This window comes from Pelodiscus sinensis, chromosome 11 (assembly GCF_052426305.1).
Source record: "Pelodiscus sinensis isolate ZL-2025 chromosome 11, ASM5242630v1, whole genome shotgun sequence".
Taxonomy (NCBI): domain Eukaryota; kingdom Metazoa; phylum Chordata; order Testudines; family Trionychidae; genus Pelodiscus; species Pelodiscus sinensis.
In genome coordinates this window covers 35,741,474-35,813,244 of record NC_143062.1, presented here as the reverse complement: position 1 = coordinate 35,813,244, position 71,771 = coordinate 35,741,474, and the positions used below count along the sequence as shown (strand labels likewise).

General features: G+C 45.6%; 1 protein-coding gene and 1 pseudogene across 1 annotated transcript; both read left to right on the top strand.

Moving 5' to 3' along the window:
* The first annotated feature begins 13,373 nt into the window (after window positions 1-13,373).
* On the top strand, window positions 13,374-51,644 carry ARL8B (ARF like GTPase 8B). The gene is made up of 7 exons (XM_075938703.2): window positions 13,374-13,624; window positions 38,835-38,915; window positions 43,584-43,657; window positions 44,106-44,199; window positions 46,483-46,550; window positions 47,136-47,206; window positions 49,715-51,644. The coding sequence occupies exons 1-7, from the start codon at window positions 13,502-13,504 to the stop codon at window positions 49,762-49,764; spliced, it is 561 nt and encodes a 186-aa protein (XP_075794818.1). The 5' UTR covers window positions 13,374-13,501; the 3' UTR covers window positions 49,765-51,644.
* An 8,516-nt stretch (window positions 51,645-60,160) lies between these two features.
* LOC149523815 (uncharacterized) lies at window positions 60,161-69,782 on the top strand (annotated as a pseudogene).
* The last annotated feature ends 1,989 nt before the right edge of the window (window positions 69,783-71,771 follow it).

The following is a 71,771-nucleotide window of genomic DNA, read 5'->3' as shown; positions in this document are numbered from 1 at the left end:
TCCTGGGAAAGGTCCTCCCCAGGAGGGGGAGGGAGGATGACCAGCATTCGGATCGCGTTCGAGGCCACCCGGCTCCCAGCGGTTGCGGCCTACTGGGGAAGTCGGGTAGGCTGAGACTGCGGGGAAAAAGAGGGTGTGGGGGACCTGGGCCCACCCTCTCCACTGGGTCCCAGCCCGGGGCCCTAAGTGGGGGACAACTAGCGCGTTCCCTCCACGACAGGCGGGGATGATCCCCGAAACTCGCCTGCCCATGGGCGCCAGAAGTGCTTTGCCCCAGGCTTCTTCCACTCCCCACTCTCCACTGCCCCGCCTGGGTATCTGCCCGGGACACTTACTGCGCCCAAGCCGTTGGCCCTGTCCGTCCGGTGTCTTGGGGGCTCCGGTGCCACTCTTCTTTCCCTCCAGTGGGGTGGGATGCTCATCCTTCTGGGGGGTGTTCGGCAGCTCCTCCTTGAGCTGCCGCTAGCCGTCTCACCCGGCCACTTTTCAAGCGGCCCGGGTAGAGATGCCGCATGAGCCAGTCCCGCCCCCCTGGCATCCACACACACCGTTGCGCAATGGCCGGGGTCTGGAGCTCCGCCTCCCACTCTGCGTGGCCCTGGGCAGCTGGAACGCTCCTCAGGCGCCCGGCCCGCCGGGTGCGGCTGCGTCTTGCCCCGCCCCCCTCGCTGCAGGGCCGTGCGCGTTCCCCTGCACCGGGTCTCAGCCCGGCTGGGGCTACTCCGGCCATTTGCGCCTGCCCTCCCCAAGCCCGGGGGGGGGAGGGTGGTCCCCCTACCCGGATCAGTGCGGACCCCACTGGGTCCGTCACAATGTCATCTAGGCATTGTCACTACTGAGACTGTACAAATTCATAGGAAGACCTGGTCCCTGCCCTGAGCTGTGCCAGGATAAGCAGGGTGTTGCTGGTGATGCTAATTTCAAGTGTTATCCTACCACTGCTTCCTTCCTGTGCACCACTCCATGAATCTAAAACTCGTAGATATCATCTTTGGTGATGGGGGGTGGTGTGGAAAGAAAAACAAACTCTTGGCTCTTCCCAACTATAGTCCAGAGAACAATATCTGCTCCATGTATTAGGGAAGTAAGTGACTAGTCGACTATCTGATAAGCATAAGCTTACAGGACAGCAAAATAGTCCTTAACGAGTTGCTTCCCCCTCCATCGCTGCCTCTACCAGTTAATTGAATAGTTGATTAACCTCATGAAATCTTATCGGTTACTCGACTATTCTATAGCTCTCGGGGATGGGGCCGGCTGCACTCTGGCCCCACTCCCAAAGAGCCCCCTGCCACTCTGCACTGCTGCTTGTGCTAGAAAGGCAACCATACAGGGTGCCAAGCGAAAGCTTGTCCGTGAGCTTGTGGACCGATGGCCTGTCGCCTCGTGCGAGGTGGCAGCAGCCCCTGTCTGGTGGGGGAAGCTGGACTCGGCATGAACTGGAACTGAGCCGGGCTGCCTGCTGACCTGACTCCTAATACACTTTAAATGCAGAGCCACAGTGGGGTTAGGTCCTAGACCGGGCCCAAGACAGGACTGAGCCAGGCTGCTGACCAGCTGCTAAAAAATTTACTGGTGGAAGCAGTGGGGGGAATGTGTGCGTAATCTATAGCATTAACCTATACGCTTTTGCTTTTTGGTTAATCGACTACACTATTACATTCAAGGAACACTGAAGTTTCCAAAAAAGTACATGCGTTCTTTCGGCATCCCTGTATTCCTCATTGTATGAGGAATAAGAGATATTCTGAAAGAGGAGGTTTTTCCAAAATGTGGCCCCATATAGATGGGCCAGATTTCAGAAAAGCCTCTTCTGGGAAAGGCTCTCACGCCCAGTCCCAGACGCTGCACCTCTGCTTTTTAAATGTATTAAAAGCCTGTCAGATCTTAATATATTTAAAAATGCAGAAGTGTAGCAGGAGAGACCTGCGTGAACCAGAAATCAGCTGTCTCTGCACGCAACGGTCCCCCCCATGTGCTTCTGCTTTTTAAATGTATTAAGAACCTGCTGCCTCCTAACACATTTAAAAGGCAGAGCCACAGCAGGGTTACCTCCCAAAGCTGGGAGCTAACTCTGCTGTGGCTCTGCAGTTTTCCCCGCTTATCAACTAGTGGATGGAAATTCCATTGCTTGACAGGAGTTGTAAGTTTGCCTGATCAGGACTCACCCATCTGATAGGCGCAGATTGGTGTTGCATCCTGGTATGTGCTGTGACCTAGGAGGTAGGAAATTTGACCTTCCATCACCATGTCATTGTCCTTGTGGAAGTTATTACACTTTATTAGAAGTTGTAATAAAGGAGCTGTCTAGTGTAAGCCATTTGCTCACTTTGTATCAAGCTTTGGCTTGAAATTGCAAACTTGGACACAGACACCATCTGCTGGCCCCGAGAAGTAACCTCGTGCATCAAGGGACAAATCACATTCAGACACACTATTCATTTAGCATCACAAGTGCAAGTTGTCCGTGTCTCTCTTTATGGAAAAAGATGTGAGCCATAAATAGTGCTCAGCTGGTACCTCCCCAATCCCAAATACCCCAGGCTATGTCTATACTGCAAAGTTATACTGGAAAAAGATACACAAATTGTAAACCACAATTTGCGTATCTTTTTCCGCTTTTTTTCCCCAGAATAGGCTTTTCTGAAATCTGGCCCATCTACACGGGGCCACATTTTGGAAAAACCTCCTCTTTCAGAATATCTCTTATTCCTCATACAATGAGGAATACAGGGATGCCGAAAGAACACATGTACTTTTTTGGAAACTTCAGTGTTCCTTGAATGCAGAAAAGCTCTGCAGTATCCCAGAAAAGCTCTGCAGTGTAGACATAACCTCGGTCTTTATATAGCACCATAATTTACCTGATACTTTACAAATGTAGGAGTCCATATAAACTACCCTTCAAAGCAGGATTGAAGTCACAGATGAGACATATTTCTGCACCCCAGAAGGGTGCAGTTTAAGTAAGAAGCAGTTTTTGGAATAATGTTGATGTCTTTGGTGTTAAAAGAAATGACTGTATCATTGTCACATGGCAGAGTTTAATGAATAATTAAATCAATTAGTTTTCTGTCTCTGCATCCGCTTGTGGCAGGCTTTAGCCAATGACAAATCAAAGAACAGTCCAGTGAGCAGTTATACTGTTTTGAGAAGCGCTCTTATTTTATGCCAACAACCAAGCAGGCAGAAACCTGTGCATAGTTAAGTGTGATATTAAGACTAATTGGTGCCAGTCATTTCAGCCTCTTCGATATAGCTAAACCTGGGTATGATATTTTCTGAGTTAATGAACCATAAAATGGATTAACACTTTCTAGAGTTCAAGCCCTGAGTTCATATTGTGGCTGCACTGAAGGGAGGAGGCTAGCTTTATTTACTGATATACAGAGAAGCCACACTCTAAGATTTAAAATATGTATATAGCCCCAGTTTCCACTGCTAGAGAATCATGGCAATGCTAATTCTGCTACCACCTGGGACTGTCATTTCATAACAGGTGTTGTCAGGGCTGATCCCCTCTCTGGCACTCCAAGTGCAGAAGATGGGGGCCTGCAAGAAACCTTAAATATCTTGCCTGTATAGGCTCTGCTTACAAAAACTCCCCACAGTCACAGATGCACTGGCTGTGAGAAAAAAAAAAAAACCAAAAGATGCCACCATCAAGTGATTAACCCAAAAAAACTGGAGAGGGAATACTTGAATTTCTTCCCCAGAGGTACTCCAAGCTCTTTTGCTCCAAAAGAGCTTGAAAAAAGAAAAGAGAGAAACAAACTAGGGAGGCTAATGAGGGTGACCGATATTGCAAATGAAGCACGGGATATTTAAATCTCGCGCTTCATTAGCATGTTCCCGGGCGGTCACCATTTTGGAAATGGACTAGCCCGGAATAACTGCCTGTCTCTACACATGGCAGAGAAGCGCGATTCCAAGATAAAACCCTTAGTTTGAATTAACAGTTAAACCTCATTCCATGAAATGGTAGATGCAGGCAGTTATTCCGGGCTTGTTCGTTTCCAAAATGGTGACCACCCAGGAACATGCTAATGCAGCTTGGGATATTTAAATCCCACGCTTCATTTGCAATTTTGGTTGTCCTCATTAGCCTCCCTAGTTCGAACTAGGGGGCTAGTGTAGACGTACCCTTAGATAGTAAGTGGGGAGGGGAAGGGAACGGAAGGCATGGATTCACACAGAGAAGTTTAACTAAACAACCAAAACAAAGAAAAATCACAACTAAATACACATTTTCCCTGTACTCATGATCCCTTCTTGGTTCAGTCCACTTTCATGTCCCAAATTCCTTCAAGACATGGTAGTCCTGGCTGGGTTTCAATCATTTTGTGTCACTTAGCTTCCCTCACACAAAGGAAGCAGGCAAGGTATCGTATACAATTCAAATTTCAGCACTGTATCCCCATTGGTTTTCTGCCAACAACACCCTTAGCTACCTGAGTTTAACCCTTTAGGAAGCCAACAATCCTCCTATCCATCAAGGTGTCTTCAATAATTCATAACATATCATTCTATAACCCAGCTCACCATGAATACTTCAGCAGAAATTTGTGGAAACAGGCATTTTTCCTACATGTAATGCTTGCAGTCCCTTGTGTGAGGATGGGAAATCCCAGCAAAATCAGTAAGGCTGCTGTTCTGGCTGGGACAACTGATCCAGAACTTTCATGCCTGGTGGTGCTTTTCTTAAAAAATAAAAGTCATGTTTAACACTAAAGAAAATGTTGGAATAGGGTACTCCTGGTCAGCGTGGATTGATTAGAGTCCTGGTGAAAAACCACTGCACATCTTGCTCTAAAAGATTAGTGCAACCATCAGCTTACCTGTTGGCCTAAATGCCTCCCACTCTCACACTTTTATACGTACGGGTCACTTACTGATGATTATAGTAATCTAGGGCCCTATCATGCTAATTTTAACCTTCTGTTTTACCTCTAGTGATGTCAATGGATGTTCCTCAGAATAAGCACAGAATAAAGGCCTTGGGTACTTTCTACTGTCTCCAAATGCTAAATGGACATTTATGTTCAAGCTGAGAATATTACAGTAAAACCCGTGCCATATGATTACTGGGAGTTAGCAATAGAGTCATAGAATCATAGGGTTGGAAGAGACCTCAGGAGGTCATCAAGCCCAACCTCCTACTAAAAGCAAGACCAATCCCAACTAAATCAACAAACTTAAACCAAATCTAAGTACTCTGGACCTACTTAGTATTATTGTGTTAGATCAGTGGTTCTCAACTTGCAGTTTGTGACCTTCCAAGGAATTTGCAGCAAATGTCTGGGGATGAACCTTATTCCTGTTCATTATCTCTCTCTATATATACAAAAAACTGTTCCTGTGGGATGACAGAGTGACATCATGCATCACTCTGCACCCTGCAGCCCCTCCCTCTCCCTGCAGTCCCTCCCCCCACCCTCAGCCATATGGCATCCCCCTTTCCCCTTGCTCTGGGGAGCCACGGGAGCTGTGAGCCATGCAGCCTCCTAACTCCCCGGTGCACCTGGGGAGCCGCGAGCCATGTGGCCTCCCCCTTCATCCCCTCCCATGTTCGGGGGCTGGAGCAGGAGCTGTGCAGCCTCTGGCCAGACCCAGCCCAACCCCCCTGGCATCTGGAGAAGGGGAGGAGAGCCAAGCCCGATGTGGCGTGGGCCTCGCCCCTCCTGGTGCCCGGGGGAAAGTCAGGCCTGATGTGGCTTGGGCCCAGCCTCTCCTGGCAGGGGAGGGGGAGCGTGAGCATTTTTAAAAAATCAAAAAGGGGTGCGCGATGCCAAAAAGTTTGGGAACCACTGATCTATAGCAACCGAGGGAAATCACCATTGAGATCTGCTCCCCCATGTCATAAAATTTGAGTTGCTGCATGCATTTTGGCTTTTGTGAAATCTTGTTCAGTGTGGCTGCACAAATCACAAAGCAGAAGGGTATTGCTGTATATGTTCTTATAAGACTCAGGACAGAATGCTGAGCAGTAAACAATAAAGTTGCTGCTATTTGCTTCAAGAGCCTTGTATCAAGAGTGAAATATTAGAATATTAAGCACCACTTGTCTGATCCTGAGAGGTGCTGAGCATTTTCAATTCACTTTGGCTATGTCTACACTACAAGGTTTTTGCCCCAAACCAGCTGTTTTTGTGCAAAAACTGGCAGAGTGTCCACACCTCTAGTGTGTTTTTGCACACAAAAAAAATACAGTAAATTGACAGGACAGAGGGCTTTTGCTGGTAGAGTTATTCCTTTCCCCACAAGGAATAACTCCTTTTTGTGCTACAGCTCTTGTGCAAAAAGTCACGTGTGGATGCTCTGCAGGGGTTTCTTGCGCAAAAAGAGTCTATCAGAAAAAGCACAGGTGCTCTGATTGCCATTCTGTTAATGGCAATCAGAGCTTTCTTGTGCAAGAGTGTTCATGCAGTGTGGACACTCTCTTGCACAAAAGCACATCACTTTTGCGATGCACTTTTGAGGTGTGGACACACTTTTCACAAGACATTTTTGCGGAAGATCTCTTCCGCAAAAAGCTTCTTGCCCAAAAACCCTGCAGTGTAGACAAAGCCTCTGAGTAAAATGGGAACTGCAGGTGATCAGTACTTCTTAAGATCAGATCTATTAATTATGACGACGATGATAATTTTATGAGGAATATGCTAACCATGACATAATGAAATAAATAAAATCATATATCTCTATTAAATATGTGAAGTGCCTTGTGATACACAGATCTGAAAATACTCTGTCAAGTATTGCTGTGGTATTTAGTTAGCAATGAAGGGCCAATAGATCAGCAATGCAAGCCCAAACAAAAGGGTGCGAAACTTGCAAACCTTGCAGAAAGGCTTTCAGGAATTAGAGCTCAGAGAATGAATGTGCCTACAAAAGAAGTGTGTGGGACTGAAATATGTAATGTTCTTATTGTATGTTCATGGTCAACTTGTGTCATGTAGTCACTGGTGGGGGCAGTGGGGAATGTGTGGAGCTGCACTGTTACACTGGAAGCTCAGACTAGTGGCTCCAGGCCCACTGACCAGCGTGGGGTGGGGGAGAAGGGAGGCAGTGTTCCCTCTAAACTACACAGCAGCACAGTTTCACAGGTAATTAATCTGCCCCGCCCAGTCAGTCAGCTCCCTGCACTGAGCCCTGAGCCTCAGACTGGGCGGGTCTGATTAATCACCTGTGAAGCTGTGCTGCCACACAACTTAGGGAACACTGGTGGATGGGGAGGGGGCAATTGCCCCAGAGCCTGGCTATTCAAAGAAGTGGGGACTCTGAGGGTATGTCTAGACTACATGGCTCTGTCAACGGAGCCATGTAGGTGAGTTTACTAGACATAGGAAAATGAAGCAGCGATTTAAATAATCGCCGCGTCATTTACATCAAAATGTCCGCCACGCTGAGCCGACGATCAGCTGATGGGCACAGCGCGGTAGTCTAGACACTCTGCAGTCAACAAGGGAAGTCTCTGTCGACCGCTCCGGTATGCCTCGTGAAACGGCTCTGTCGACGGAGCCATGTAGTCTAGACATACCCTGAGTGTCAGTGACTGTGCCTGGAGACCTGGACCCTTTTAATTACTGCTGGAAATAGGGGATGTGGTGCAGCACAGCATGCTCCAGGCAGCATTGGGAGGGAGGGCAGCACAGTCCTGATGGCACTGAGGGCTGCCTGCTCTCAGCGCCACCCCTTCCACCTGAGGCCCTGCCCCTTCTAGGAGCACGGAGCCATCCCCCCCACCTTGCCCATGGGCCCGATGTGGCTGCCAGCTCAGCTGCTCACAATACAGCAATCACAGAACCTCTCTTTACCTTTGTGACTTTGCCTGTGCAATGGGCTAAAGCCTACCTGACAGCAGTGTTAATGAATTAAGGGCCTGCACATGGCTGGCTTAGGACACAACAGACAAAGAGGGTATAGAACCCTTCCTCTCTTTAGGGAAGCTCCTGTAGAAGGATCTGCCCTAATCAGGTTAGGAGCACAGGTAACACCACAACATGTTGATCCTGCTCCTGTCGAAGTCCTCACTGATTTTGATGGGAGCAGGGCATGGCGAACAAGGTGGTATATATCACATGAAGTTCTGAACACTTCTTGGGTTGTGCCCATGAAAGCTCATGACACTATCTACATTTTTTGTTAGTCTCTAAGGTGCTGCAGGACCATTCATTGTTTTTTAAGCTTTTTTAGTTACAGACTAACATGACTACCCCTCTGAGACTTTGGAATTTGATTGTATCTCATAAAATGGAAAGGGAGTTATCTGGTAGGAAGGCGTTTGTACTGTAGAATGACCACAGGGGGGCAGCAAGGGGCCAGCGATGGGGACTGGAACAGCTATAACCTCACTGAGTTGACAAGCAAGAGGCAGGGGTGGAGAAAGGGAGCGCTCTCTACTATATATTTCAGGGAGTTTGTCTGTTTTTGTGTCTTTGTGTGTCTGTCTGTCCCCCAGCTGGAGGATATGCACCCCTCCCTCAGATGAGCCTGCTGTAGCTGCAGCAAACATAGACAGGTGCTTTTCACCTGGTTCCAAGCTGCTGTGGTGACAGAGGGCTAGGGATGTCCTCTTTCCCCGAGGCAGCCAGCTTATTGAACCCCTCATCCCCAGCCCCTCCCCAGAACAATTATTTAAATGATGAAAAACAAAATGTATTTGAGTTAAGGACCCAAGCAATGCTAGGTAAATCTTCTAGTTAATAGTATATTACAGGTGTGTTTATGTAGTATTTTATTGTAGTGTAGCATATAGTATATCACATGAAGTTCTGAACATATTATGATTATTATTACTTAAATGCCACTCCTACAATTACATATGGAGGCAGACCCCAGGATGCACCCATGCGGAAACAGCTGCAGGATTGTGACTTAACTTATGTAAAATCATATATATATATATATATATATATATATATATATATAAAACACCATTTCAGCTAGCCCGTGAAATACAATGAATCCAAATGTCAGAAGGGATTAGCTTCATTTGAGATTTTGTCACAACCTTAAATCAAAAAGTATGGGCTTATCAAATCTTTTGACAGTCCTTGGGTCAGTTCATGGTTGTATATTGAAATCATGTAAAATATCATTTACTAAAACAGGTGACAGCCCTTTCAGATGCATTTTTCTTTGAGATTTGGAGAGAGTTCAAACATGAAACACAAAGGAGTAAAAAGCTTGAGTGAGGTGGGACTTCATGTTCTTGATTCATATGTCTATTCAAGAAGGCACAAAGGAGTACTTACCTAACACTCTAGATAACTGACATAATTTTTAAAAAATCAAATCAGATGGAACTAACAGCTAACAGATCCTAACAGAACTTGACCTATCAGGGAACTATAAAATTCTGCACACAAACCTAAGAACATAAGAATGGCCATACTGGGTCAGACCAAATGTCTATCCAGCCCAGTATCCTGCCTGCTGACAGTGGCCAATGCCAGGTGTCCCAGAGGGAGTGAATTGAACAGATAATGATCAAATGATCTCTCTCCTGCCATCCATCTCCACCCTCTGACAAACAGAGGCTAGGGACACCATTCCTTACCCATACTGGCTAATAGCCATTTATGGACTTAACCTCCATGAATTTATCTAGTTCTCTTTTAAACCCTGCTATAGTCCTAGCCTTTACAACCTCTTCCGGCAAGGAGTTCCACAGATTGACTATGCGCTGTGTGAAGAAGAACCTCTGCCCATTTCAAGCCCCTGCTGCTCCAAGACCAAAGTAAATAAATAGATATGTCTTTGTACTGCAAAGTTGCACAGATGGACTATTTTGGATCAATGGGAGGTGGTGGAAGCAGGCTTCAAAGCTGGAGGACCCTCCTTCATACACTTTGCCTCCAGTCCCTGTTCTTTTTCTTATTTTTAAAAAATTCTGTGAGTCGAAATGTGGATCCTTGCCCAGACCTATACACTGAAATCAACCTAACATTAAACTGTTAATCTACTTTTCCCCAATGACATTATTTGCTTCCATTATATAGTTCACTCATTTTAGCCCAGGCAATCAGGCTGATCAATTTTACTTTTTCATTCTCAAACTAGCACAGAGTCCCAGCGGTAAGTTTCAATGTAATAAACCAGGGGTTCCCAAACTTTTTGATATGGGGACCAGTAAATCGATTCATGAGCTTTTGGAGGACCGGTAACATTCATTTGCATATTTGCATATTCATTAAGCAATGTTGAATATTCAAATAAGTTGTTTCTGGTCCTCTCAAAGCCCCCAGTGCCAGTTTTAGCAAAGCTTTTGATATGGTCACCCACAATATTCTTGCCAGCAACTAAGGGAATATGGATTGGATAAATGGACTGTAAAATGGACAGAAAGCTGGCTAGAGCAGGGTTTCCCAAACTTTTTTACTTTAGTTGGAACCCGTTTTTTTTAGTACTGTTTTTTGCAACCCAAAAATATAAACACATATAAAAAATGAATTAAAAATGAATAAATTTTCAGTGTTTCACCTGGCTGCATCCTCTGCCCAGCCTGGGCCAGGGCTTGGGGGACATGGCACCACATGGGCACTCCAGGAGGCAGGAGCAGGAGCAGATTGAGGGTAGGGTATCTGGTTAGGAGGGAGGGTACAAGGAGGGGTAGGGTTGCCAGGTGTCTGGTTTTGTACCAGACAGTCCAGTATTTGAGAATTCTGTCCGGGAAACAAATTGAGAAAATACTGGACATTTTTGTCCAGTATTTTCTAATTAGGTGTATCAGTCCGTAGCTGTGAACTGCCTGGCTGGTGATATGCTCACACTGTGTGAGTGTGTTTACCAGCCAGGCAGTTCGCAACTACTCGAGGGAGGGTATAGGGGGTGGGGCAGAATGGAATCCCCGAGGGTTGGACTCACTTGTGTGACCAGGTCAGTCCCTCTTCCTGCCCGCCGATTTGCTCCCCCCTGCCTGCTTCTCCTCCCGATCTCCCCCGTCCAACACCTCCCCCCCCGGCCAGCCCCGCTTCCGAAGGCTGGTTCTCCCATCCTCCTCCTCTCGATCTCCCCCATTCAGCCCCCTGCTTCCCGTCCAGCCTTGCTTCTGCCAGCCGGCCGGCTGGCCGGCCGCTCCCCCCCCCCCCCCCCCCCCAGTCTCCACCAGACAACCCCGCTGCCCTCAACCCTGCTTCCCGGTGGCTGGTTTCCCACCCCGCCACACACCTCCTCCCAGCCTGCCCTGCCCCGCTCCCTTCCCGGCAGCCACGCTGAGGTCTGGGATTTTTTTCCCGCGGCCCAGTTCCAGGCCGCAGCCCATAATTTGGGAAGCGCTGTAATAAACAATCACTTTCCAAGGGTGGAATTAGCAGGGGTAATGGCAGTAGTATTGCAGCAGGTGTGGGGTTGTTAGATGGAGGAAGTGTGTGGGGAGAAGTGGATAGATATAGGAGGTAGCATAGGAGGCTTCACTGTGTGTGGGTGTGGTTGTTAACAGGGCAGTGAGAGCAATGTAGGAGAGCAGAGAGTAGTGGGGTGGGGAGCAGTGGAGAATGGGGAGGTTGTGAGGTAGTGGGGGTATTGGGGTGGCACAGGGCTAATTGTGCAGCAGGTTTAAGAGGGGACATCACAGGACCAGGGGGTTAGCAGTGAAGGTGTCAGGGTAGCAGTGGACAGATAGCAGACAGAAGCAGTGCAGGATATTGGAAGGTGATGGGGAATCAGAAGCAGTGGAATTATTGGGGATTTCGAGGATGGTGGGGTGAGGAAGCAATATGGGAGACTGGGTGGGCAGCAGTGAGGCATAGCAGTGTTGCCAACTCTGATGATTTATCATAAATCTTGTGATACTTTATGTTTAAAATTCCTGGCTCCTGTGTGGAAATATTAGCTTTCCTTTTTTTGGGGAAAAAATTCCAACCCTAATGATATTGGAGAAAAGCTGTAAAAAGTGACCCAAGTGCCTCCTGAAGGTGCAGAAAGCAGAAGGAAAATAAAAATAACCTACTAGGTATATTTTCTTTTTCAAAATCTCATGATTTTTAAGGCAATTATGGGGAAGAGGGAGCTGACTCAAAGGTTTTGAACATCTGGAATGGTCTGGCCAGAATTCAGTGTTAATATTTTTTTAGAATTTTGACAGATAATATCAATGATTATTTTTAAGCTTTTTAAATTTTTTTTATTGGTTTACATTTTTACAGTTGTGGGAAATGATAGGGGCAAGTGTCACCTAATACCCCTAAACCAAATTCTCAAGCAGCATTTTTCCTACCTTGCCAATCTGTAAATTTCCACCATTACCCACATACTTGTTGTATATAGAGGCTACGTCTAGACTGGCATGATTTTCCGAAATGCTTTTAACTGAAAAGTTTTCTGTTAAAAGCATTTTCGGAACAGAGCGTCTAGATTGGCACGGACGCTTGTCCGCCAAAGCACTTTTTGCGGAAAAGCGTCTGTGGCCAATCTAGACGCGCTTTTCCGAAAAAAAGCCCTGATCGCGAAAATGGCAATCGGAGCTTTTTTGCAGAAAACAAGTCTCAGCTGTCTACACTGGCCCTTTTGCGCAAAAGTTTTGCACAAAAGGGACTTTTGCCTGAACGGGAGCAGCATAGTATTTCTGCAAAAAGCACTGATTTCTTACAGTAGGAAGTCAGTGCTTTTGCAGAAATTCAAGCGGCCAGTGTAGACAGCTGGCAAGTTTTTCCGGAAAAGCGGCTGATTTTCTAGAAAAACTGTCCAGTCTAGACACAGCCACAGTGAAACTGACACAGTAGGATCCATAAAAATCGAACCCTTCTACTCCGTAGTATGGGTTTGATGGGAACTGTGCAGGTATTGGAGGTGGAGCCCTGTGGGTGCTTGGGGGGGATATATAGCAGGCTGACGGTAGAGGGTGGCAGTGGGGCGCAAAAAGGGCACAGCCAAGCGTTCATCATTCACTGACTTGTCCTAGTTCCTATTCGTGCCCCAGTCCGGCCCTACCCCTTATCCTTGCTCCAGCCTCTATTCCGCCCACCTTGCCTCTTGGCTCGGGACAATCCCCTGTCCCTGCCCAGGCTCTGTGCTTTTCCCTCCCTCAGTCCCCAAGCAGATTTTTTTTTTGGCTCACAGCAGCCCCGCCCCCAAATCCCACCATTTGCAGCCTGAGCGCGCCCCACGCCCGTTTAAAGTGCCCCCCGCCTATGGGGGCCCTGCCTATCCCCTGCCCTGCCCCAGCCGCTGTCACCGCTCTCGCCCCCGCTCCAGCACTCCCCGCTCCCTCTGCCCTGCCCAAGCCCAGCGGGCCGGTGCGCCAGAGCGAGTCCTCCCCGGGCGCAGAGCGGACATCCAGCCGGCAGGGGGCGCCGTAGGCCGCGCTGGCGGCGGCTGCCAGCCGGGGGCCGCTCTTGCTCCGCAGGCCGGCGTGTGGGTCGGCAGCCGAGCCGTCATATGACCGCGGCGCGGCGAGCAGGGCAGCGTTGGCCTTGGCTGGAGCCGCAGCCCGCCAGCTCGCGCCGCCAGAGCCCGCCACCAGCGCTCGTGCCGGAGGGTCCCGGCCCGGCTCGCCGCCGCCATGCTGGCGCTGCTGTCCCGGCTGCTGGACTGGTTCCGCTCGCTCTTCTGGAAGGAGGAGATGGAGCTCACCCTGGTGGGGCTGCAGTACTCGGGCAAGACCACCTTCGTCAACGTCATCGCGGTGAGCGGCGGGGCTGCCCGGGGAGGGGGAGTCAGGCGGGTCCCTAGGCCCGTCTCCCATGGGGGGGGGTCTCGGTGTTGGGGGCGCGTGCTGGGGAGAGGGGGGAGCATGACCCTGCCCTGCGGCTGGCCCCGGGGGTCTTTCGGGGTCTCGGGGCGGGGTGATCCAGGGCCTGTCTGTCTGGCTCCCGCTGGGCCCTGGGGGCCTCTCTGTCCCGTGTGGGTAATGCGGGGGGGGGGGGGAGAATGCAAAAGGAAGTCCGGGTCCCTAGGTTTGTCCCCCAATGGGTTGTTTGGGTGCTAAACAGGCCTGGCATTGGAGGGTGTGTGGGGACGCTGAGACAGCTGCTCTTCTCTGCCAGCCTTAAGGCAGGGTGGAGTGCCGTGCAGGTTTCCACCCGTGGTTGGCGGATGATGCTTTGGTTTGCATGTGGGAAGGGTGGATTTTGGGAGTGGGGCCATCTTTGAGTGACATTAGGGTATGTCTGAAGACCCAACCCTCGAAACAGGCGGTTGCAGTAGATGACCAGCCTTGATGCTGCAGTGAGGCCAATGGAAATCTTTAGTCTATCTGGTAGGGAGAGCAGTGCTTCCTACCAGCTGCTCCTACAGGCCTTGCTACAATGTCATTATTTAGTAATGAGATGGTGGTGGTGATCTCTGAATGAGATTTGGTATCCACCTGTGTGAGCTTAAATTGGGTTTGCAATTAGCCATAGTCTACAGTTCTCGCAAATCTGTTACATACAGGTCTTGGTGCATTTTATAGTTCCTGGCACAGTGTCCTAGATAGCATCCAGGCAAATGGGATACAGAAGTACAGTAGTGTAAAATGGACATTCTGTGTTTTGAGCTTTGTGGGATAAAATACTGACTGTAATAATCGCTGATGATCCTTTCATACGTTTTCTGTAAAACAAAGGCTATTGGGGTTGAGATGTCCTCATTAGAACTATAGCTACAGAACAGTGCTTCCTGTACTAACAAATGTAGCATAGTTTGCTTGATGTGTACACAGGCCAATCACTGACTCAGGCTAGCTTGATGACATGGTTTTAGAACACCTTTCTGTGTCATGGTGGGTGGGCAAACTATATTAATAACCACATGATGTGAAGAATGTCTTCAACCACTTTCTTCCATTTTATTTCTGATGGGCTGCCAATAATCTGCTTAAAACTGCTTTCTCTTGTCATAAAAGTCCTGCTCCTGACTCTGCACTCTTCTCTTGTTTCTGCACTCTGTTGCTTATTCTCAGCTGCTGAAAATACTCTGAATTAATCCATCTATACCTTTTCCTGTTAGAATGTTCTAGAGGGCATTCGCTTTCTGAATAGTTGAAGGAAATAACTGCGGTTCACTATTGTGTCTGATGGATTTACTAAACCAGTTATAAATATGCCTCTTGTGTGAGGTTGATTGTGATTGTTGCTGAGCAGGAGACAAATTGAATGACTTGCTTGGACCACTAAATTGCGTAAATTTCCTCTGGCTCTGCTATTGGCATTCGATACTACAGTTGGGAAAGGATGCATGTGACTTAGTTGGTTTTCCTTCACATGCAGTAACGGACATAACTGATAGTCAAAGTCATATACAGAGAAACTGAGGTAGGAAGCTAGTCTGGTGTGGACTTGGTAATCACTTGATGCACTGAGTTCTTGAGTGCAAGTTAGATAAGCTTCTTATCTTGGGTGACACAAACCAACTTTTTGGCTGCAGAAGAATGGAAACTGTCTGACTTCTTGTACAGCCACACAGATTTTATGCTATGTATGTTCAGTTAAGCCTGGATAGTCCTTATGACTTCAACTACTTTCATCACTCTTCTGCCAAAAGCATTTTCATTAATTCAGTATTGTGGCTGTTTTTCAAATGTATTAGAACTTTCAGATAGCATATTCATCGGGTCCAGTAGACCAGACTGTCCCTGAAAGCATGCAAGGCTTAATACAACAATTCAAGGTCCCCTGACAGTGTCGGTACATTTCAGAGGTGGTGTTTGTTTATGGAGGATAAGCTTTGCTCAGATCAATGTGTAAGTTTTACTCTGTGCATGCCACCCTGATCAGAGTTTTGTTTGGCTAACATGTTGGAAAAGAAACTTTTCAACTTGCAAATGTCATTGAAGAATTTAGGTCTTACTCAGTAAATGTCATTGAAGAATTTAGGTCTTACTCAGTAAATGTAACAGTTCTGACAGTTACATTGCCTAATCAACAATGTCACTCTAACTTGGTGTCATGCTAATACAGCAAACGTCTGATAATCTGCCCCCTTTAGGATCCAGGGGGTGCTGGATTATCAAATATGCTGGAGTACTGGAAGGGGGACTATGAGGGGCCTGGGGGGGGAGGGGGAGTTGGCAGGGAACTGCACAGCATGGGGGAGGGTGGTGCTGTGGGACCAACCTGGCAGCAGCACCCCAACTGCTCTGCCCCGGCTTCCCCAAGTCCACTGCTGTTGAAACTGACCAGTGGCAAACTTGGGGAAGCAAGGGCAGAGCAGCTCCATTGTCGGGCTGGCTGGAGCACTTCCAGGTTCCAGTTGGTGCTGGACTATCAGGAGTGCCGGACCACTGGATGATGGACAGTTGGAGTTTTACTGTACTGTATAACTAGGACACTCCACTCATTGGGTAACATTTCTTCTTTAAATTCAGACATTGTCTAGTCCTTCAGATATGCTTAGTCAACAAAACTGTTAAGCTATGTTTACACTGGCGCAGTCTTGTGCCAGATATATGCAAATGAGGCTAAGTGTGGAATATCACAGCCTCATTTGCATATCTAATGAGCTGCCACTTTTGCGGAAGAGGCTCTTGCGCCAGAAGGAGCTGTCTACACTGCCTCTTCTTGTGCAAGAAAAACCCTCTTGCGCAATGCCATTATTCCCGAAAATAATCAGCGTAGTGGCAAGAAGGTGACTCATTAGATAGGCAAATGAGGCTCAGCGATATTCCATGCTAGCCTCATTTGCATTTCTCTGGCGCAAGATCGTGCCAGTGTAGACATAGCCTTAGTTTGTGGGGAGTATTTTTGGTAGGAAAGATGGCAGTACTCAAAGTGAAACTCCCAGGTTTCACCTTTTGAAAGCAAAGAGATAAAATAATTGAACAGATTAAGGCAGGCCCTGCAATGCTTGTCTTTACCATGCCTTGGGACCCTATCTGAGGATGGCTAGAACAACTAAACAAAAAATAAGGTTTACAGAATCTTTCAAAAAAGCACCCCATTTTCGAAAGAACTGAGTCTAGACTGCAGCTTCAATTTTGAAAAAGCGCTCTTTCGAAAGAGCACCATTATGTGATTATGCAAATGAAGTGCAGGATATTGAAAGTGCAAATGAAGCCAGGATTTAAGTGCTTCATTTACATCCCTCTTCCAATAGAGGGGTTAGTCTGGATGTAGCCCCAGTGCAAGGAAACTGGAATTCAAATTTCCTGTCCATATAAACTGGAAAGGAGATGGAATAAATTCTTGCTACTTAGTGGTAGCTTTATTGGAGCCTGTTCTGATTACCAAGCCAATTGGTGACACTTTTTTTTAAATGGTCTTCCCCTTCCACAAAGTTTGAAAGAAAAATCCAATGAATACCTAGTACTGTAAAATGTACTGTAGTGGGAGTTCATGATAGATGAAAGAACAGATAACATTTCTCCTCCCAGTAAGTGGTACTTCTACAACTTCAGCCAGTTATGCTAAGTAAACACTTTCCACCTCAAGGCAAAAGGGTGTACCCTGTGTTGACTACTTGAAGATCAAAAGAATGTAAATCTTACTAACAATTGCTTAGTCTTTGGCCTTAAAGCACCTAAACTTATATGGGTAAACATATTGAGTAATAGTGTTCACTTGCACATCTGAATACTGTGAGTCAGTATCCATTGGCCCATGCTACAACATAACATAAGAATGGCCATACTGGGTCAGACCAAAAGGTCCATCTAGCCTAGTATCCTGTCTGCCGACAGTGGCCAGCACCAGGTGCCTCAGAGGGTGGACCGAAGACAATGATCAAGCGATTTGTCTCTTGCCATCCCTCTCCAGCCTCTGACAAACAGAGGCCAAGGATATCATTTTATCCCCTGGCTAATAGCCTTTTATGGACCTATCCTCCATGAAATTATCTAGCTTCTCTTTAAACTCTATTATAGTCCTAGCCTTCACAGCCTCCTCTGGCAAGGAGTTCCACAGGTTGACTACACGCTGTGTGAAGAAGAACTTTCAAATGTAGCATGTTTCCTTTACCTGATTGGGTAGTGTTCAGCTTGTTTTCTGTTTCTTGCTTTTTCTGTTTTCTGCAGAATTGCTTGTTCTGCAGTGCCACATGTAAAAGTTTTGAGATTGGTGAGCAGTAGATTTGTTTGAAGGATCTGGACAGCTCACTTGACTACTTTGAGATGCTAAGGTGAAGATACTGTCTAAAATACAAAAGTCTTGTGATCTGTGGTTTGTTTTGTAAGTACATAGTATTAGCATTGATTACATGTCCAGTGACCTTTTTTGTATGGCTTAGGGGAGGAGAACACATATTCTCTACAAAAGCAATTGTTATAACCCAGTCCCTCACTACTTTTTAGTGTAGACAAACATGAAGTTTTGTTGTACCAAATAGGCTTCTGTAATGATTTGTCTGACTTAATCTGGTGAAATGTTTAGTGCCAATTACTCATCTTATGAGGGGACTGCCATTATCTCTTTGCAACAGAAACTATTATATTTGGTGCACTTTCTAGGTCAAGTGTTATTAGCAGTGTCCCTCCTTTTCCTATAGTTAACAGCTTCCATCTGTGCTACTTAGTCTCTTACTACTATGGCTCATATCTTCCGCACTAGGTATATAAATTCCAGTTGGACCTCTTTAGTGTTAAGAGTTTATAACTAGACTAAAAAAAAAAATTATTCAGATTGAACTTGGCTGCCACATGCAGCAGAAAATGTAATGAAGCAGACAGCTTCTTTAAAGGTTCCACTTCAGTCCCTTCAATTAAATGCGAACACACTGAGTATAGTTTTCCATGTGCATGTGTAAACCTGTTCACAAGGGAAGGCATCATTCCATCATGGGCCCATACTTTCCAGAATTCAAAGAGGCATATGCCTTTTAGACTTAATGTCTTCCACTGCATTGTAAGGAGATACAATCTAACTGAATTTGTCTTGGATTTTAATTTGAGAACTGCTGTTCTCTAGACACACTGAAGCCTGTTTGGCTCCAAGTAGCTCCTGCTGATTGCATTTCTGCAGTAAATGTTTGTCAACAGGCCTTTAATCAGACTTACTGTCAGAAAGCTGCAAGTCATGCTGTGCCTATAACTGAATAGGCAACCCATCTCCTTAATCATGTGACACAACAAAAACCCAAATTTCAATTGGGCTGATTCTTATTGTACAAAGCCTGAAATGCTTGAAATCATCTTTGTAAATACAGGTTCTACATTTGAGCTTCAGCTTTCAGTAGCTACTTCATGCATTGTATCTTGCAATAAAATCAGTCACATTGTTATCTGAAGCCTGACTGCCTGATATATGATCCAGCTTGTTAATACCAGATGTACTTGCCAAATGTTCTGATCTCTGCTTAATAGTAGCCAACTGTTAATGAAAGTATATACTCCTCTAAGATTTACACTTTGTCTTTTTACTACACTTGAAACTATGCTCTTAAAAAGACATTAAGAAAATGACTCATGCTGCTTCAACTATCAGTGCAGAATGAAGATAATTAAACAGACTCATTGTTTCCTCCTTTTCAGTATTGTGTCCAAGCATAGCATGTTATGGAGAAGTTTTAAATTGAGCTCTAAAAAGTCTAAACCCATAATAAAATATTAAGAACCTCTTTTTAGAAACATAACACCAACATTTATCTGACATTGTTCCTTTAATGAGAATTTTGAGGCCTTAGTTTCTGGATTCTTGGCAACTTAAACTATTGGGACTTCCTGTGAGCAAAACTCAAAGAGCATTGTCAGCCTCTAACTATGGAAGGGGTCTTAGCCTTCAGTTATCAGTCTCACCCTGTGAGTTTGTCATGGAGTTAAAAACCAGGAGGGACCACCACGTGATCTAGTCTGGTCTGCTAAGTATTGCAGGCCCCCATCACTATCCACATTCACATGAAGCCCCAAACTGAAATTGGACCAAAGTATTTATTATGGCCCACAGGGGATAAGATTTTCTGCTAGATGCAATAGGAGGGACCATGGTGTACTAGTGCTTGAGGTCCCCACAATGTCAGGGAAACAATTTGAGAGACACACAGATAATCATGGCAAGAGACCCACATCCACATGCTGCACAAGAGGGGAAAGCCCCTGTGGTCACTTTCAGTCTGTGGGGAAGTTTTCTTCCTTACCTCACATGGTGATAAATTAGATCCTTAGCATGTGAGCAAGCACCAGCCAACCAAGTACCCAAGAGAATGCTTAGTGCCATTTTGGAGTCCTGGCCTGCTGAATCTGGGCATCTTTGAGTTTGAGGGGAGATGAAACCAAACAACTAGAAAACATTTGCATGGGGAGATTCCCTTCCTGATGTTTGCAGGTTGCCAGCTGAAATCCTGAGGCATACAGTTTTAGAAAAGGAAGACATAAACTAGAAGTGAGCCTCAGGACTGCCAAGCCCTGTCCACCATCATGATAAGCAAAGCCATCATCCAATCACTCATAAGTTTCTCCTCCCACTTATATTAAGGGTAGATGTTCAAACTTTCTACAAATGACTTTGTCTAGACATTCCCTTACAGTGTCTGCAGTCTGAAAGTGCATTAAACGCCTTTTCTAAAATGGATGAACTAACAGACTAGAAACTACATAGGGCAGAGATTTTTTTTTTCCGTTCTTTGGTCTATGTAGTACCTAGCAGTGTGCCCTGATCTGTATCTGGAATCTTTAGATGCTACGTGAATCAAACACTTCCCAAAGGATGGATATTCAGGCCCAGTTAGGCCATATCAGGATGATCCAGATTTCATCTACCCAGCATCATAAGGGTAATAAGAAGTGACATACACTGCAGGCATCCTTCAAACCTATGAGGATATCAGGGATAGTCTCCTAATCTGAGGTCACAGATTAATGGTAGCAGAGTTTGGGCTAATACAATAAAAATATCTGGGTAGACTAAGATTCACGTGAATACTTGGATAGGAAGAGGGGCTCTGAAGTAGTGATGTGAGCTTGTACATGGTTACGTGATGAGCCTGGGCTCACAGGTTAACCCTCATGGTTACAGCCCCTCTCCACCCATGCTGCTGCCTCTGTATCAGGTAGCAGTGCAGGGAGGGGAAGGAGGCAGCTGATGTGCATAGGGAGCCGGCTTTTAAGGCTCACTGCATATGCTGACTCCTGCAGAACTGCCTGTTTCCTCTCCACGCTGCTGCCTTCCACAGAGGCAGTAGTGCAGGTGTAGGGGAAGCAGGCAGGAGCAGGTTAAGTCAGCTCCCACCAACTCTTCCCATAGGCCAGATTACTTTCTTGGATTCCAGGATTAGTGGATTTTATGGATCCCCTTTGCTTTGGGTTGGGGACAGAAATGAAGGGTTCAATGTGTGGGATAGCGATGGGGTGCAGGATCTGGGCAGGAGATGGGGTGCAGAAGGGAGAGAGGGTGCAGAAGCAGGTTGGGGGGAGGGTGTTTGGCCAGGAGGGAGAATGCAGAAGGAGGCTTGGGGTAGGGTGCAGGAGCAAGGGAGGGTGTTGGAGCAAGCTGGAGGTGTGGGGTCTTGGCAGGGGAAGGGAAGTGAGTGAGGGGGATTGAAGTGTGCGGATCTGGGCATGAGGGGAGGATGTTTATATGGCTTTGTGCCTCCTTACAGCAGGGAAAGCCTCTGCACAGAATGCTTCCCCTGGGGGGTTGCAGGGGAGGGAGTTCAGCCTCCCTATGCAGTAGGGATCCTGTTACAGCTGCAAGGCTGCAGTACCAGCTCTCCACTCAGAGGGCTTGGGAGTGGTGGTTAAGAAACCCCAACCTTTCGCACCAGACCAGGCTCATTGGCAGTGGGGCAGTGGGAGAGAATTGCAGTGCACAGAGAGCACCTGCCAACCCTGAGCACATCTCACCCTGCAGCCCGGCTCTGCATGGCCCCTGCTGGGGCTGAGGCAGCAGCTCCAAGGTGCAGAGGTCTGGGAGTGGCTCTGTTTGGTCTTGTCTGGGACATCTCCAGCAACAGCAGCTGTTTTAACAAAGAACAAGCAGCCTGGAGGAGGGAGATGGTGCTGCCAGATTGGGGGCCCTGCTAGGCAGTCCCCTGGGGAAAGAGCTGTGTGCTGGTGAAGCATCATGGGGCATGGTGTCTGGAAGCCAGCCTGGCTGCTCACCAGCAAAGCTCCAGTGGCTCTTCCTGTGGGGTAGAGTGGGGACAGAAGGAGGCTGCTGCGCCATGCAAGGAGAAACCACAAGGAGGCATTTCTTGATGGCTTCTTCCCTGCAAGCTGGTGTTCCCATCAAGCAGTAAAATATTTGGCAGGGCTTTCTAGGTTACTTCACTATTTGATGGGAACACTGGGAGAGAGTATTTAATTTCAGGACTGTCCAGAAAACTCAGGATGTATGGTCAGCATAGCTGTAGCACATTTCAAACTAATGTGCTTAAACTTTCCAAGAGCATGGCTTCATGGCAGCCCACTTTATAGCTGTTAGAGAAATATTCTTTGTTGGATCTCGGTGGATACCAAGGGAGTCTCTACCAATAGGTAGTTTCTGAATCCTATGAGGGCATCATAACAGGAAGCAATTGAAACATGGTGGGTTCAATCTTACTGGCTCTAATTTATTAGGTTTTAAGCTAACATCTAAAAGGTTTTTGTATCTGCTTCATTAATTCAAAGTGCATGATGCAGTGGCCATGAGTTGATTAATTGAGTATTTGATGAAAATTGTCTACTAATCGATAGGCACTTTCACATTCCTCTTTTGAAATGTACAAGCGCCCATACTGAGGCTCTTGTACATTTCAAAGGAGGAATATGGAACACTGCATACAGCCCAGGGCCAGCAAAGAAGGCCCACTGACCACAGGCTGCACGGGAGTGCCTTATTTGAAATGCACAAAAGTCCCCAGCAGGGGCTCTTGTGCATTTCAAAGCCATGGAGCCCGGGATGAGCAGAGGACTCCCAAGTTGATCCCGGGCTCCCTGCAGCTGCCCCTTTGAATCATGCAGCTGCGTGGCTCAAAGGGACAGCTGATGTCTGGATCAGCTGTTTGGCGGTTGTCCCTTTAAACCACACATCTGTGTTGTTCAAAGGGGCAGCTTCCTGGAGCCCCAGGGTCAGCTTGGGACTCCCCAGCTGACTTCAGGTTCCTGGGAAATACCATGGGGAGCCGGGGGTCAGCCGGGGACAGAACCCAGGGTCGGTTGGGGATTCCCCAACTGATCTTGTGTTCTGGGGAAAATGCCGTGGGAGCCTGGGATCAGCTGGGGAGTCCCCTCTCTGATCCCAGGCTCCATGGCTTTGAAATGCACAAGAGCCTACGCTGGGGACTCTTGTGCATTTCAAAGAAGGCACCCGTGTGCAGCCCATAGTTAGCGGGCCTTCCCGCTGGTCCCGGGCTGTACAGAGTACCGCATTCCTCCTTTGAAATGTACAAGAGCCCCAGTAGGGACTCTTGTACTTTTCAAAGGAGAAATGCGGAAGTGCCTACCAACTAGTCAAAAGACTATCCAATAAGTGTTTTCTTATCAGATAGTCACTAGTCTTTAACATCCTTCGTCAGTATACAATATGGCTTTGGTATTTAAAACTGTCTCTAAATAGGCTCTTTCTGTAGCAAAGGACTCTTTAAAAATCTAAACTATATTTGTGAAGTGCTAGAGCCAATAAATTCAAGGTACCCAGGAAAACTTAACTACAATACTTATTAGACTGAGAAGAGACATCAGCATGAATTCTCTATGGCAAATGCAAGCAATCTTGAGAGTCTCAGTTTCGGTGGACCCAGGTGCATTTTGGATTAAAATCTATACCCAAGCTTCATTATGTCATTGAGTTGTACTACCTTTGTCTAGAAGACAAGTCATGAGCAAGTTAGCCTAATTAGTAGATAAGAATCTGTCTTGTGCAATGGCAAAACTTGGTGATAAAGCATTTTTTTAATTCCTTAGGAAACTAAAGATTGAGATTTTTTTTTGCCTGTGCTTCATCCAAAGGAGCTGCTCTGTAGCCATGCTCAAATATTATTGATCCACAAATATAACTTCTGCACTGTACTCACTTTACACAAGCGGTTCCCAACCTTCTCCTAATGGGGACCTATTTTGACCATTCAAGAAGACTTGATGGCCCAAGGCAATTCAAAAACAGGAGAGGGAGGGCAGAGCTACTTGGTGATCCATAGGTTGGGAAACCCTGCTTTACACAATAGTAAAAGTCAAAGAATAAAATTCCAGTCCCGCCTTCTTTGTTAGTGTCATTTCTAGCATCTGGTATAAAACTTGAGTGGGGTTTGTATTTCTCTATTTTTGAATAGAGGCAGAAACTTGCAGAGTGAGATCTAAATATCAGAAAATGATTAAAGCAGCAATCAACAGTCTTGGTATTGACCTAAATGTTAACCTTCCTTCAGGGTCTGAACAGAGCAGTACTTTGTCAATTAGAACCAAGTGTTCTTTAGCCTTGAAGCAAGTGTCCACCAATGTTCCCTCTAACCTTTCTCTATCCATATACAGAATAATTTGATGTCTATAAAGGCTTGTATGAATATGCACCACCAATAGAAAGAAAACCTAGCTGTGAGTGCTCTTATCAGCTGGGCAGCATTTGAATTTCTCCTGAACAGCTGCACAAACCCACAGCTTTTGGGGAACCACTGGTGTCTACCTTTAAGCTTGTGGCAGCTACAGTAATATATTCAGTTATTTGAAATGGAAGTCTTTTGTGCACTGTCACACAGTCAATTAGCTCATTGACTTTTTTCAAACTAAGGGTCGTGACCCAGTACTGGGTCATGGAATGTCAGGGACTGGGTCCTGTTGCTACAGGGTGACAAGTCAGGGTGCTAAGGCAGGCTCCCTGCCTGTCCCGGGACCTCTGGGGTACAGAGCAGTCTGAAGTGGCCAGTGAGAGAGGGTGTGGGGAAGAACAGATAAGGCTCGGCACACTGCCCCTGCCCTGAGCGCTACCTCTGCATTCCCTTTGGCTGGGGACCTTCTACTTGCTGCTTCTGTGAGGCAGCATGGCCTGTGGTGTCAGGCACCCCAGTGCACCACTAACTGGGAGCCACTTAAGGTAAGCCTCTCCAGTCCCAGCTACAGAGCCCTGTCCTACAGCCTGAAGCTCTCATCCTCAGCCCTACTCTGGAGTCCACACTTGAGTCAAATTATGTTGGGTTGCAGGCATCAACAGTTTTCTTTGGCGGAGTCATGAGATCAAAAGTTTGAAAATCACTATTAGTTGATTTTTGACAAGTATTCAGGGTTTCTTTAAAGTATTCCAGTCAGTACAAAAACTTTGTGTGCTGAAGCTTCAGGAGGTAGCCAAATTAGTTTGTACAGGATAAACTTAAAACAACAAATGGTCTGGTAGCACTTTACAGACTAACAAAACATGTAGATGGTATCTACATGTTTTGTTAGTCTATAAAGTGCTACCAGACCATTTGTTGTTCGTTTATATTTGTGTGACTTAGACTGTGATAAAACTATGCTATGGCATGTCTATTGAAGCTCTGAGTTAACACTCTCAGTAGTCCATAACAAAGTAAAAATGTCTGAATATTGACAGTGGCAAAGACACGTGGCTTCAAACTTGAACACAGATATTGTAGATGAACTTTATTTGGTTTATTGCTTGCATTACTACTAATCTCATGCTAAAAAGTGAAATGAGTTGGTGAGGCAGAAGCAAGGAGTACCAGCTCTAGAGTAGTGTGCTAGCTATATTAAGAGCATATTCTGGAGTTGCATATTGCACCCAAAAGTGGTCTTCAGACAAAACACTAGCACATCTAAAATGTAGCCAGTGTTCTAACTGCGGTCTACTGCTTGTTAGGGATGTTAATAGCAATTAATTGAATAGCTGTGTAACTTGCACAAAATATTATCTCTATTTGATAGTCCCCAGAGTGGGGTCAGCAGCCAATCTGCTCTGTCCCCACTCCTGGGGAGTCCCCGGCACTGCTGCCTCTACCAGATAGCAGTGCAGGGTAGCAAGCAGGAGCTGGTCTGTGAGGGGAGCTGGTTTAAAAACAGGCTCGCTGTGCAGACGGGCTCCTGCCTAATAGAGGCAGCAGCGCAGTGTGGCAGCAGCCTCTGTCCAGGGGGTCTCCCAATGCACAGAGGGTGCGCCAACATCCACAGAGCATCCTCTGTCTGTGACAAAATTGGGCATGCTGCAGTCAGTCTGCTCCATAGCAGTGCCCCTCTTCCCTCCCCTGCCCTCTTTGCCTCTGATAGGCAGCAGCATGGGGGTAGGAGGAGGTGGCTTCTGAGCCAGCATGCAAGGAGAGCCAGCTTAAAAGCTGGTTCCCCATGGCTGTCTAGATTGCATCCCTTTTACGAAAAAGGGATGCAAATTAGACGTATCGCAATTGCTAATGAAGCAGGGATTTAAATCTGCCCTGCTTCATTAGCATAAAAATGGCTGCCGCTTTTTTCAGCACGGCGCTTTGCTGGAAAAAAGCACCAGTCTAGACATGGATCTTGCAGAAAATAAAGCCTTTTTCCGAAAGATCCGTTCTCTCAAAATAAGGGATCTTTTGGAAAGGGCTTTATTTTCCGCAAGATCCGCGTCTAGACTGGCGCTTTTTTCCAGCAAAGCTCTGTGCTGAAAAAAGTGGCAGCCATTTTTATGCTAATGAAGCAGGGGAGATTTAAATCCCTGCTTCATTAGCAATTGCGATGCATCTAATTTGCATCCCTTTTACGAAAAAGGGATGCAATCTAGACGTAGCCCATGCATATTAGCTCCTGCCTGTTTCTACCTCCCTGCTGCTGCCTCAGTGAAGTAGAGGAGAAGGGGGTCATGTGAGCTGATATATGTGGGGAGCTGGCTTGAAAGCCAGCTTCCTGTGTGTACCAGCCCCCCCTTTATCAGAGGTTCAACAGCACGGGGGGGGGGGGGTGTCAGGCAGCTACATGGATCTATTGCTCATGGGGGGGGGGGCAGCTTAAAAGCTTCCTCCCCATGGTACTAGCTTCTGCCACTCTCCCCCCGATATATAGGCATCTCTAATACATAGGTAGCTGCAGTACTTTTCATATTGTGGAGGTGTGCAGCACTTGAAGTGGAGATGCAAGTTTTCAGTAAGAAGTTACTTACAACTGAACATGGTTTTGCACTAAGACTTGTATAGTAAATGTTGGGCGAGAACCTAGTGTTGCCAGCAAACCTTGTATTAAGCAAATGTCTAAATAGTTGCTGTTCAGCTATTTTGCGTATAACATTTTTGATAGTGTTCTATGGCACAAAGACATGAGAATTGAAGAGAACAGATCACATACTTCATGTAGACAAGTTTTTAGAACTGTGCCTTTGTGTTGAAATGAGACACGTTAGCTGTTGGCTTAAATTCATTCTTTCCAACAATGATCGGTAGCTATCTCACGTCAAATGAAGCAGGTAAGATTGATCTTGAGTACTACCTGTAAAATGCTCAAGTATAAAATAATGCAAGGAACACACATCTCTAATGGCAGTTAATATTTTATCAGGAACATTATAAACCAAACTTCTCTCACTTGGTGTTAATGTCTCAGTAGTTAAGCTTCCAATCTTCAGACCTGTGTTGCTGAGGTGAATAGTGGGGATGTTAAATACTGGTTAATTGAATAGTCCATTAACCCCATGAATTCTTATTGGTTAGTTGACTGTTCTGTTGTCCCTGGGGGTGGGAGCCAGCAGTCAGTGTCATCTGGTCCCAATCTTGAGGTACCCATTGCCACTCCAGGCAGCTGCCTCTATACTAGCCCACAAGGGGATCCACTTTAAAAACCAGTGCCCCTCATGGACAGGCTGTCTGTCACCCTGCGCTGTTGCCTCTGATACAGAGGCAGCAGCGTGGGGTGGCAGCAACTTTTCTGGGACAGGGCGTGTCTGGCCTCCTGGACCCGGCATGAGCAGTAACTGAGCCGGGCTACCTGCTCACCAGGCTCCTAATACCCCTGCTGTGGCTCTGCATTTCAAGTGTAAGCGCTGGACCCTGGCATAAGCTGATACTGAACTGTGCTGCTGGCCAGCCTGCTAAAAAATGTACTGGGGGGGGGGGCGGGGAGGGGAAATGGGTGTAGTCTATAGCATTAATCTATACATTTTCGCTTATTGACTATGCTTACATCCCTGGTGAGGCGCACCTCAAAATCCCAGTTTTCAGGAAGAAGACATAATAAACTTGTTCTAAAAATGTAAACTTCTTTTTGAAGATGCTTCTTTTCCCAGTCAGAAATCTCTTGTTGGTTTTTCTAGTTCATTGAACAGCTATACAGAAAGTGAGGTAACACCAAGAATTGAAACTGCAGAGTACGTTCTATGCACTCTGTACCCTTTTCTCTTTGTAGTTGTGGTTTAGTTGGCTGGATAAAAATTTGTATTACAGAAGAAATATTGCAATTTGTTTGGAGAAGTTGGTTGGCAAACTGGATAGTCACTTAGAGTAAACAAGAGTGATCTTTCACAAGGCCTTACTGAAGTACAAGATGTCTGAGTGTGATATTAATGAGGACTGAGAACAAACACTCAAGTCAGCATACTGAGCTTGCTGTCCTCAAAGTGACACAGCATTCATCAGGCTATATAAATGACATATTATGCAGCAGCCAAACTCCTCCTCCTGCCTCAAGACTGAAACCTTAGGTCAAGCATTGTAGAACATGGCACCTGATATGGATTACAGGCAGTCCCCGGGTTACGTACAAGATAGGGACTGTAGGTTTGTTCTTAAGTTGAATCTGTATGTAAGTCGGAACTGGCGTCCAGATTCAGACACTGTTGAAACTGACCGCCAGTTCTGACTTACATACAGAATCAACTTAAGAACCCCAGGCGTCCCCAAGTCAGCTGCTGCTGAAACTGATCAGCAGCTGATTCCAGGAAGCCCGGGGCAGAGCGACTCTGCCTGGGGCTTCCTGTAGTCAGCGCTGGTCAGTTTCAGCAGAAGCTGACTTGGGGACGCCTGGGGCAGAGCAGCTGGGGTGCTGCCGGGTTGGTCCAGTAGTGCCCAGAGCAGGCGCTGCAGGACCAATCGGCAGCGCCCCAGCTGCTCTGCCCCAGAGTCCAAAACAAAAGCCTGGTCTGCTGGGGGGGGAGAACACTAGCTGCGCGCCCCCCCCCCCCCCCCAGCAGACCAGGGACACGGGGAGCAGAGCCGCAGCGGCAGCGGGGTGCCGCGCCTCTGAGGCTTTGCTTTGGCAAAGCCTCAGAGGCGAGGGACCCGGCTGCGGCTTCAGTCCCGGTCCGGTGCCTGTGGTCTGCTGGGGAAAGCTCTGCTCTGCTCAGTCTGCTCTGGCAAAGCCTCAGAAGCGCGGGAACCCGCCCAGTGCCCCTGGTCTGCTGGAGACGGTCTTACGAACGGAGCAGCTTACGAACGGGGCTTTCTCGCCCCGACCTCCGGGGTGAGAGAGCCCCGTTCGTAAGTGCGGATCCGACATAAGTCGGATCCGCGTAAGTCGGGGACTGCCTGTATTGGTTAAAGAGGTGAACTTGCCAATTAAAACTGCTTCTGTATTGTAGAGGAAACCAAATTCACTGTACTTCACTATGAAGTACAAGCATTTGAGTTAGAAGCCCTTTTTGTTGATAAAAATGCTGCTCAATGTAGGAGTGGGAATGATAGTGAGCAGGATGAATAATTGTTACAACATAGGCATTTAAAAAAAGTGAAACAGGCTTGTACCATCAGCATTGCTGTCAGCTGACGGTCAGGGAAGTGTTGTGGGGGTGTGTCTCCTAAGTCTTTAGCTGCTAAGACACGAAGTCTCGTCGCAGCAGGCAGCCCAGAAGGCTGAAAGGAGCCCCGAGAGTTTAACGTCAGTGACTTTACTGCTAGGACCGAGGTCCCGTCGCAGAGGGTAGCTGAACAGGCTAACAGACGCCCCAGTGTATAGGAAGAGCTTATTACACTTCAGATTTTAGCTGCTAGAACATGGGGGGGGGGGGGGGGGTCGGGGAGAGGAGTTCCTTCACAGCGGGCAGCCCAGGAAAGTCTGAAGTGCCCCAGTGGACCCTGTCACCTGGGAGTGACACAGATCCAAACGCCCAAGCTCTTCCTATAACTGTCCCCTTAGACCGGCTGAAGTTCTTTTAAATTGTGCTTGGTTCTGTTACAGCGACTGAAGGAGTCAGGTTAAAGCTTAAACAGTTACAGGTTTATTGAGGAAGCTTATAAATCATATGGTTACAATGGCTATTGCTCTATTTCTTAACTACTAGCAAAATATAGATCTTAAAAATGGTTACAAAGAAGATAAAGATAGAAAAATAGAAATAATGGTACCAAGTAACAGCTTACTCTTTCTATGTGTACACTTAAGACAGAGGACCACATCCAGGTACAGTTTTTACCCCCTTCTGTGCCTCTTGACTCCAGCATGTCAGGCCAGGGCCGGTCCCTCAATTCCTAGGAAAGACGAAAATACGAGGTGGGCGTCCCCATAGAACCTCGGGAGGTCAAACACCTAACCTGACCAGCAGGTAGAGGGTAGAATGACACTCAAAGTGAGTGTGTGCTGGACCCATCTTTTATACCCATTTTGGGTCACGTATTTCTCTTATCTGTGATGCCAAATAGTGCTGATCTGCCTTTTGTGAGACCAGCTCTTACAAGGGAGTTGTGAACTTAATTTACACTTGTAAGAGAGAGAACTAAATTGGAATTACTGGGGGATTCTTTTCTCAGTGGGAAATTCCTCTCCCAGGCACTGTGTGTTCGAATCAACATGGGTGCCAGCCGGGGCAGTTCTGGAGGCCAGCTTATTGACTTAATTGCTCTCTCTCCCTCCCCCTCCCCACATATGTTTTCAGCTCCTCAGGATCAGATGAGCCAGCATAGACTATGCTGATATTATTGCTCCTTCTCTGTCCTGTATGCTTCAGGAACCTCAGAGGCAAATAAGATGGGGGAGGCGGTCTGTCTGGCTACAATGGCTAATTTGAAACTTCAGTTTCCCATTTGTTTTGTTAAACATGAACATAAATGCTCAGGTTTAAAAAAAAAATCTAATTGGTATTTTTGAAGCCCTTAAATGGAAGGCACCATAGGCCTCTGTTGCACAGTACTGCCATCCTTCAAGGCAGGAATGTGAAGCCTAAGTCCTATATTCTCATCTCCACATTAGGATGTGGGTTATAGTTTCAATTCTGTGGCTGCCTCAATCCTTATCTGTGGAAATAGGAACAACTATCTGCCTCAGATATGTGGGGGATGGCCTTTGAGAAGGAGGTGGGCTGTGCCTGCCCTCCCTTCCCATGGTTTCAGATTGGCCTCACAGATATGCCTTAGTCTCTTAGTGCTTTGAAAGTACTTACATTTGCCTGCAGGTAACTTCCACTTCGAGACAAACCTACAGGCTTTGGGGCATAACCCAGCCTCTGAGAAGGCAAAACTAGGGATGTTAAATATCAGTTAATTGAATAGCTGCGTAATCCCATGAATTCTTATCAGTTAGTCGACTATTCTATAGTACCCAGGGGCGGGGCGGAGCCAGTGCACTCCGGCCTCACTCCTGAGGAGCCCTCTGCCACTCAGCACTGATGCTTCTGTATCAAAAGCAGCAGTTTGTGGTGCCAGGCAGAAGCTGGTCCATGAGGGGAGCCAGTTTAAAAACCAGATTCTCTTGTGGACTGGCTGCCTGTTGCCTGGTGCTTCTGCCTCTGATGGAGGCAGCAGCATGGGGTGGCAGCAGCCCTTGTCTAGGGGACATTTGAATTCCTGGACCCGATGTGACCTGGAACTAAGCTTCGCTGCCTGCCCACGTGGCTCCTAATACACTTTAAATGTAGAGCCACAGTGAGGGTAGGTCCTGGACCAAGCATGAGCCAGGACTGAGCTGGACTACCTACCTGGCTCCTAATAAATCTTAAATGCAAAGCTGCATTCGGGTAGGTCTCAGACCTGTTGCAAGCCAATAGTGAGCCGGGCTGCTGGCCAGCCTCCTAAAAAAATGTTCAGGGGGAAAGGAGGAATGCACATAGTCTGTAGCGTGAACCTAGAAGCTTTTGCTTATCGGTTAATCAAATACGCTATTACAACCCTAGGCAAAGCTAAAACTTCTGGGCAGGCTGTTCATAAGGCTTTCTCGTAGGGCTTTCTGTACCTGCTAGTACTGGCCTTGTCTTCAGTTTCTCCATGAGGGCTTAAATTGCCTCTTCAAAATGTTTGGAGTTTGCATTAGGGGTTCTGTGCCCTCTTTAAATACGACATATTTTGTGCTGATTCTTACTCCACATCTGCCTGTAAAATAGATGAATTTGTGTAGACTGAGAAACTCCTAGGTGTTTTTTAAAGCCAGGTAAATATAATTCTATTGGACTGGAGTTCTAAGAAATGGGTGAGGTTATTGAGGGGTAGCATGGAATAATTGTACTTCTGATTGCGTGACCTCTGAACTAAACTACTTGACATTCTTCCAATAGAAAGGGTACTCGGAGAAAAAACTTGTGAATAGTTTTGAGTTTTGTGTACATCAAGGAAGCTGTAATTCTTGCAGGTGACTCTTTAGCAGCTAGAAATTCGGGTTGAAAAATGGAATCCATACAAGAACTGTTAAATTTTTTTCTGGGGAGACTGACGGGATCCATTGTACTGTATCTAGAAGAGGGGACAACATGATGTGCCCTCTAAGTTCTAATGGTCAATCAAGTTTGACTATTGCCTGCCATGAAAGTTTATGGAAATAATCAAATTTATTTTTACTCTGCTGTAAAGTAGCAGTACTGTATGCAGAGTGTGTAGCCAACGATGCAATGGCAAGTGACAAGCACCAGTCAAAAACCTATCTTCCCTTTGAGCCCAAGCTCCAGTTGCGCCTTGAAAACCTATCTTGTGAAGCCAAATGGCAAACTTTCAACATTACCAACATGAAGGACACCGACACTTGTCTAAAATTGCAGAATATGCTAGAGTTTCTGAAGACTGTGCCCAGAGTCTTTCACCTATGGGAAGCTTGTAAGTGCAAGACACTTGCTACTATCAAGGATGTCTTTATCGTCTTTGTTCCAATCTGACTGGATGGAAGTGTCTGAAGTTGAACATCTGCTGTTCCCAGGCAAAGAAAAGAAAGCAAACTTGCCTAACTTTATTTGAACAATCAACTAAGTCCTGAACTCTTAAATTCAAAGAGACTAAGACTGATCCGGAACACTACCAAAGAACTTGCCCAAAACTATTGGCAAGACCTTTGCCAAATCATTGAGACCCATTTTGAAAGAGGTGACCTTTGTGATACCTGTGATAGACCAAGTGTTCTTTGATAACAATTTGTAAAAATGGTGCAAACCTGAAAGCAAAAGGTAGTACTAAACAGTTAACAATTTGACCAATGGACTGATCATTACAAAGAATATCATTCTGAGATTACTGCCTTGGTTGCTATCCCCTGCTTCCAAAATGCAAGACCTGGACCAAATGCCAACGCATGAAGCTTTAGAGAAAGCTATCCAAGAGTTGCTTCATGGTGCCTGAGAGCAGCAGATAGCACTAGCAAGCTCCCAAAAGTGGAGGGTGGAGTGGAAGGAAGTTTGCAAGCAACATCCATACATCTGTGTCTCTCAGAAGAAAGCCACACATAAATCTGGCATGTAGAATCAAAGATAAATGGTACCTTTTTGCTCCAAAATTTGTTATCCAACTCACTAATGGGAATTTACTATTAGATGCTGCTGCATTCATCACTAAGGCCTCTCATAAATTGCAGGTCATGATTAATAAGTTTGGCAAAGCAATCTATCAAGAAAATGGTGGTAATGTCACATGTGACCAATTAGTGACATGTCGTATCACCCCTAAAAGCTGTCCATAATCAGGGCTGGCCTTACCATGAGGTGAACTGAGGTGGCTGCCTCAGGTGCCAGACTGGAGGGGGGCCCACTAGGACCCAGATTGTAGAAAATTGTCTGCTGCTGGGGCAGCGAGGGCGATGGGGGGCCTCAGGTGGCAAAATGTTGTGGGCCGGCTGTCCATAATGAAACTCTGGATGATGTGGATCACTTCTGCTATCTTGGCTCAACTTTTAACCAGTTGAATTAGTCTTAAGCCCAGAGAACTTGATGTAGCAGAGACTTTGTTGATCCTCAGGCTTGGTAAAGTTACTTGGTATCTAGAAAAGAGCTGCTTGCCCTCAACACAAAGGTATTGATTTATCAAGCTTGTGTCCTCAGTACTCTACTTAGCAGCTATGAAAGCTGGGTCACATACCCACAAGCAAGAACAGAGATTTAACAGCTTCCACCTTTGTCCCAGAAACCCTTGGGGTTGCTTGGGACCAATGGATTGTCAACAAGATTCTTGAGAGCACAGGCCTATAGTTTATGCTGAATGCTTGCAGGCTTTTCTGGCTGGGACACATGGAACGCATGCCTCGAGGTCACCTGTTAAAGGCTGCTCTAATGCCCAACGTAAGGGCTACACATGACCCAGGGAGGCCACAGCTCTTATACAGTGACAATGTCAAGCAAGTTCCTGGGAAATTCAGTATTCCTACTGACAAACTGACTCTCTGGTTGTGAGCATTACTCAATCTGGAGAAGCTGAGTCAAGGCTGGTGCAGTCGTCCCAGAGAGCATAGGCTGAAGTCTTAAGCCAGAAAGAGTATGCTTCAACCTGCATCTGGCAAGTAGACCAGTGTACCCACTGTGGAAAGGTCTGCCACTTGCACATGACCTTTTCTGCCACACTAGTATCAAACATCATTGACTGATGGGCTTTGTGTTTCCTGTTGGATGGCCATAGAAACTCATTGCTACTTTTCTATCTTAAGATAGTCCTTACTTTCACTACAGACTTGGCAAAATGGAAATTCAACATTTGCTTTACGTGCTTAGTATTTAACACGCAAACTCAAACAGCCATTTCTCCCTGTTAGAAGTACTTAATCTCTGCAGTTCCTTGAAGAGTGCGGTTATAATGCAAAATATCTTAAGGGTTGCTTTATAGGAAGAAACTGTTGCCATGGATGTTGTGCATTGTAGTCACAAGTGTTTAAAAGCATGAGTGTTTCAGTGGTTTAAACCAAAGCTTTCTTTTTAGCAGGATACTAATCTTACTCTTCCTTGCATGGTAGAATTGCTTTAAGCAGACTGAAGAAGGATCTTTAAATACTATCCCAAACGTTAATCAAGAATAGCTATGGGTGATTGTGAAACTTATGAAAAAGCTAGGTAATGAAGTCAGTTAAGGATGTTTTTGCACTATGCAGCTTTTAGCAGCAAGGCTGTATTGGCAAAATCCTGTTGCTAAAAGTTTGGTGTGAGTGCTTTTTTGTCAACCCTTCTTCTGAGAATTATTTCACCCCCAAGTAAGCAGGTTTCATTGTGTCGGAAGAGCACTCCTGACAAAGCAGCATTCTTGCGTGCACTTGCAAAATCTTGTTGATAGGGGAGGAGATGCATGAGCAACAAAAGTTTTAAGCAAGTGTGGAGACAACCTCAAATTTCATGTGAAGCAACATTACATAGCCCACAAGGCAAATTATAAAATGCTGAAACTCAAGTTAGAAATGAATCAACTACACTGATACTTGGGACTTGTTTAGGCAAGTCACAACCATTAAAACCAAAGCTAGCATTTTAGAGACTTACAAGTGACATGCAATATAAGATTTTGTTGCAAAAGAAGGCTTCAAAATATGAAGTCTTTTGGCTGCTTTAAAATGAAACTCTACTTTGTGTGACCCAAGGGGTAATTTATGCGCCAGTCTATATGAACACAAGCCCCCAAAATACAGTGCCCTGCACCTGTTGCCTTGGATGACTTCAGAACTTGATCATGTGACTAACTGGGCTAAGTGCTACAGAAGTGATCAAGAGAAAGGAAGGAACCGTGCTTTGTAGCAGCAGTGTGGTCTTGTGACCCTCCGAAGTCAGACTGACATGGCAGCTCTTAAATTTGCTGCACCAAATGTGCTCTCAAAGAATTTTTTTTCAAATCTGTTGGGGCTATTTTTGCTTGCCTTGCCTGAAACATCCCATCACATTCTGAATGTACTCCGCAAAGGAGGCCCTCATCATGTTTCATAGGTTTTTGGGGTTTTTTTTAGATGACCGGCTTCTTGCTGTCTGAGCCATTAAAGTACAGCTTTCATCTAAAGACTTAAGACTGATTCCTTTCTGTGTGGGCAGTGATGATACTAGAGAGACTCTCTCAATCGGAGGTCCCCAAACTGGGGCATGGAGGAAAGTTTGTGTGGGGGACAGGGACCAGGCCACCCACCACAGAAGGGTGGGAAAGGAGCACCATCTAGCTGTACTTTGCCCCCAGTTCTGCTGCAGCCTGGCTCCTGATCCCAGTTCTGCTCCAGGCCCCAAAGTGCAGTCCAGTCATGGATCCCATGCCCAACCTCGGCTACCCTTCTCCCTGTCCACGCCCTCTTTCCTCCCAAGAAAGTCTGGCCCTGCTGTCAACAGAGTGGGGGGGGGGGGGGTAAGAGGGAGTTACGGATCAGTGACCATGAAAAGTTTAGGGACCTGTGCTATAGGTAGTATGAAGTGGGGTAAAGGGATCTTTGGGGAGAAGTGAAACCAAGTGCACAGTGCAGGGGGAAAAGGGGTAAGAAGGGGGGGGGGGAAGTAACCAGAAAACTATGCCCAGGAAGAAAGCCATCCACAATCCTGTATTGGAAAGGATGGTAAATAGTTATGAAATGGGACTTCATGGACCTACTCATACAGTACCTCAAAACTATGACAAGTCTCCATTTTTTTTTAAGCAACTGACAGGACAAACAGTTTTGTTGAGACTGAAAACATGAAGCATTAATAGCTTGAAAAATTGGTGACTTAAACAGCCACTGACAGCATCATAAAGACAATTTTTAGGTTGACTCTTAATTGCCAGATGCAGCAGCCTTCAAATGATAAAGTAAATATAGCTTGAGAATTACTCTGAAGAGCCAGTTGGCTTCTCTGACCATAGCTTAACTCCCAGAAAATCTTAGATATAAATGGAATCTGTAAACTTATCTCAGTTGAGTCCATTAGTAAAATTCAACATACAACACACTTCTGTAATGGCAAGTCTTCCTGCATGATCAGTTCAAATGAGCAAAGGAGAGTTTGCAATAGTCTCTTAAAAATCAACTTAAGTTAACGAAAGTGTCTTCGTTGGAGTTGCTGAACTTGTATGTGAAACTGTATTTGAGACTGAGTACCTCTTATTCATTGGTTCAGTATATAGTAGCCCAATATCTGTGACTCTGTAACGCTGAAACGCTGGCCGTTGCCTCCCACCGTGGCTCTCGGCTGACTTCTGCGCCACTCCGCCAGGCCGCCGTGGGGGAGCAAGCGGCGCAAGCAGCCATTTGGCGCCGCAGTCCCAAACGGGGAGCTTGTGCCGCTTGTTCCCCTGCAGTGGCCCGGCTAAGTGGCGCAGAAGTCAGCTGAGTGCCATGGCGGGAGGCAGAGGAGGGGCAGAGCGGTGACAGCGGCTCCAGGCCCCGCCCCCAGCCGTGATCCTCACTGCCCCGGCCCCCTTCACCTCCCTCAGTGGTGCTTGGCTGACTTCTGCGCCCCTCAGCCAGGCTGTTGCGTGGTAGCAAGTGGCACAAGCTGTTGCCTGACTGAGAGGCAGGAGGGGGAGGAGAGCTGAGAGAGAGGGGAGGCAGGAGGGGGGGGGGGCGGGGAGAGAGATGGAGCGAGAGACTGGAGGCTCAAGAGAGAAGACTGACATGGAAGAGAGACCTGAAAATCCTGTCTTATGAAGGGCTAGTTGGCTCAATAATGAGTGTGCAGGTGTAAAGGAGCATTATTCTATAATAAAATGGCATAAGGCCTGGCATTGAAGTTGATCATTATTTTTGGAAGTTGCCTCACTAACCATCTTTTAAAAAATTAGGATGCAGTTTTTATAACTCTAAGAGTACAGAACAGTTTAGCTACTTAATGAATCAGGTTATGGAAAGATGCTATTGGGAAAGATTGCATAGCTCACAGTAATAAGAACTTTCACATCTGAGACATGTCCCAAGAGTCACCTGATTTTTGTCTGATTATAGTGGATACTGACCCATTTCACAAACCTATCGCTAGTACTTGAGTAGAGACCTGTCTGGAAGAAAACACACAGAGAAACTCCTAGTTGAAGTTGAGGCAAAATAGCTTGGAAGAAATCTGCACTGCTTCCAACTGTGTGGTGGTGGGGTTTTTCCCCAAATTTTTGGTACCATGTAAAAGAGCTGTTTTGGCCAACATGGGCAACACTATAGATACAAGTAGAAATTATATCAATTTTTTAATGTGTTATCAAACTTCATGATACTATATATTTTTGTTAGTCTCTAAGGTGCTACAGCACCACTTGGTTTTTCTGTAGGACAATGGTCATTAGCTAATGTGTAATAGCATGAAGATTCTCAAACCTTGGGCCACACTGAAATCCTCACTTGCTGTCTTGCGTATTTGACACACCCCGTTCTCAACACTGAGTACTATAGAAATTATGCAATTTGTTTCCCAGGAGGCTCATAAAGCTGTGCAGGTTCTTCCAGTTGCCATCTTATCACTGTGGGGAGTTGAAGCGTGTGTGTGAGATGAAAGCCAGTCCCACTGGAGTTGATATCCTCTGTATATATTGCCCAATTGAGTGTGTTATGCAGTTCAGGCAAAATACCTATTCCAAAGTGGTGCACACCACAGTAAATAGTAAGTTCCATCAGAAGACATGCTTGCATGGTTTTTCTTTCAGAGCACTGTAAGTAAGATATTTGGTACTTCATATGGCTCAATGTAAGCAAAGCATTTTTTCTCTGGTTTAGCTTCACATGCTTCCTCCCTAAACATTCATTCTTAAACTTTGAATGAAACATTTCAAAGAAGCCGGAGGGAATGAGTGTGAAATCCATACTTGGAAATGAAAATTAATAGGCCTCAATTCAAAAATTAATGGTATCAGTTGTTTTCTGGCATTTCAGCTATAAAGTTTGTCCTCATCTGAGGACAAGAGTAAGTTTTTGGTAGCCTTATACTGTAAACAGTGTCAATAGTCACTGAGTATACATGATTGTATGCTTTAAACATTCTTTCCTTTATTGTGATAAGATCTAATACGAACTCTCTTCTATTCAGTCAGGTCAATTCAGTGAGGATATGATTCCTACAGTGGGATTCAACATGAGAAAAGTTACTAAGGGTAATGTGACAATAAAGGTATGTCAAGAACATTCTGCTCTTTGTGGGGGCAAAAGTGCTGAATAGCTTTTAAAGGGATGCGCTCAGATTAAGTCACTGTCTGAAGTGAGCTCAGATTGACTTGAGAGAACTAAATTGTTTCATCAGTCCAGCTTAGTTTTTGTTTTACCATCAGTCAGGCCAAACCTGAATAAGTCTGTTTTGCTTGGTGGTTCTTAGTCACTAGTGTAATGCTGCTTGTCTGTTGCAAACATCATAAGGCAATTTCTAATTGAGTTTTCTTCCTCAAGCATTTAAAAATGCATGCATAATCAAACTGGAACCATTGGTTAAACTTCAGGTTTAAAACCCCCCTGAAATGTTCAGCTGATATATCATGTGACTATATTCAGTTGTTTTCCACTGGGTCAGTAGGAATAACTTATTACATATTCTTGTGTAACAAATTTAGAACATAAGAATGGCCACATGGGTCAGACCAAAGGTCCCTTCAGCACAGTGTCCTGTTGTTGGATTTTAAATGCTGGCTTATTTCCATGCAGTATTCAACTCTGTATTTAAAATGAGAAATGTGGCAGAATATACAGATGAAACAATGGACCCACTAAATTCTCAGGAAAACAGTTTGACATGAGGATGTAAAACCCTGTTAAACTTAAATTGGTTAACAAGTTAAACATTAACTAGTTAACTGATGGGATGGCATACTCCTTCGACCCGCCTCCCCAAAGTGCTGTGGACAAGGCTGTTCCAGCTCGGCAGGAGTAGCCCCTTGCCCATGGTGGGAAGAAGCTGCTCCAGCCTCTACTGGTTAAGCCTTCTATGTTAAGGGTGAGGCTTACTGGTTAACCATTAATATCCCTAGTTTGAAACAGGATCTAAATGCCCTTGTTTAAGAATAAAATTCTTATTTCATTCTGAAGACAAGAATTTCGTATTCGGAGTGAAAAAGCTCACTAGTTCCTCAAATGAGCAAAGGAAGTGAGAAGACGCCCTTCAATAAATGTGTATTTAACACTTGAGAACCCAACATGCCACTGTTCCCAAGCTAGCAGAAAAGGGCAACTTCTCCATTTACACTCAGAATACTCCATGTTCCTGACTGGTTTAGATCACCCTTATCCACATCCGAAGTTACAAGATGACTGCCTCAATATGATGCTGTTATGCTTATGTTTTCTTGCATCTAAAATACTATTGCACATGTAGTTGTATCTGGCTCACTTTCTAAAGTTTTAGCCCCACTTCTGAGGGACGCTTCTGTTTCTGCTTGGATGCCATATACAATTGACAGAATTTTCCTTTGTCCTAGTTCTTCAATTTACAGATAACCACTGTCATGGCTCCTTCCCCACTCTGGCATGATAAATGCAGAAGTGGGGGCCAGTAAGTGTACCCCAAAGCCTTATCTACCAGGCTTTGGTATAAAACTTGCCGCAAAATCTTAAAAACCTAGATCTTGGGAATAACTTCCGCTGCCACCACCCAAATGCTGATAAAGAAATCAGTGGGAAGATCATTTGGGAAATCTCACCCCTAAGATAAAAATCAAGGCACACAATTAACCACTGCCAGGTTAATAAAAAGAAAAGAACTTTTATTATTACAACAATATTCCTGTTGCAAACATAATGACTAGATAGGGAGGTAACAAAATATACTCATGGAGGAACTCCATGGGCCTAGAACTTAGTTACAAAGAAAAGCCAAAACATCTTTTAAGCAGTGCCAGATCTCAGATCCCATACCCAATCCTTAAAACAATAAAACCTAACGAAACTACCTAAACTTTACCCTACTTACAGAAAATGAAGAATGGTGTCTTGGGGGGAGAGAGAGAGAGAGAGACATGCTTGTCCCTCTCTGTAGCTGCAGAGAACTCTCTCAGACACAGAAGGGAGAAAGGAAAAACAAAACCCAAAATCCTTTGTCCCAGTTTGAAAAGTCCCACCTACATTCCTATTGGTCACTCCACCTGGCTAGGTGTAGTTAACCCCTTAATCCCCAGGCTGCTGGCTAACCCTCATAATCATGACAACCACGTCAAAATACTTTTTCTAAAAGGGTATGGTTACATCCAAAGCTGTGCACTGAAGAGACCATACGGGCCACATAACACTTGAATAGAGAGATGCCTCAGTACATATCTGTAATGTCCAATTAGACTTTTCAAACTTAATAAACAAATATGTCTGCAACCTTTCCTGCTTCCCTTTACCATACCACTGCAATGGTACCTATAGAGTGGAGCTATAACTGTTAAAAGATCAAGTCATTTCCATTTTAATTTTGGAAAAAGATCTTGCTTTTTACATAACTAACATTGTAAAGTTTGCTGTCCATCTCTGGCACTGTAAAGGAAACATCCTGGTTTCTAGTGTTGTGTATACTCTGCTGATGGAGCAGAAACAGACTAGCTTGGATTAATGTGACTTTCAGAGGGTTGAAGCTTCTGACAGCCTCTTGATATAATGTCCTGATCAAATTATTTCAACCTCCAGGAACAAGTGTTTAGCATAGAGCTGAAACGTTTTTGGCCATAAGTGTGTGGCTTACATGTACATACAACTTACTGCAGACATAAGTATGCACAAGAGTATTCTAACTTGTGTGTGTGTGTGTGTGTGTGTGTGTTGGGTTTTTTATTTTTTTTTATTTAACACTGTCAACTGACCAATTGCACTTAATACATTCCAACTTACAACCCTGGCCTAATCTTCCTTTCTCATTATTGATGCTCTGACTCCTCCCTGTGCCCTGATTGAGAAATCTGCAAATTTCAAAGCAGGCTGTTTTAGTTGCAGCTGACTCATCAAGTTGCCCATAACTTTCTACCCCAGGTCATACTGGCTGCTTATACTAGAAGTGGACTTAACAGTTTTCCCAGCATAGATACATTATCATGATGCCTTTAAAAACTCAGGAAATGCAACTTAGTCTTAAATCAGAAGCCCAATTTTGTCCCCAAATTTCTGTAATCATCACAGTACAGATTCATGGATGGAAATGGCCCCTGCTTGAAGGCACACATGATATAAAGCACAACTCAGATGTGAAATGCAGATGTCATGGGGCTTTTCAGCTTTTTGTATTACTCTTAAACTTCTAAAATTGTTACATTTACAGGCACTAGCACACAAATACAGGCAGTCCCCGAGTTACGCGGATCCGACTTATGTCGGATCCGCAGTTACGAACGGGGCCCGTCTCCCTGGTCTCCAGCAGACCAGGGAGAGGAAGCAAAGCGGCGGAGCACGCGGGCAGCAGACAGCCCAGACGCGTCTGGGCTGTCTGCTGCCCGTGTGTTCTGCCGCTTTGCTCCCCGTCCCCCTGGTCTGCAGACCAGGGGGACGGGGAGCAAAGCAGACCATAGCCGCGGAGCCCGAGGGCAGCAGGACAGCCACGGCGCGTCTGGGCTGTCCCGCTGCCCCCGTGCTCCGCGGCTTTGCTCCGGACGCCTGTGGTACAGCAGCTGGGGCGCAGCCGGTTGGTCCCGTAGCGCCGCTCTGGGCACTACTGGACCAACCCGGCAGCACCCCAGCTGCTCTGCCCCAGGCATCCTGATTCAGCCACTGCTGGTCAGTTTCAGCAGGGGCTGAATCAGGACGCCTCGGGCAGAGCAGCTTGGGTGCTGCTGGGTTGGTCCAGTAGCGCCGAGGAGCGGCGGCGCTACTGGACCAACCCAGCAGCACCCCAGCTGCTCTGCCCCAGGCGTCCCCAAGTCAGCCGCTGCTGAAACTGACCAGTGGCTGACTACAGGAAGCCCCTACCCCAGGCTTCCTGTAGTCAGCCGCTGATCAGTTTCAGCAGTGACTGAATCTGGATGCCAGTTCCGACTTACATACAGATTCAACTTAAGAACAAATCTACAGTCCCTATCTTGTACGTAACCCGGGGACTGCCTGTATCAGAAACACAACTATGGAAACACTATGAAATATTCCACAGAAAACTAGGGATTTAAAATGTTAAACTATGTTTAACTGGCCTGCCGGGAAGGGGGTTGCTCCAGTTAGGGTAAATGCTGGTTACCCGTTAGGGATTTAAAGTAGTATTACCTCCACTTAGTCTGTGTGGCTCAAGGGTCTAGTACATAGTTAACTTTTAACTGAGAAATATCTTGTGAAATTCTTGTAAATTGGTCTGTAGACTTGCAAAGTTTAATCACGTGAGTTGGTGTATGACTTTCTCTTACATATTCTGGTGTAAAAGCATTTAACCTTGGGAGGCACAACTTGAAAGTAACCTTTCCTCTTGATATGCTCAAGTTCCTTTCGTCAGTCCTCCATGAGATACATGCAACTGACTTCAGCATGTATGCTGAGTGCACAGTTGCATACTCTCTTGCATGGTTATGAAATATGAAGACAGTGTCTTTTCTTGTTTTGTATTGCCTAGCACATAGCAAACGTTTTCTAACTTTGAAAGCTCAATGCTTAAAGATTCACAGATGTAACATTTATATTTTTACTTGGTATTTTAGAGTAAGTGACACTGGTGACTAGGTGTAGGACTTTGTGCCATTATAATGGACATAGCCTTCCTATAAACGCTGCTGAGAAGACATAAGGATCAAATACTTTAAGCACTTCCCCTATTCAATAGTTCTCTTATACTGTGCTTTTAATGTGTTAAAATTTTGACTTGACTCAGTGCTTGGCTAAACTTTTTTCCTTTTAAAAAAAGATCTGGGATATAGGAGGGCAGCCGCGATTCCGAAGCATGTGGGAGCGATATTGCAGAGGTGTTAATGCTATTGTGTAAGTATAATGCATGTCAGGCTGCTTTTAACTGCTATTGAGTTTTCTTCTTTGCAGTTAAGAAATGAGCCTTAGGTTTACACTTGAATTTGCAAACTGTTTGGTTAAATCTACGTCTTTTGTCACCATTCCAACTTGGCTTTGAATGGTATTGGAAAACTTGAGCCAGATAGCTTGTTCATGTAATTTTGCACCTAATATATTAACCTCTTGACATCAGAAGTTCTTTGCATGTTCTCTGTAACAGTCTATAGTCGGACTGCCCCGAATCTGGTATATTTGACACCGGAGAGGTTATTCAACTCTATCTGGCTAACGAGTATTTGGGGTTATTGCCCCTCTGCAGGAAGTGTGAATTTATTCAAACAGATTGTCCTGTTTGAATAAGTTCCAATGAACTTAATGACATAAGTAGGTTTATAACTGAATTTCCTACATCTTTTTAAAGATATATGGTAGATGCGGCAGATCGTGAAAAGATAGAAGCTTCTCGAAATGAGCTGCATAACCTTCTAGACAAACCACAGTTACAAGGCATCCCTGTAAGTAGTATAATCTGGTTCTGACATTGCATGTTTGGTATCTGAGAAATGGTAACTGCAGTAATATCTTATATTGAACCAACTTCTATGGTGGATGCTACAAGCTGCAAGTTTGATCCCTATCTGCTAGTTGGGATTTAGGCACTGTGTAAAACCATCGGACCGGCTATGATGCTCAACTCTTGGAAAGGTACTGATCGTTATATGGTGTGCCTCATCCAGTTCATTAAACGCCTCAATCACTATCTGTAGGTGAACCCCAGAGAATCCTGTGTTCTCAAATGAACTCTCAGAAAAATTATGTAAGCGGAAAAACACTATCACAAACTTATCACTTGATACCTGGTCTTGAAGTACTTGTCCTCAAAAGCTGCACAACATACTCAAAAGGTGAGCTAGGGGATATAACTTTAAGTTGCTAGAAACCAAAAAAAATGCACTGAACAGGGACACTAGTTTTATGGCTCATGGTGACAATTGGTGTAACACCACACTGCCTGCTGTCCCTAAATTGTCCATCTCAAGTGACTTTCTCCAACTTGTTAACCATTCTGCTTAACAATCTGTCCTAAATTGTATATTCCCTCAGACACTCTACTTCCTCCTCCAGATCTGGGGAAGAATTGTATGGTTTGTACTATCACTAACAGAAATTGGTCCAATAAAAGCTATTGCATCACGTACCTTGTGCGTGTCTCATCTTGGAACCAACTTACAACATTACATTTTAAGTAGCACATGAATTTGTGTGCAACTTAAGTAAAGTCAAACCAAATGTATAGAATAATACTTAGGTTAAGGTTGGTTCTTCAGGGTCAAGTTATCTGCTTAAACAGTTCTATGTAAACTAATACCCTACAATGCTTATTCTAGCACATCACTTGGCATTTTTATAATGCACCTATCCCATGGTTTAGGCACATCTTTCTCAATGCTGTATGAATTGTCTTGTTTAGTACCTACAAGTAAATCATTTAAGGCACAGGACAGGTTTACTGTGTACAGCACCTAAAACAATGGGGACATATGTGGTTCAGACCTCTAGATGTTTACTGTCATTGTGTGTTAGCTATAAATTACCAACATGGTGCAAAGCATAATCCACATTTATATTGAGAAACCCAAGCAGAGGTCTGGGAAACTTGGTACAAAGGTAAACCCAGTAGCCCTATAGGTAAGCCATAAGAAGAATCCACTCCAATTCAAAAATGAAGGGTAAGGGGTGTAGGATAGCAGACCTCCAAGAACAAGGAGCCCTAAAGCACAGGAAACTGAAATAGGACCTGCTGATTAGAGATGTTAGTGGGTAATAGAATACAGCTTCTCTCCGAGTTACAGACCAAACACTTGGCCGTAACTCGGACCCCATTGAGTTATGAACAGCGTGGTTGCATGTAAGCGCGGGTCACGTTCGTAACTCAGGGATCACCTTTATGACTGCTCCTTGGGAGCTTCGGTTGTAAGTGTGAATGGTTGTAACTCGACCGTTCGCAACTCGGGGAGCGGCTGTAGTTGACTCACGAAGCATGAATTCTTAGCTGTTACTTGACTACTTTATAGTCCCCAGAGGTGGGGCCGGCAGCCAGTGGGCTCTGGCCCCTCTCCTGCAGAACCCCGTGCGTGCCTCCTTCTGTATCAGAGGCAGCAGAGCAGGGTGCCAGGCAGGAGCCTGTCCACGAGGGGAGCCAGTTTAAAAACCAGTTCCCCTTGCAGACTGGCTGCCTGACACACTGCTGCCTCCAATACAAAGGCAGCAGTGTGGGGTGGCGGCAGCAGCCTCTGTCTGTGGTGAGCCTTCAGCCTTCCCTGGGTCTCACGCCCCTCTCCCCCACTCCCCCATTTCGGCGCGCACACTGCTGCCTCTGATAGAGGCAGCCATGTTGGGGGAGGTGGAGGCAGGTGGCACTGCGGCAGAGGCAGCAAGGGGGAATACAAGTAGTTGATGACACTAATCATAAGCCTAGGCTTATCAGTTAATTGTCTAGTCAACTACTCATTCACATTCCTACTACTGATTGTCTGAAAGACTTGAGTGGACCTCTGGAAGGGGCTCTCCTAATCTTGCCTTGAGGATTCTGTTTTGATCTTGGCATTCTAATAGCTGAGACACTGATTAAAATAGAGGGGAGGTGCAAATGCTCAAATCCAACTTACTAAATGATCTCTAATACTTTGAAAGTGACACAGACCAAAAAATAAAATCTACATCCCTACTTGATCACTGCCTGTGCTTGGGAGCAATGTTGCAATGCTTATCATTGTTGCTTATATCAACTATTTTAGGTTCTAGTACTTGGAAACAAGAGAGACCTTCCTAATGCTCTGGATGAGAAGCAGCTAATTGAAAAGATGTAAGTCTCAAAGAAAATGTAACTAATGGAGTCTTGCTAAATTAAATCCTTATGGATGGATGTCTTGTGTTGATTGCTTGAAACACTTGAAGCCAGCTTGCATACCGTAGATTAAGTGGTAGAGGTTGAATCTCTAAAATCCAGAACTCTGGTCTGGTAGTAACTGTGGTTCAGCAGGACTACAGATATTGCTGGACCAGAGAGCCCCTGCTGGCCAGGTTCAGAAGTGCAGGCCCAAGCAAGACGCAGCGTGGAGTGCAGCCCTGGCTGGGACTGGAGACAGTGGGGCCAGTGGCTGGGCGTCCAGCCCTTGTTGTGGATGGAGGCAGCAGGGCCAAATCCTGGCTGGTGCTGTGGGGGACTGGAGGCAACGGGGTGGTGGCAGGGAATGAAGCCCCAGCCAGGTGAGGAGCTTTAACCTCCCCAGATCAGGCAAACTCTGTGGTTTGGGACCACTCTGATCCCGGGGGTGCTGGACCAGGGAGATCCCATCTGTAGTGTCTTGGGAATGTTTTAAATGACTAATGTAGAATGAGATCATACTTTGTATTATCACCAAATGTTACTATGCCTCCTCTCTTTCAGGAATCTGGCTGCTATTCAGGACAGAGAAATTTGCTGCTATTCAATTTCTTGCAAAGAAAAGGATAATATAGGTAATATTTAACCCAAAAATGCCAATGAGACATTTGTTATACTGGAAGTGTACACACGCTTTCTATCCTCTTATCTGTGTTGGATATAGGCAATGTACTGAGTCTGAAAGTACCCTACAGTATCAAGGGATACTAACTTCCTCAGGGTCATTCTAAGGCAAATAATTGTATGCCACTTAAAAGGCGTTAAGCCTTCAAGTTCAGCAGTCCTTTATAGTACTTGTGTTCAAGAAGTGAAATGAAGTTTATTGCGTTACTTCAGCTAGCCTGTTTACAAGCTCCAAACTGCAAATTAGGCTAAAATACTGTTCTGTAAATTACAGTAGTTCATATATTAAATGAATCTTTCAGATAAGTTCTTTTCATGAACTTTGTAGGTTTTAGTACTGAGGGAACTGGTTTCATGAACATTTTTATCGATGATTTTGTCAGAAAATGAAGCACATGAACGTGTGAAGACTAAAATTCCTTATTGCATAACAAATATCATTTGTTCAGTTTCTTTTCCTTCTGGGTAAAATACATCCAAGGGATGCTTGGACAAACAGAGGGAGAAGTGTGCAATATACTTTGGTGGGTAACAATGTTAAGTGTTCTACCTACTCTAAGTTCAGCTGGTTGATGCTAGAGCGTGCATGACCTTAACTGATTGCTGCTGCTACTCATACAGGGCTGTTGCCTTGCCAAGATCTGGAGGAAGTTATATTTTCATATGGTGCCTTGACTATACTTGTTAACTCATTTACCATTCTGGGTGACAGCTGCCCGCTATATAAAAAGATGTTCCTGTAGAGAACAACTCTTATCATTGCTGGTTTATAAGTTACCACTTCAAATGGCTGTAGCTAAACTTTATTTTCAAACCACATTTTGTGGAGTCAGTCCTTCCAACCAGGTTTTCGACATAAAGATGTTAATGTCAAACCAATAAATTAGGTGTCCCGGCTTGGTATTTCTGGCTGTTCGTACCTGTGCATCTTCCTATGCTTGAATCAGTCCTCTGATTGCTCAGGGAACTGACATAAGAATCCTCTTGGATTTTCCTCTCGCTCCCTGTTTACAACTATTGGAACTATGACCACATGTGAGCCTATAATATCTGCCTAAATCTATAAAGACAAAGTACCTGAAAGTCTCCTGAATTACAAGTCTTGTGTTGGTGAATATGAGCAAGTACCTATCATCTCTGTCCTGGGTCATTCCATAACACAGATGAAAACCATTGAGTGAAGCTTGCTCAACGGGTAGCAGTTGGCCATAGTACACTCTGCTTCCTTACACAAGCTTCTCCCTTTAGCTGCTCTTAAGATTAAAAAGCCAGAAAGCTAAAACAATGTTGAGCACCTGCCCGAAATGTACTAGTTCCATGTCTTTCACTAACTTTTTGCTCTCATGCCCAGACTAGTTCTCCTCCCCCGTCCTCCCTTAGTGACTAATTGAGTAGTGGATGGAAATTCCATTGACTAATCAATTAGCTGATTACAAGAAATTAACATCCTTAGATGAGGCACCTGGAAGCATTTAAAAGTCCAGAGAGAGGGGGGAGGAGGGAAAGAGGGGATTTTGTTATGTACACACTGTAGTCCATGTGAATGATGAATGTTTTCTAACATTCTAATACATCCTGCTTGCTGTGATCACTATAGTGCTTTAGGCAGTTGGATAAACTTTCTCTCTGCCTTTCCTGGAGGCTTCATAGTCTTTCTGTAACTGACCAGCTGGCCAGAATTTATCCCCTCCATTTGTTTTTTCCATATTTACAGATTGCTTGGTGTAGGATTTCTGTAAACAGTTGCATGAAATCAGGGTGAAAACTGGCAGTTATTCCAAATTTGAATGCTAAACTCTGGATTTCACTTCCAAGGGAAGATGGCACATGTAACTTTGCATACACATTCCCTTCTGTGGGGGAGATGAATGCAGCTTGTGATGCTATTGAAGATTCCTCTCTAGGGATGTGACGGACTACTCAACTATCAGATAAGCAAACATTTATCCAATAGTCAACAGGCTAGTCACTCCTCCCCTGCCCTTGCTGCCTCTATCAGAGGCAGCAAGGGTGGGGGGAAGAGGAGGGGCAGACCCTGTGCTCCATGGATTGCTGCTGCTTTGAAATGCTGTGCAGCCCAGGACTAGCTGGGGTGTCCCCAGGCTGCACATGGTGTTTCAAAGTGGCAGCACCTCATGGAGCCTGGGATAAGCGGGGAGTCCCCAGCTGATCCTGGGCTCCACATGGCGCTTTTGACTTTGAAGTATGGCAACACCCACAGGGCTGTTGGTACACTTCAAAGGTGGAGGCATTCTGTAGACTAATTGGATAGTTGATGGAAAATGCATTGACTATTCAATTAGTTAGGTAGGCAATACTTAATATCTTGATTCCTCTCACCTGTGTACTGAACAAGGTCCTGGAAGAACTTGTATAATGTGCGTGCACAACTTTTCAGTGCAACTTAAATGTTAGCTGTATTTGTAAAATCTTATACTAGTGAATCTTTTTTTCTTTAGATATCACACTTCAGTGGCTTATTCAACATTCAAAATCTAGAAGAAGCTGAAGTCTTCCTGGAATCTCTCATCTGGCCATAATCTCAGAAATGTCCACATCCTCCATAATGAATTACTACCCAATAGTCCTCTTGTATCCAAGAAATGGCCTTTTCCAGTTCATTTCTCATGTGCACTGCTGAAGACATCTATTCCTGTTCCTATCACAAAGAATCAATTAGAGTTGTCATGATAAAGTCAGCACAAAAGATTTATTTTACAGCTGTCTGAAGAATGTGTGTGTGGAGGGTCTTTTTAAATTATCTGTACCATATTAAATCAGAGTACCTTTCTGTTCTGGTCTTTCTGGGCCAGATTTTTATATTTGATTTTTCAGAAAATGTTGAAGTTTTTATTTTGTGTGTTCAGTGGCTTGAAGAAGCTGGCACTGCACAGCATCAAGATTCTAGTACCATATAAGGCATTTAGAAAACCTTTAAGCATGACATGTGAAATGCTAACTTATTTTTATCTCTCAAATGCAAGTGAGGTGTGTATTGAAAGATTTAGAAATGGAAACTGTCTGCATAGGGGAGCACTAGGTCAGCTTCACTAATTCTTCTACAGATGGGACTTTGTGGTCACTTTTTTTAGACATCACTTTTCGAATGAATTAGAAAAGCAAAATCTTATTTGTCCAGAACATTACTTGTATCGTCCTTTTTGTTTAGTGTTTTATGGGGATGGAAATGGAATATTTTACTAAAAGCTTACAACAGGTGGAGTATTCTAGCGGATGAAAGAATTTGCTACGAGCATCTCTTTGCCACAAATGCATTTTTCTATCTTCAGACGCTTAAATGATCTTTATCTGAAACATGAGAACAAATCTGAGCTGCTCTGTTAGTTTATTTTGGTAACCAGTCATACTGCAGACTTTCAGCACTGCACTTGTAATTTTCTAGTCAGTCTCTCTTGCTCATGGAATAGCTAGGCACGATTTCACCAGTGCTACAGAATATCTAGCTATTGTGACAACTCTAGACCTGCCTGCTTTCTCTGTGTAATCATGTGCAAAGTCTACAGGTTGTAAGTTGAAATGTTTTATTGTGTCTCAAAGCACAAGAGCCAATGAATTGATCCTGTTTCTTGATTAGCTTCTACAATATAGAGAAATATGTATAAACTAAAGATTGTAAGATGTCTTTGTAGCTATACTTTCTCAGTGACGTCAGTATATATTTAAAGGGACAGACTTGTCGGGACTGGTTTGTTCATATAGTAATGTTAATGTAGCCCACTGTATTGTATACAACTATTGTGTTGCCTCACACTGTGTGTGATTCTTTTAAGCAGCACCTAAACATAGATTCAGATGGTGCACTTTTGTCCATCACATAACTAAGACAAACCAGTTTTTAATTGCTATGGCCTTACTGCTCTGTACCAACTACTGCACTGTGCGCACACACTACATGTCTCCATTTACAAACCCAGCTTGTATTTAGTTGGTCATTTCATTCTCTGAAGCATGGTTTCAATTAATCCCATAGTAGTGTTGGTGCTGTGAAGGATATATTAACTTGCTACTGTAGTCACTAGTTCACTGTGAACTGCTACAGTTACTTTATTTAGCAACTTTGCTTGTGCCTAAAATAAGGAAACTGAGCTAGAATGTGTGACACTTTCTGTGGGGACCAGGTCACTCTTTAGTTAACTGGCCTATAGCTGAACTTGATGTGTTTGGTGTGTATCTACTTGACTGCTTTTAGAATTTATGGCATCCAAACACTACTACCAACTGTTAATCTGTGCATTAATCTCTGCATGTGAACAACTTATATAATTACTGGACTTTGTAAATAAGTGAATTTTTTTATTTAGGTGGATGCATATTGTTGGTTTACTGCTCTTCAGCTTTAGTCAATAAACTTACATTTTGAGGGTTGTATTGATGCTTACTTATGGACTCAATTTTGGCCTAATGCCTTTCTATAGGCCATGGCCAACTAACTCTTCTGACTTTTAAAATAAACGGAGTCAAATTATAATACTGATGGACAACATACAGTGTTGCGTGGAGCGAATGGCTAGCTCAGTGTGAAACTGGCCATGCTCAGATCTTGCTTGTACATTGAACTCCTCACTGCATACAAAAAACTAAAATGCACTATTATCTTAAAGTAACATCCAGTCTAGATTTCAAAATTGTCTGGAGAATCTTCCATGGCATTGGGTTAACTGCCCTCAATGTTAAATTCAGACTGGAAATAAGATGTAAATTTTTGTCTCCAACTTCTAGCCATTGGATTGTTACGTCTTTCTTTGCTACATTCAACATTTTTTCCTCATGTAGGTATTTAAAGAATCATCTAGTTGCCCCTTACATTTTCTTTGTTAAAGCTAAATATATTGATGTGGGGTTTTTCCAGTTCTTTAATCCTTCTCATGGCTCTTCTCTGAACTTTCGTCTGTTTATCAATATCTTCCTAAATTGTGGCACCACGTTGCCAAATATAAAGGTGGTAGACTTTTTACTCCTACTCAAGATTAATCTGTTTTTGGTCATCCAAGGATGGCATTTAGCCCTTTTGGCCAGAATATTGGTGATTTGTCCTTCGTTATTTACCACTCCCCGTGTGTGGTTTTTTCCCTTTTTCTGCAAAAGCTGATTTTTATTTTCTTCCAAGTAATGAATATCTATTTTAAATAGAGTGGGGCTGGAAATTGATCCCTGTGTGACTTCCCCTCTTCTGCCTGCTTCCCCCCCAAAAAACAAAACAAACCCACAGCCTTTGAATGGTTTCCTGTTTGCAATTACTCTATACCTATCCATTAGATGGCTTTTAATCCATTTGTGTAACATGTTAATAGTGTGTCTATCTTCTTTAGCAAAATGTCATGTATTACGAAGTCAAATGCCTTATGGTTCTCTATTTAAATCAATGCTATTATCTGTATTTGCTAAACTTGTAATCTATCAAACTAGCTTTATATGATGTAGCTTCTGTAAACTCATGTTGACTAGCATTATTCACCCTCTTAACTTCTGTGTCAGGCACTATTTTGTTTGGAAGTGATGTCAGACTGATGGATTTATAACTGACCATGATGACCTGGGTTACCCTTTCTAAATTAGCACAATATTTTCTTCTGGAACTTCCCTGGTGTTCTGAGATGTTATAAACATTACTAGAAAGCTCAGCCCTTTCAAAACTCTTGGAGGTAAGTTATAAAGATTTGCTGATCTAAAGAATATTTATCTTCAATAGCTGCTGTTTAAATCAGCCTGTGGCATTAGTGGAATGAAACCAATGTTATGTGACTATCCTGGTCTTATTCCAGTTACAGAACCAATATTTGTAAAACACGTCTGCCTTTTAAGTTATCTCTAATTTGATCATTTCCATGTAACAGACTCGCTCATACCATAAGATTGTTTTTCTTATACTACCTGTTCATTGAACTGAACTTGGACCATAGACCATTATTGTGGCTATAAAATCTATACCCATGTCAATCGTCAATCTGCAAAAATGGTCCACTTACATCCTCATTAAGCAGATCTCTGGTTTTGCATGGCTCTAGCCATAGGTTTCTACTTGTCCTTTCTGTTTTTCCTTAGGATTGTTTTTAATTCCTAACTTTTGCTTTCTATTCTGAACTTTCCCTTTCTTCTACTTCTGTACAATTTAATAGTGGTCTTCTAAAGCAGGTCAGGTTTTTATCCAGTATGGTATTCTTTATTGTGACTTGTTAAACATTAGGTGTGCTTTAAACAATTCCTGATTATATTCACATTTTTGATCAAATTCTTTCTCCCACATGACTAGTCTCATTAACTTTCTAATTTGTGAAATTAGCCCTTACAAAGCACCAAATCTATGATCACTGGTCTGGACTTGATTCTGTTTGCACATTATAAATGTGGTGACTTGTGTCTAAGCTGCCCTTGCTACTACTTAGTTCTATGAGCCAATTATTCTCTGTCAAGACAAACCTAATACAGAATCCCAGTGTTAAATCCAACACTGAGTTAGGAAGTTGTCAACTATAGTACTGAATTCCAGACACGTTTTACTACTGTCAGTATGTGATCTTGTGTAAAGCATATTGAAGTGTTCTCACTGCTTCCCACCCGCATAAACATCAAAGATGTGGAAAGAACTGGTCCCCTTGTTTGCTAGTGTAGCTTGGTGGTCTGTAACAGATGCCATCTTGTACCTCCCTTTTACTTGTGTTAGACATTGATCTAGAAGCAGTCAAGATCAGTGACTCAAACAGAAACATTTTTGAGAATCTACTGCCATTCCATTTTCGTTTTTGCAGTCGTTTCTACACCAGTTACGTTAAAATCATGGTAATCATCCTACAGTTTTTTCAAAAATACCAATTTATGCTCCTAAATGAACAATTCTGATTCTTGGTGTTTTACCCCAGCTCCTACCATTGATGTACAGACAATTAAATAACTTATCTTAATTTTGTTAACATCTTCATTCTGTGTGGAGTGGTCATATCTTCCCTCTTCACCCTTCCTTTTTGTGGTGTTTAACACCCTCTTGACTACTGTAGTCAGCCTGCTGAGGTAGAGGCCATCCAAACTATACAGTTCCACTCACCACAAAAATAAAACGGTATATAATTTACCTAATCAGCCGTCTGCTTCCCGAGTCTTCAGTTTTCTCTGACTGTGGACAGGAACAATTTCTGTCCAAACAATCTTCCCTGAGCATGTGTCTGAAATAAGCTATGATGGTGTCACTAGTCTATATGAATGGGTACCCAATGGAGCCTTTCCTGTTAACACTAGACAGGTTTTTGAAGTTGTGACCTCTTGTGTCCATAGAGCTTGTTGCCCAATATTTCTGCATATGTTCAAGTCCCTCCACAAGAGCTGAGGAAGGAACCCTCCAAACAAGTCATTTGGAGCAGGCATAATGCTCAACCAATCTAAAAATGTAAGAATTTTGGTACCTTTGGGAATTGCTTGTGCTGTGGCCCTGTGTGCATCTTGCCCTTTCTTTCAGTCTTCTGTAGAAGGGCAAATTAGTTTTTCATTACCCCCCCATCAACTAATGTGATTGGCCTGTATTACTTAAACCATCTTGTTAGTCGTTAAAGTGCTACACAGTCCTATTTTTTGTTTCAGCTGCACCAGACTAACATGGCTACATTTCTACCACTACCTGCATTACTTTAGGCATCTTTATCAAGTGGAATAGGGTCAAGTTGTTAACTTCTTGGGGGGGCAGGACTCCCACTGTAAGACCACTTTATGCCACCTTTTATACCTGCTTGCTCTAAATTAAGGGAATGGGTTCTGTGAGTACTTAATTAGTTGCAACCATGCAATCTTGGTCCTAGTTATCACACTTTCAGAGCTGTCCAGTTGAGCACTTAGATATAAAGCTGTCAATTGTAGGGGAGGGGAAGCATTTATATTATGAGCCATGTGAGTGCTATTGCTGCATTGCTGGTAGGTGTTGTATGGTAAGTTTTCTTAAGGATGTTAAATGGCATTTAATCAGCTAATTGACTAATGGATGAATGGTTGGAGGGGAGGGGAGAAGAGCTGCAGCAGGGTTAGCTCCAGGCCCCAGGAGTTAACCTGTCTGCAACTCTGCCTTTTAAACATTTTAAGAGACACCAGGCTCTTCATAAATTTAAAAGGCTGAAGCGCAGCAGCAGGGACCAGGCATGAGCCAGAAATTGACTGATGCCTGGTTTATACCCAGTGCTCTCCCCGCAATGGAGACAGTGCTGGGGGCAGAACCAGCTTTTAAGCCAGCTCTTCCCAGCACCAGCTCCCCCCCGCCTTTTTTTTTTTTTTTTTTTTGCCGCCTCTTCAATAGAGGCGGGGAGGTGGAGAGTAACTAGTCAAATCATTAGTTGACTATCAGATAAGCATATACTTATCTGATAGTTGGCTAGTCACTTGCATCCCTACTTCTTAATGGCTTAGTGAAAGCTGCTTGTCCTTCTTTGAGTGCTTGCTCGTCCATTCTGATTAGGTGTACGCGTGCCGCGTGCACAGATTCTGGAGCTTTTTTCCCTTAGCAGTATCCATAGGGCCAGCAGGGAGCCCCCTGGAGTGGCGCTGGTATACCGGTGCATATATACCCCTGCTGGCCCTCCCACCCCTCAGTTCCTTCTTACCGCCTGTGACGGTAGCTGGAGCATGCTTCAGGCTGATAGCCATCTCTTAGCAGCTTATTTCTTATCTGTTGTATTATAGTTCTAGTTGAAGTTAAGTAGTTAAGTGCTGTAAATATTTAGTTAAGGGAGCAGTGGAACCCTCCCGTGGGGGGGGGCATGCCAGGGCCCCAGGGCTTTAAACCCTGTGCTTCCTGCTCCAAACCTATGCCCGGCGGAGATCCCCACTCCGACTGCTTAAAGTGTCTGGGTGAGGCCCATCGAGCTGAAAGCTGCTCTATCTGTAAGAGCTTTAAGCCCCGGACCAAGAAGAAGGACTCCCAGCTGAAACTCCTGCTAATGGAGTCAATACTGCAGCCTCAGAGGGAGGAGTGGCCTCACTCTGCCTGCAGCGCACCGTTGGCGGCACCCCCGTCGGACAACAAGGCACAGATCGCAGTCACCGGTGCCGAGGGCCTCCAAGAGCTCGAGGGGATGCTCGGCAGAGAGGAGTGCCCAGACGGAGGGGCACCTGTCTTCTAAGTCCTCCAAAAAGAGGCGCAGCCCGGGCAAGGGCCCAGGGCAGCCCGTGGGGCTAGGAGAGGTCCGTCGGCCCTCCACCCCAGAAACTTTTGAGGCAGCCCGGGACCTCATTCACATGGCTGTGGATGAAGGGGAGGGCCCAGTGCCGCAGGAGCGGACTGCGCCGGCACCAGCCTCAAGTGCCCCCCAGCAGGCTATGGCCGGGTCGTGGGACCCTCTGGGCAAAGGGCAGGCCTCGGCCCAGCAGCAGTTTTTCTCGGAGCCGGGACGAACACCGCACCGACCCTGGGCCCCTTCCCGACGGCACCAGGAGCGAGTGCGCTTGTGGCGCCGACTGCACCAGTGCAGGGTCTGGTGCCGCAGATGGCCCCCTGGGCGGTGCAGGGCCCTGCACCGTACTATGTGCCACCTGCGGTGCCACAGCAGGCACCCCGCACGGCACCGACGCTGATGCCTCTCCCGGCACGGATCCCTGCTTACTCCTTGAGCGCAGCAGCAGGGCGCAGCGCCGCTGCACATGACGGCACCGGAGGGTTATGTACCGGCCTATCAGATGCAGCTGGACACGGTACCGCTGCAGCAAAGGCCTCCACTCATGCCCCCACCAGCACCGCGTGCGGTGCACAGGGGCAAGCCATCGGCCATGGCAGCCCAGCGAAGGGTGCAGGCTTCATCGGCCCCTCCCTGGTCAGCATCAGAGTACTCTTCGGAGTCGGAGGCCGAGTCGGTGGCTTCGGCCAGGTCTTCATATAGGTCACGGCCCCGTTGTAGGTCCCGCTCGTCGGTCAGATCATCTCACCGGGAGCCGGTGGACCAGCAGCAGTGGCAGGGGCAACCCCAGTGGGCTTTCTGGATGCCCTGGGCATACCACCAGGCCCAGGGGCCTCCCCCTACGGGGCCGGCAGCGGGGTCATCCCGAAGGAGTAGCACTCCGTCCGCCACCCCCTTGACAGCCCCCCCCGCCTGGAGGCAGCTCGTCTATGGTGGCGAGGCCGAGACCCCCGGTTATTGGGCAGGGGCAGGGGGCTATGTCCCAGCCAGGCGCAACCTATGTGGACATCTCTGCCCAGGGGGAACCAGGGGCACAGATAACTGAGGAGGAGGCAATCCCCTCAAGGGAGTTCTTGTCGTCTTCACCCGACGAGGCCCTGGCCGACCCCGCGCCCCAGCCCCTGTCTATGGACCCCAGGGCGCACCAGGAGCTGCTCCAAAGGCTGGCGGTCAATCTTGCGGTCCAGCATGAGGAGGTTCACGAGGACTTAGATCCTATGGTAGACATCATAGCGGCAGCGGGCCCTGGTCGAGTGGCACTCCCACTGAATAAAACGGTGGACAAGCGGTCTAAAACTCTGTGGCAGACGCTGGCTTCTATTGCACTGACCCAGAAGGGGGTTGAGAGACGGTACTATGTACCCCAGGAGGGGCACGAGCATCTTTTTACCCACCCGGCTCCGGGATCCATAGTGGTTCAGGCCGCTGGGCAGAAGGAGCGCCAAGGGCCTCCAGGTCCTACTCCGAAGGCGAAGGAGCCTAGGAGATTGGACCTATTTGGCTGGAAGGCCTATGCCACAGGGGGCCTCCAGCTACGTATAGCTAACCAGCAACTGATGCTGGGGCGTTATGCTTTTAATACATGGGCGTCTATGCAGAAATTTGCCAGCCAGCTTCCTCCCGAATCCCGCCAGGAATTCAGGGCCCTGACGGAAGAGGGACGAGCTGTGGCGCGTACCTCTCTCCAGGCGGCCTTGGATGCAGCTGATTCGGCAGCCCGTAATATGGCCACAGGGGTTATGAGGCGAAGTGCCTGGCTGCAGGTGTCTGGCATCCCGCCCAAGGTGCAGACCACCATTCAGGACCTGCCCTTTGAGGGGCCGGCCTTGTTTTCAGAGCAGACTGATTCCAAGCTGCATAGCTTGAAGGACTCAAGGGCAACCCTGAAGTCACTAGGGATACATACCCCGGCGCCTCAGAGGCGCTCTTTCCAGACTAGACCCTACCCTAGAAGGGGGCGAAACAACGATAGGGGTTGCAGGAGAGGCTGCAACAAGAGCTGCCCTGACCTCTTCAGAGGCAGGCGTAGGGGCCCTCGGTCAGACTCCGAGAGGCGCTCAGGTCCGTCACCCGGTCACCAAACTAAGCCCTCATTTTGAAGGTACGCCAGAGAGCAGAGTACCAGTAGCGCCTATCTGTCCGCCCTTTGGGGACCGTCTTTCCCTCTTTTACCAGGAATGGTTAAAGATCATGTCGGACTGTTGGGTCCTAGACCTGGTGAAGCAGGGATATACTATCCCCTTCCTTTCCTACCCTGCCTCCCATCCCCCTGCTCCTTCGCTTTTCAGGGACCCCTCTCACAAGACACACCTGTTGATGCTAGGGGCCATAGAAAGGGTGTCCCCAGACGTAAGGGGAAAGGGTTTCTACTTCCGCTACTTCCTAGTACCCAAGGCGAAAGGGGGCATGCGTCCCATACTAGACCTCTGAAACCTGAACACCTTTATAAGGAAGACAAAGTTCAGGATGGTGATGCTAGCCTGCATCATCCCATCGCTCAGAAAGGGGGACTGGTATGCTGCTCTCGATTTAAAGAATGCGTACTTCCACATTTCAATTTTTCCAAGTCACCGAAAATTCCTTGGGTTCACGGTGGGACAGGACCACTTCCAGTTTACGGTCCTCCCTTTTGGACTATGTACAGCCCCGAGAGTTTTTACCAAATGTATGACGGTGGTAGCCGTGTTTCTGCGGCGGCACAGGGTCCAAGTGTTCCCATACCTGGACGACTGGCTCATAAGGGGCAAGTCTCGAACAAGTGTTGGGTCATGTCTCAAGGGCCAGGGTTTTGTTCGAGGGTTTCGGCCTCCTCACGTCGCCCAGGGAGCAGCCACACATGTCGCCCAGGGAACAGACTTCCTCCTCATAAACAAGGCCAAATCACTGCTAGAGCCTACGCAAGTCATAGACTTTGTGGGGGCCCATCTGGACTCGCCTTTGGGCAAGGCGTCCCTACCGAGAGACAGATTTATGACCATTTGCTCTCTGGTAGTGGGGCTGCAGGAGTTCCCGACTACAACTGCGAGGACCTGCATGAGGCTCCTAGGCCACATGGCGGCAGGCACTTACGTGGTCCAACACGCCAGGTTACACATGCGCCTGTTGCAGGGGTGGCTCAAGGTAGCGCACAACCCCTTGAGGTCGCCGCTAGACGCGATAGTGACTACTCCTCAGGACATTCTCCGTTCTCTGGACTGGTGGAAGGACGAGGGCATGGTGTGTGCTGGGGTTCGATTCACCAAGCCGTCCCTGTCAGTGCAGCTGGTCACGGACGCTTCAGACGTGGGATGGGGCGCTCACCTGGGCAACCTCAGGACGTAAGGTACGTGGTCAATAGAGGAGGCTCACCTCCATATAAATATCAAGGAGCTGCGGGCGGTCAGGTTGGCCTGCAGGGGGTTCCTTCCTCACTTACAGAACAGAGTGGTGGCGGTGCTGACAGACAACACTACGGCCATATTCTATATCAACAAGCAGGGTGGGGCGCGTTCCTCTCCCTTGTGCCGGGAAGCCCTAGATCTATGGGAACTGTGTATAGCCCACAGTATTTTCTTGGAGGCATCTCACCTTCCGGGAACCAGGAACGGGCTAGTGGACAGGCTCAGCCGTTCGATCCAGGCGCACGAGTGGGTGCTAAGGTGGGATGTACTTCATGAGGTCTTCCAAAGGTGGGGGTTCCCCCGCCTGGACCTGTTTGCAACTCTGAGCAATGCCAAGTGTGGGGAGTTCTGTTCGTACATGGGGCACGGTCTGGGCTCTTGGAGATGCACTGCAGGTCAGCTGGCCCAGGGGCCTACTCTATGCCTTCCTTCCGTTCCCTCTGATCCACAACACGCTCCTCAGAGTGCAGAGGTTCAGGGCTCGGATCATCCTGATAGCGCCAGTATGGCCTCGACAGTACTGGTTCACCACCTTGCTGGATCTGGCTGTGGAGGGCCCGCTCAGGCTACCCCTAGTGCCAGATCTAATCACTCAGAGCTGCGAGGCCAGGGTGGCTCTTCCATCTCTCCACCTAGCAGCATGGCTCCTCAGTGGCTCTCAGTGACGGAGAGAGCCTGCTCCAGAGCAGTTCAGGAGGTCCTCTTAGAAAGCAGAAAGCCGTCCACTAGAGCCCTTTACGAGGCTATGTGGAAGAGGTTTACTTCCTGGCTGGAGGGCAGGACACTCGCTCCAGGTGAAGGGGCGGTTCCGACTGTCCTGGAATTCCTCCTCCACCTGCGGAAACAGGGCCTGGCCACAGCCTCCCTAAGGGTGTACCTGGTGGCCATAGCGGCCTTTCACGCTGGGGGGGGGGCAAAGGTCTATCTTTGCCAATCCCTTGGTTAAAAGATTTCTAAAGGGAGTTGACAGGATGATGCCATATGAGAGACTTCCGGTACCGGCTTGGGACCTTAACCTGGTCCTGACTGCCCTTATGAAGCCCCCGTTCGAGCCCCTGGCTTCATGCTCTTTGATGCATCTGTCCTATAAGGTAGCTTTCCTCGTGGCCATTACCTCGGCCAGGCGGGTGTCAGAGCTTAGGGCTCTCACCTCAGAACCACCTTACACGGTGTTTTTTTAAAGATAAGGTGAGGTTGCGTCCACACCCGGGGTTTCTTCCCAAGGTGGTCTCGCACTTCCACATGTCCCAAGATATTTACCTGCCAGTGTTTTACCCCAAGCCACACGCGTTGCCCAGGGAACAGGCTCTGCACTGCCTGGACGTTAGGAGGGCGTTGGCTTTTTATATAGATAGGACACGAGAGTTTCGTAAGTCAACTCAATTGTTTATTTCAGTGGCAGAAAGGATGTGTGGTCAGCCAGTCTCGGCGCAGCGTATATCCTCATGGATTACTTCCTGCATTCGACTGCTACGAGGGCGCGGGTAGACCACCGCCGCGCATAACAGCACATTCCACTAGAGCCCAGGCAGCGTTGGCGGCATTCCTGGCCTGCGTGCTGCTCTTGGAGATCTGCAGGGCAGCAACCTGGTCATCGGTGCACACCTCTGCAGAGCATTATGCAGTCACGCAGCTGGCCAGGGAGGATGCTGCCGTCGGGACCGCAGTTCTGTGTTCTGCAGAATAATAGTCACCTTCCGACCCCGCCTCTGGAGGGGGGACACGGCTAGGGACTCACCTAATCAGAATGGACATGAGCAAGCACTCCAAGAGGTTACTTACCTCGTAACTGTAGTTCTTTGAGATGTTGCTCATGTCCATTCTGCATCCCACCCACCTCCCCGTGTCGGAAGGAGCTGGCAGGGGTATATATGCACCGGTATACCGGTGCCACTGCAGGGGGCTCCCTGCTGGCCCTATGGATACTGCTAAAGGAAAAAAGCTCCGGAATCCATGCACGCGGCGCACGTACACCTAATCAGAATGGACATGAGCAACACATCTCGAACTACAGTTACGAGGTAAGTAACCTCTTCTTTTGTAGGGTAAATAGATCTGCTTTTTTCTTGACTCTGTCCTGTAATTAAATCAGTTTCCATTCTGAAACTGTATAGCATACTGAAGGTAAAACATGCATTAATTAAAATTAGGTGAGCATAGTAAGCTAAATGCTTGGATTCACTTACACAAGACTTAGGCAGTCACTCATAAATTTGAGTCAATCAAGGAGTTCCTATTAAATATGAATAGCAACAAAGAGTAATTCACTGGCTAGGTCTACACTGCTGGTTTTGCTAGCAGTGAGTGCACAAATGAGGCGTGGATTAGCATATTGCCTTGCCTCACTTGCATAATATATGCAAGCCATTTTTGTGCAAAGGGTTTTTGCCGGGGGCGGGGGGACACAATTAGTGTGGATGTCTTCTTTTTGCACAAAAAACCCTTTTCCTGCCAGATCAGTAAATCTTTTTTGGGGCATAAGGATCTGGTGGGAAAAGGGTTTTTTTGTGCAAAAAAAAAAAGTCCACAGTACTTTTTTCCCCTCACAAAAATCTTTGCACAAAAATGGCGTGCATATATTATGCAAATGAGGTGAGGCACTATACTAATTCATGCCTCATTTGCATACTCACTGCTGGCAGAACCAGCAGTGTAGACATAGCCTATAATGTCCTGTTAATTCTACAAGAGTCTAAACAAATCCACCTAAATAGTCTAACAAGATGAGCAAAAACACCCTTACATCTCTTACAGCTGTGGTTTTTGCATTGAAGCCTTTTGTTTCTGATCTAGTTACAAATGTAGAAATGGGTATGTCCAAAGGAGAGTAATCTGTTCTGTGCAGCAGGAGAGTGATGGGTGTAATCTGTATAGGTCTGTTTTACAGGCTTCTGCCTGAGAGGAGTTCTTGATTATAATCAATAATTGATCTTAATATATTCATAATGCAAGTAAAATTGAAGCTTAGGTGTGAATTTCCCACATCATTGGGCTTGAGGAAACTCTTGGCTGTCTGATAGATCATCCAAATTAAGTTCTATCTAGTTGCCACTATTAGCATTAGTGATTTTTTTTTTTAGGGAATATATCCTAGGAGATCTCCCTACAAATTTAATTACTATACATGTGCTTACATACAGGTGCACATGCTTGAATACTCTGATTCTACTTCAGACAGACATGTTGTATCATAAGTCACAAAACTTTTAATGACTTTTACTTAATGCTGATTATCCAGCAATTTTCATGTTGTTGGATCATTAACTTGTAATATTTTGGCCATTCACTGTGGCTGTCCCATGTTACACTGTATTTGATTTTTTTTTGGCAGTTTGGCCTGTTTCTTATTTTTACTTCTAAATTGAATTTATAAAATGCTATTTCTTGACAAGTGGCATGCCTCAACTCTGCTTCTCTATTGGTTTTACTTGATTTTGCACTCAGCCCGAACTTCTAAAGATAATACTAGAAATATAAAGGTAAGTGGTGAGGGAAATTCGGTAAAATTACTTGCTTAAGAACTCAAACTGGGTGGCTTAAAACTGTGCATTCCTTGAGAAGCTAAACAGAAAAACTATTGAAACTTTTTTTTCAAAATGCTAGCTTGTAAAAGACTGGTCTCATAAGTGACTATATGGCTTATTACATGCTGCCGTAAGGTAAAGGATGCTGAAGGAAAATAAATCTGACCTGGTAATATGTTGGGGTTTTTTTGTGCCATTTAGTGGTGAGCACACATTCACCCAGCAAGCATGTATCTGCATACTTATTTTTTTGAAGGGGCAACTAAGGTGACTAGAGATCTCTTCCCCTTCTCCCCCCATTCTTAAAAGATGTACAAGTATTTCTTGTGCCTGGGTTACTAACTTTAATTACAATTTTCCAAAACTGTATACTGTTTAAGACCACATCTGCCACTGGGAAGGTTTTGAAGTGCTTAGAGATGATGGTTTTTGAGCACTATTTGAAATTGCAATCTGCTCCTTACTGCCAGTCCATGCACTGAATGATGTGTACGTGCTAGGTGGCAGGGGAAAATGTAAACTGGATATCTTCTATGCTGTGAGTTAACTTGGCAACATAGCTATCATTCTCTTAACATAGGCTTAGAATGTAACTTTTTAGGTATTTTAACATAAAAGGGTAGGTGGGGGAGTGCTGCTGTATGTGCTGTTTTAGGGGAACTAGTGTGGTGGCTTGAGGGGTGGAACTGGATGGGGAAGTCTCTCCCTTTATTACCTTTCATCTTCTATCCCAACTATGGCTGATACAGTAGTTTCAAGGATTCCCTATAAGCCTGGCCCTCTGGAATGTTCATACAGTACTAAGTTGTTTTTTGGTATGGAGCCAACATGTTCCTGAGTAACACCACTGAGAAAGTAGTGAGTTTTCCTTTAAACATACATACTGAGAACACTATGTGGATTTTCATGGGAAAAGCTAGTTGTCTAGCCCAAAGGCTTTGATCCTTTTGTGGTTTGAAATGCAAATGTTAGTGCTTTGCAAAAAAGCTCATGTGAATCTTCTGTAATGGAAAGTGCTAGATAGTCTAAATATCTGGGTTACTCCCATTTCCCCCTTTACGGTTTTATGGCTGCCTCATGTAGGTGTATAGAGCACTGAACTTGAAGTGAAGACATGTGGCTTCTGTTTCCAGTTCTAAAATTCATTTGTTGCATGATCTCAGGCAAGTCACTTAACTTTCACATTCATTCTTGTGGCTCAATATTGCTATTTATAAAATGGAGGAAACGAGAAAGCTCATCAATGAAAAATGCTGTAAGTACTATACCTTCTGCATGTTGCAGACAAGACTTTATATATGAGAACTTTTACTGATGCATATCCACAGAACGAATGCTTTGTAGATACTGCTGCAACTATTGGTTCCTAAATATTAAGTTATTAAATTAACAAGTAAGGTTATGAATTGTTTTCATCGGTCGCCTTAAATTTTAGTCTATGGGGCCCACAGTTGGGTAAGTGGAAATCCTATTGAATATTGCAGGAATAGTAGGCTCTGTATGGTCTGCATTTCACAACATACTTGCATTCTTTTTACAGTATACTAGGATAACGTATGAGTAGTGATTGAAAAGTACCTTGTTGATTTGCTACACTGAATAAACTCTTCATTACTTTTGAAGTTGGGCGGCATCCTTTACAAAGAGAATTGGCACAGGGGCAAGGAAGCAGTTGTCACAAATGTAATTTTATTGACGTGATTCCCACTGAAATCAATAAGTTACATCTATTAATGGTTACAAGCTGAATTTTGAGAGCTACAGAAGTGACTGACTGTAAAGTACCATGTCAGAAGGGGACCATTTGTTGCTTAGTGTTTTGATCGGGGATCTGCAAAGGAATTTAAATTTCACTGCCTGTGGAGAAGCCCTAGGGCTGGAGGAGCTGCTTGCCTTGTGCATGGTCCCGTGTTGGAGGAAACTATGCACTGCCTGACAGGTACTTGCCTCAGTTTTAAGCTCTGAAACAAGCTTGCTTTTTTTAAATCTGGTGGAGGCTTGAAAATAGTTACAAAGTCCTCTGTGGTGTAGGTCTCCACTCAGCAAGTAAAGTAAATTACCAGTAATGCCCCTTTTTTCCCCTCCCTGGGTTACGCAGGAGCAGGCCCCACTCGTGTGCCTGGGCGCCTGATGTTTTTAACATAAAAGGAGATCCTGAGTACCCCAGTGGTGATGGTGTTTAGTTGGGGATTCCCTATCCACACCTGTGCTATAGTCCCTTGCTCAAAGAATACACAAGAGTGGTGTCTCTATCTGGCTGGCCCTGGACACACTTAATGGTGTGCCTTGGGAGCCTCCAGGATTAAAGTTATTCTAGCAGTAAGCAGGATCTAACCCCAGGACAACAATTATAAATATACATCTAATGGATTATATAGAGTTAATATACCTTTACTTAAACCCTGTTTCTTTAACAGTGAATAAAAATTAATAAAGTACGCAAATAGGAACTTACCTATCTGGCATTTGCACTGCCAGGGAGCAGGGTTCCAGACCCTTGTGTGAGTGCCCTTGGAACTCTTCAGCTGGAGTGGAGACAGCACTGTGCAGATCCTGTGTTAGACCAAGATGAACAGCCAGCTGCCAAATCTCTCTGCCAGTGGCGCCACCCAATGCAGTCAGCTTTAGTTCACTGGGCTTGTCCCTCTGCCTCTCGTTGGGCCCAGAGTTTGTTTATATCTCTGAGGTCTGTCCCAGGCAGCACTTTCCCAAAGAGCCTGGTTACTTACTTACTTAGTTTTCTCCTGTGTGCAGGTATATGTAGGCCTTGTCAGCCATAGGCATAGCTAGAGTGTCTCATACATATACTTCCTCACCTAGGGCAACCTGAGCTTCAGAGAGCCAGCAGAGATCCTGGATAAGCCCCCACTTGTAACTGCCACTGGAATAGTGGAATCTGGGACCTCTGGAGCTTAGTGTAGGAGCTTCTACCCCTTGAGCTAAAAGCCAGCTGGCTCTCAGCGGGTGCTGTAGAGGTCTCTTGTTCTTATCTGCTGCTGTGGTCTAGGTGCCACAGGGAATAAGACAAGAATTGAAGCAAATTCACCCTAATAGGTCATGTAATATGAAAAAAGGAATGAATCCTTTTGTAATGAGATCTCCTAAGGTACTGCTGCAAATTGACTGAGCACACTTCTAATCACATGGTCTCAAAGGGGTGTACCACAGTGGTACGGGTACAAAATTCTATGATTACTTTTTTTCTCGCTGAGTATTTTACAAAAGAGCAAGGTCCAAGTGCCATAGTTTGTCTGGATCTTAACGTTTGCAAACATAGTAGCTGGGCTCTAAGGCTAGCATATTTCATCCAGCATGTATGCGGTTAAAGTGAAATCTTGAAGTTCTTGTACAGGATTGTTTTTACTCCAGTTCCTCATAGACCAGTGTTCCTTTAAATGAGCCACCACCACACTTACACTGATGTGGGCAGTCTTTTTGGAATGGGCACAGAGAACACGCTATCTTTTGCCTTGTTAGGCTTGAAACCTGTTGGGAGGGCATTTGTTGATACTTGTGTAGCATGTACTATTTCTACAGATACATGCAAATCTTAAATTTCTAAGACTATCATTCAGAATCCAAAAGGCTTTAAATTCAAAAATATTCCTTGATGGCATACAAGGGGGAGATATGCAGACAGATGTTGAGATGAAAATAAAAATAAACTAATCTATACAAATCCTCAAAAGAACTGTTGGGTTGTACATCTGTCACAATCCTGCTGGGAGGGAAGGAAGAACTATTCCGACTGCTGTAGAAATCCTGCAAATATACCTCAAGAGGTACCATTTTACATACTAGAGTTGAGGAGAATTAAGGGTAAAAATTTCAAAAATACCCAGGAGAGATGGGAGTCATGCTCCCATTTTCAAAAGTAATTTAGGATATGAGCTTTTTTTTTGGACACAACTTTGGGAGTTCAAAACCACTTTTGAAAATGGGATTTAGGTGCTAAGTCAACTAAACCTAGACCCTCAAAGATGTTTAGATACCAAATTCACAGGTATCGTCATTAGATTTGCCCCAGCAAATCTAACTCTTAAATCTGACTCTTAAATGTTTTACCCTAAGGCCGTTTCTCATTTTGCAGGAAGGTAAGTGGCAAAGAGCTAATCCAAATTGAGTTCCTAGGCTACATTCTCCTCCTGAATTAATTTACCTAATTTTATTTTTAGCTCCCCCATTTACCCAGCATTGCTGGGGTTCAGGGCTGAGGATATGAGGGGTGTTGGGAGGCAGGGCAGGAACATGGGGGAGCTCAGGACAGTGGGGCATAAGTCAATGCGATTAGTTAAGACAGACATTATCAGGTATGAGCAATAAATCTTGATGGGGGGCCACTCCCAAAATTTGGAAGTGGTCGAGGGCTGGAGTCTTCCACGGTGTTAATGGAGGTGGTGTGGTGTCTGGGATGGAAGCTGGGTGCAGAAGGAAGCTTGGGGTAAAGGATGGGGGTGCAAGAAGGAGAATGGAATTGGGGCAGAGGAGGTGGTTGACACCCAGGGCAGGAACCTGGGGTGCAGGGTTTTGGGAGGTGACCTAAGGTAGGAGGTGATTGTGATCTCGGGCAGGAGATTGGGATGCTAGATCTGGGAGGAGGTATGGGTGCATGTGGAATAGCAGAGCAGAAGTGTAGGGCACAGTGCTGGGGAAGGGAGGGGGTGAGGTGCCAGAGCCAGGTTCCCAAAGAGACTTACCAGCCTGCTTGCAGAGCGTAAAACGTTTCCGCTCAGCCATGTGCTTGAGTGAGTAGGAGGGTTGTGCGTTGTGGCTGCCTGTTGTGGCTGGCTGGTGTTCAAACAAATAGCTCCCATTGGCCAGTGTCTGGCTGGTTTCTGGACCATGGGATTGTGGTGGGGGTGGAAGCAGCAGCTAAATCTGTTTTCTCCCCCTTCCTCTCCCCCCACATGCAGAGAGCAGTCACAGCCACGTTTCTGAGCGGCAAGCAGAGGAGCTGCTTGGGGTACCCCACAGCCTCCATGGCTGCATCCGGTGGCTTGGTGGGCTGGAGCGGGCCTGTGGGCTATATTTTTCCCAGGGCTGATCTAGACAGTGCTTGGTTCTGCTGTGAGGGCAGGGACCAGGACTCAATGAACTGTGGAGGTCCCTTCCACTTCTAATATTCTGATTCATACTAAACAATAAAGGGATGTTACCCGTTGTAGACAAGAGAGCGCTTTGGCTCTGAGTGTTTTCCATAGAGATAATGTAGATGAAGACTAGGCAGTTGTAGCAGTAAGTGAGACTCAGCAGTTTCAGATCCCAAAAGTTCAGTTAAATTTGTTCTTCATTTTGAGTATGTATTGCCCCTCCTCCTACAGTGTAGGGTTTGAGTAAGTCAAAGCGAAACTCCAGGCAACAGCATTAGTGCTCAGTTTCAGGCAAGAGCCATTCAGCATAGACAGAACTTTTCACAGAATTGTCACACAGCAACAAAGAAGTGTGAGACGGTATGGATTCTTTCAACAGACTGTACTTCAGTTTGGGGATTGCAATGAAATCTCAGATCATGTGTATTTAATGTGATTTGGGGCTTTCTAATGAACTGTTACTTCAGGTCAGTTGGCATATTTTTATTTAAATAGGTAGCAGCCACAACAACCAACCCACGAGGAAGTACAGGCTACAAAGAAACTGAACACATACAAAGTACTGATGAAAGATTGGCTTATTTAAAACAGCGCTACTGTATACATTCCCTCCCCTACAAATAACCAACAAAAGCAACTTAAAATACAATATCATTGCCCTTTTTACTTGACATAATTTGAACAGGATTTTATTTTCTACGTCAATATTAGGTGTACCTGTCACACAAATATTAAAAATGAGACAATACAGCAACTACTTAACTAAAGAAAACAAAAACCAGAAAGCACAGCAACCCTTCAGATGCCTATGTAAACTATTGGCTCGGTAAATAAGTACACCTCTATTATACCAAAAGATATAATGAAATGCCGCATGGAACACTCTGCCTTTAACCTCAAATATAAACATGTGCAATAGGCTTCAGATGAGTAGATGGTCAGACAACAAAGTATCAGCTTTTCGGGCAGGAGGGAGAGCAGTAGAGTCCACTGGATCAAAATCCCCATCCCCTTTGAGTTTTGGGCAATTTCTAAGGCAAACATAATGGACACTCAGGCAATGGGCCACTGCGTTCTGCACTAGCTCACAAGGGATGTTCAAATATTGCTCTCAAAAGAGTAGTTGTCAGTCATACTATCTGTATTTCAAAATAGTGAATTCCTATGTTCCAACACAAATGCAAGCCCTGAAATTAGACACCCAAATGGCAAAAACATTCAAAATTGTTCTTTTGTGCCTATGTGTTGTAGTTCAACATAAGTTGTATGCAAACACACCTAGGCTATGTCTACACTCACGGCTTCTTGTGTGAGTAATATGCATATGAGGCTGTGGAATATTGCTGAGCCTCATTTGCATACCTAATGAGCCACCATTTTTTTTCAAAAGAGGCTCTTGCGCAAGGAGTGTCTGTACTGCCCCTTCTTGCGCAAGAAAAACCCTCTTGGGCAATGCTGTTCTTCCTGAAAAGTAACGGCATTGCGCAAGAGGGTTTTTCTTGCACAAGGAGGGGCAGTGTAGATGCTCCTTCTTGTGCAAGAGCCTCTTCTGGAAAAAATGGTGGCTCATTAGGTATGCAAATGAGGCATGGTGATATTCCATGCTTAGCCTCCATGCTTAGCCTCACTTGCATATTTCTTACGTAAGAAGCCGTGAGTGTAGACATAGCCCTATTGTTTTGAAGCTTAGAAGCACATTCAACTTGGTTAGGGATGTAATTTTAGGCTTAAATGTGAAATTCCTCACTTTCTTAGTTTCAGACAGAACCTTATTTCATGTATTTTGGAAAATCAGTTTTTTTCTCTCAATTTATATTATAAAAATCATTTTGGAGTCTTATGATTCTTCCTTACTGATTTCCTCGCCCACCCTTTTTTTTAATCAACAAGGATTTGGTCACATTTTATTGTTCCTAGAAAAATTAGTTTATTTTAACGTTTAGTAAATGAATAGCAGATTTAAATACATAATTAGAATCAGGAGTGTCTTTTTCCCTATTGGGATTTTAAAACATACAGCTGTTTTGAATACTTTTGTTTTATTTCTCGGTGCCTTTTGTCCAAGGACAAATACGGTATAATCTAAATACCTGACAATGTTGTTTCTTGGGATGAGTACGTCTTGCATTTGTAGCAAAATGTTTAACTCCATAACTTACCTACATTATTGGAATTCAGGCCTGATTTTTTTATGCCCTTGGTTTTGCATGCCTATCCTACTTTAATCTACAAAATCCCGTCTCTGTGATGAAGAATACCATGTCCTATGGGGTTGGCTGAGCTGAATTGAACATGCACAGTATGTATAAAAGGTCAAGGGAGGTGCAAGCCCAGGCAGGTGCTAGAGTTGAGGGGGTGCTATGTACTGTTTAGCTTCTTGGGCTCATCAGAAATCAAGCTGGCTGCCAGAGACTCCTTACGGACCCAGAAAGCTGAATAGCAAGAATTGCCTCCTCAGTCACGCTGGAACCTGCAGTGGGCATATCACAAGCTTTTTCAGGATGAGCAGCTTTGTCTGGGAGTGGTGATGAAGCGTAGAGAAAGAGGAGGAATGTTGTGGCTGCAGCTAGTTTGGGTTTCTCCAGGCAGGGATTGGTTGGGGGACTTGGAGCTCCTCCAGGCAAGCGGCAAGGAACAAAGTGGCTCAGGGCTCTTGCTGCATGGAGGGGATGCTCCATACTGCTCAGTTGAGACGGCCAGCCCTACAAGAGCTTCTCAGCTGCAGGGCACTGTTCCCTGTAAGCTGAGCTCCTGTGGCCATGCTGGAGTGATTCAAATGCCATCCAGCTCATTGGCAGAGTGCCCACAGTTCGGTAGTTGGTTTCTCCAAGTTCAGGCAGTCCCCAACTTACGTGGATCCGACTTACGTCGGATCCGCAGTTACGAACACTGACTGCAGGACGGCGCGGTCCCGCCGCCTGTGTACTCCCCGGCAAGAAAAGCTGCTCCGCGTCTCCCTGGTCTGCAGACCAGGAAGACGCGGAGCAAAGGGGCGTGCCTGGGCTGCCCCCCCTGCCGGCTTCCCCCGCGGCTTTGTAAAGCTGCGGAGGGGCTCGTGCAGCGGAGCAGCTCTGCCCCAGGCGTCCCCAAGTCAGCTGCTGCTGAAACTGACCAGCGCTGACTACAGGGAGCCAGAGGCAGAGTTGCTCTGCCCCGGGCTTCCTGGAATCAGCCGCTGATCAGTTTCAGCAGCAGCTGACTTGGGGACGCTTGGGGTTCTTAAGTTGATTCTGTAAGTCAAAACTGGTGGTCAGTTTCAGCAGCGGCTGAATCTGGACGCCAGTTCCGACTTACATACAGATTCAATTTAGGGACTGTAGGTTTGTTCTTATCTTGTACGTAACCCGGGGACTGT

Coding starts and splice junctions, on each gene's coding strand:
- ARL8B (XM_075938703.2), top strand. CDS start 13,502: ATGCTGGCGCTGCTGTCCCGGCTGCTGGACTGGTTCCGCTCGCTCTTC. Junction 38,916..43,583: donor AGGGTAATGTGACAATAAAG/GTATGTCAAGAA, acceptor TTTTAAAAAAAG/ATCTGGGATATAGGAGGGCA. Junction 47,207..49,714: donor CAAAGAAAAGGATAATATAG/GTAATATTTAAC, acceptor TTTTTTCTTTAG/ATATCACACTTCAGTGGCTT.